Source organism: Cryptomeria japonica, chromosome 6, assembly GCF_030272615.1.
Source record: "Cryptomeria japonica chromosome 6, Sugi_1.0, whole genome shotgun sequence".
Taxonomy (NCBI): domain Eukaryota; kingdom Viridiplantae; phylum Streptophyta; class Pinopsida; order Cupressales; family Cupressaceae; genus Cryptomeria; species Cryptomeria japonica.
In genome coordinates, this window is record NC_081410.1 from 486447657 (window position 1) to 486519745 (window position 72089).

Consider the following 72089-nt stretch of genomic DNA (forward strand, 5'->3'; position numbering starts at 1 on the left):
ATTTTGATTCTTATTCCATATTGTTGAATGGTCTCACCTTCAACCATCTACATATCTTCAAACTTCCCTCTCAGGCTTTCTTCCTTAGCCCATTTTACATGTTCATCACCACCATAGATATTTTCAAGAGCATACCATACCTCTTTGGGATTTACCTTGTCCTGAACATCAATAAACTCAATGTCAGATAGACTACTAATAAGGGCTTCCATGACTTGCCCATTTTCTTGTATCTCTCTCTTTTGGTCATTGGTGAGAGTATCAGTAGGGGCAACATAGACATTCTCAACATAGCTCCAGTGTTGAGCACCCATGCTTCTGATGAATATCTTCATCCTATCTTTCCATATACCAAAATTTTCCCTGTTAAACTTTGGACCTTCCCTCTTCATCATTTGACTGGGATCTTTACCTCAAGTGGTTAAGCTTATAACACAAAGGACCAGGAGGACACTCTAATACAAATTGATAACTCAATGATGAGCAAATAGTACCAAACCGGTACTAAGAGGGGGGGTGACTCTGTACATACAAAACAATTTCTCTTAAACTGGTTTGACAGCAAACACTTCAGAAGACTAGCAGACAGTGGCACCGGTTTGAAATAGAGTGCAACCGGTAAAGCTAAGAATGCCTGAGACAAGAATTAACTAGTTACTCACTTAGCCTTTCACTCAACTTGAGACTACACTACCAGTTCACTCTTATGCATAAATAGGTAATCTATCATCAGATCATAATAGCAGCTAGTTCAACATGTTTTATTGATAGGCATAAAACATAGAACCATCATATGCTTGACAAACAATAGCAAAACATCACAAGATAAAAACATCACACATGACACACATATTTTTCACATGGAAACCCAACTAGGAAAAACCACAGTGGGGATGAATACCCATAAGCTATTTTTGAACTCTTTGGAAGTCCGCTCTATTAGGAGCCTTGTCTGGTTAAAGACAATACAATAGGTTCTGCTAGGAACCGATCCTGTTAGAGATCACCGGTTAAGGGATGGCTGCAATACCCGATTAAGGGTTAAACCTTGTTAAAGGTTACCTTGTTAGAGGATTTCAAGAACTCAATAGCTAAAGGACTTCAAACTCAGTAGCTTAGAGTTACCCTATTAAAGGATTTACAGCAAGCCGATTAAGGCTACCCTGTTAAGGGATTTTCCAACTATTGAGGTGGTTAGAGATCAATAGGTATTACTATGATCTGGTAACAACACTCAATGCCAATGCAGATCCACTTAAGCTCCTCTTCTCCTTCTGCACTTACACTCTGCAGGTATCACTTCTCTCCTTTTGGTCTGGCAAGAAACACGTATCCTTTCTCGTGGATACTCACACACAACTTTTGCCAACAACCCTAGAAAGAGTCACAACATCGACCTTATAGAAAAAAGTTAGGTCAGAAGCATAAACCCTAAACCCTAAACCTAATAGGTTAAGGAATTCAAATGGTTCAATCCTGACCATTGAGCATACTGCATTAATCTCCATCATTCATTTTCTGTCATTTTCATGGCGGCTGATAACCCATCACACGTTATCATTGTTTTACAGTCTTCTCACATTCCCGAGGTAGATAGGAAAGATCTTCTTCATGCACGATCCTTCATGTACATGAGGCTTACGTGGCAACACAATCTTGTTCATTGTTATCATGCTAACTCATTGCACAAAGTCATCAGTTGGGCCACACAGGCTTGAAGCATTTCAACCGGAAACCCTAAAGTTGAGACTATCAACCCATGTGTCGGTTCCCATAACCATATGCTGGTTCACCTTTGAACAACCCATGTGTCGGTTCCCATAACCATATGTCGGTTCACCTTTGAACAAGCACACGACTTCACTTTGGAACAAATGTTGGTTCACACCTCTACACCATATTGACATCAATTACAACATACAATGTCAATATGTCCTCATACCGGTTCACATAATGCCAATAGAAAAACACTTGATCTTTGTATTGAAATAAACATAAGATAATCAACCGATTACATATAGCACAATTTCTTTTCACCAGTTTGCCATTTCCAGAAAATAAACCCTGAGAGTATTGTATATAATTGCATCTGTGAATCTATCTCTCATTTCATCAAAAGATCCTCTATATATACAAATGAGGATTTAGTTTCAAAATGAAAGGGCATATCCCTTCATTCAGAATTACACTAACTAATATCTTAACTAAAAAATACCAACTAATTGACCCTAACACAACTACCAACATAACAAATGTATTACATAATACTTTAAAAGACAACAATTTGATCTTGATTGAAGTCTTCTTCCACATCTTTTGCCTATGACCTAGAAATGGATTCAATGTCTTCTGGTTCATTTTCTGACATTTCTTCTTCAGACTTCATCTCCATTAAATTTTCTTTACTATCCATTCCTCAAATTTTATATAATTTGATCTTGTGCTACGAGAATCCCAAACAGAAGTCCATGATTGAACAGGTTCCTCATCCCCTTGCCTATTTTTGACATTGATCCTTAATTCCTCGGGCCACATACTCCTAAAACATCCATAGAATAAGATTAAATGCATCAATAATGAGTAAAACTTAAAATTAGGGAAATTATTTTCCCTAAGGTTCAAAAAACCCTCATGCAATCTCTCCACCAAATATGACACATAATCAAATGGCCTGGGTTCATACATTTGAATTTCTGAAGCTAAAACTTGTTGGTTCCCAAAACCATAGATTGGAAATCAAAGAGGTTTGCCACTTCTCTTAATGACTTCTCAATCAGTCTTGGCCAATAAACGGGAATGTTCACTTGATCAAATTCTTGTGCGCTTAAGGCTTCGCTAAACCAAGGTGGGTGAACCTTTACTTTAGATCCAAATCTGATGATAAGAAGCTTTTCTATAGCGAATTTTAAGACTCAATGATCTCTCAATATGGCAAATGGCTCTTGAGAACAATCAGATTATAATTGTTACCTATTAAAAACTTTGAATTTCTTACTTGTAAATGGATGCCTTATATAAAAGGTTATTTTATGTTTAAATTATAAGTATGTTTTCTTAATTGATATTTCTCTTAAAAATACTTGATTAAATTATCTTAAAATCAATAGCAGACCAGTGAATTTACCCCTTACTGATTTCTTATCAATTCAATTGAAAAATTCTATGTATAACCTTGGAGACAGGCTTATTAAACTTGCTCTTTAAAACAAGACCATCACTTCAAAGGAATCTACATGAATTATAATTCAAATGTAATGTTACAGTTAGTCTTACTAAATTTAACTTTTCTCTGAAAGACCAATAAGACAGTGTAAAGTTTGACAAGCAATCCTTCAAACTGAAACCTAATTCAAATTATAATAACACGAGATAGCACATTCAAACAATCTAACTGAATAGATTTATCATGGGGAACTAATCAAACAATTGAAAAGATAGATACCATAAGAGATGCAGAACATGTGATCTTTAGATTGAAATAAGCACAAGATAATCAACTGGCTTCAGCACAGTGTAATGTCATTCGCAAGTTTTGGCATTTCCAGAAAACAAACTTCAAAAGGACTTGCATAAAATACGTCTTGAACAAAATGATCATGAATGTCTTCTCATCAAAAGGATCCCCTATAAATAGATGAGGATTCAGTTCCAAAATGAAAGGGCATACCCTTTCATTTGGAACTAAACTAACTAAGACTTAAACTCCTAACTAAAAACTAACTAACTAAAACTAACTTAACTACTAGACATATTACATAAAAGAATTGAAGATAATATTTTGAAATATTTGAAAATAATTTCAATCCCCAAGTATCTCGTCACATTTATGAATATGCTCCAAGTACTTTTCTGATTTGTAGATGTTTGCATCATGGATCAAGTCCTTGACAACGATCTCCCATGTGACGAATTGTTCCATCTGTGTAATTGTTTCCTTCAAATCAATTCTATTTGATCGAGTAGCATTAAGGGCAGCACTGAGTAGATTTTGGCATTCTGAAATCCACTTGTCTTTATCCTTGATTTCTCCCCTCTGATCAGTTAGCACTATGATACCATGTTGGATTATGTCTTTACATTCATCATATTTAGTTTGTAACTCTATATCAAATTAGCCATGTTTTGCAAGCTGCCTTTTGATCTTCTCGGTTTCTTTAGCATTTGTCCCTTCCAAAGTCTTGTCATGTAGTTTGGTTCCCAATATGTTCTTTATCCTATTATGTGATATATCATTGTCTATATTCTTTTGAAAAACAACCCATAACTCTTCCAAATATCCTTTCAAATTTTCAAATATTTTATTCAATAGAAAAGAGGTGGTATCAACTCTTACATTCCGCATTTGTTTAAGAATTCTCTAATTTTCTTGTTGCATCTCTTCACATTTCTTTTTCCATTTTAAATTATCAGGGGAAAGTATCATTGCCATAGATTGTCCACTTCTTCTTATGGTTTCCTCATACAATCCTTTTTATTGATTTCTTTCCCTTACTCTTCTAATTATTTATGCTCTGTTAAACTTTGAAATGTTGACTCCAATGCTTGCTTAAACAATGGGATCAATTTCCGCAACTTTCAAGTTCATCATACGGCCAAATGCTTTATCCACATCAATAATTTTAGGCCTTTTATTTGGAGGATACAATGCCCATAGTAGTAAGGCTTCCTCATCTTGGTCAAACTTGGATCCAATAAGCACATCATTTACTCCTTGAATGTCCAATTTGAAATCCTTGTTGTCAGAGTGTAATAGACTGTCAAAAATAAAAGATGCACTCAAATCCCATCCTGAAAACATAAATTACTCTATCTTTTGCAAGTAATTGCCTCCCTTTTTGGGAAGACATTGTAACCAACTCTACTTCTATATCCTCCTTTAACCTTTTCAACAACTCTGCCTCATTTTCAGATGTTATATGTGGGATAGATTCCCTCAACCTTTTTCCTTTGAAATTATAGAGAAAAGATTTAAATTATTTAGATTTCACAAATACATCATCTGCTACAAAAGCAAAATGTTCTTCTAACCTTGAATCTCCATGAATGCCCATCTTAGTCACAATTTTCTCATTTTCATTTGGTTCTTCTTCTTGTTCCTTTCCTCAATATCTAGAAACAACTTCATGGTCATCTGGCTCACTTTCTGACATCTCTTCTTCCTTCTCCATTTCCATCAACCTTTGTTTCTTTTCTTCCAGCTCTTTATTCAAATTATCAATTACCTCTTGTGCTTTTGCATCTTCCATATTTCTAAAGATGTCTTCTGCTTCCAAACTCAAGTGCAAATAACCTCCTAGATTTTGTCTTTTCTTACAAGAGTGGATGTACCCCTCTAGATCATAGTTTTTGTCTTGCAATATGTTCAAACAAATTATACTCCTCCATTAACTTTCTGTCAATTATTTCATATGCCTTTTTAGAAATAATAATGAAATCTCCAAAACTAAGAGTTCCAGGCGAAAAAGCCTACTTATGTTGATCTCCAAAGTGTTTAGCATTTGAGACACTTAATTATCTTACAATCTCCAAATATGCTATTCTATCAGGAACACATTTTGGTAACATGTATGGGCTTCCTTCAAATCCATCAATCCTAAAACAAGTAAAGTTCTGGTGCACGTACCAATCTCCCTAGTTATGATTCACAATTTACCTATAATCAAAATATTTAGGCCTTAAGAATACCTTAATCTCATTTGAAATTGATCCATCGCAAGGAACTTCATACATCCTATATAATGGTTTCACTATCCACTCTTGAAATTTTATGTAGTTTGATCTCACATAACAAGAGTCCCAAATAGAAGTCCATAATTGAACCAGTTGTTCCCCCCCTTCCCTATTTCTAGTATTAGGAACTAACTCCATAAAACAATACTAAATACATCAACAATGAATAAAACTTGAAATTAGGGCTTTTGTTATCCTTAAGGTTTAGGAAACCCTCATGTAATTTTGCTACCAAATAAGAAGCGTAACCAAATGGTATGGGCTCATACATTTGGATATGTGATGCTAATACTAACAACCTAGTACTCATTAGATCAGGAACTTCAACTCCTCCTAACTACCCACAAGACATATAAGTATATTGTAGGTAATGTCTGAATAACTCAATGTTGAATGGTGGCCCATCCTGTTTTGTCAGTATACCTGCCTCCTTCTTATGGATAGCTAACTTCCACCCAGTATATGTTGTATCCATTTTGGGGTATTCTTCTTCCAATTCTTTGAAAGACAAGGGTTTATCAGGGTTGGGATCTAGGTTAAATACTTAATTCAGTATACCAACAAAAAACCTAATAAAGGCATCTCCATTGGGGGCCTGAATATACCTCCCCACGGAATTATAATTTTTCACTAGGGTTTCTATCAATTTCAAACTTAAAAACACATTTGGGATAATCAACTTACCCAAATTGGTCTTCCATGGGTTTCACAGTGGCATTTCCTTGTCTCTTATCACATAGTGAAACAGGAACAATTTGTATCCTCTCACTTTGGTCCACACATCTCTGACATTTTTGTATTTATCTTCCAATTAGTCCCTCCCTGGAAAATGTTGTTTTGATCTTCTAGACTTAGGGCCTGGTGCTTGCATTTGTTGTATCATATCTTGGTTTATCTTTGAATCGAAGCTTCCTCTTCTTTCTTAGATATCTTAGCCCTAGATTCAAATATTTTTGTCGCTCTTTTCTTTCCTATGGAACTTGGAGCCTCCATTTTTGTAATCACAATTTTTTGCTCTAACTCTCAGGAATTCAATTCTCTATTCTATCAATTGTTTTTCTTTGTAAAAATTGTGTCAAGAAATCTTGATTATATGCCCAATATATCAACATACATCTTTGTAATGATGATCCTCTCATAAATCTACCTCGTGTGAACCATAAATCTACCTGATACAAGAATTTAATTAAAGCTCACTATTTCAGTTTTAAATTCTAATACAACAATGGCTCATAGGCATATGTCTCTCCGATGAAACTTCATCTTTGGCGCCATCAGCAAAATCCCTTTTCCTTTTAGAAACTTTATCTTTCTTATTGGGGTAACATAAGCCGATGACACTCCTTCTTTATCGGTATATGTAGACCCGATACTATCATCAGGCATTGAGGTAACTTCAAATGTGTTATAGAGACAAGCATAGTTTTCCTGATCACCTTTCCCTTCGGCATAACTTTTCCCACTACATCATGTTCCATCGACATAATCTTTCTCAATGATCTTCTAACTAATCACTTCATTGGGTATCGAGGAGACTCAAAATGACACATCCTGACTCCTTTGGCTATACCGATGATCTTTCTTCATTATAACCTTCACTGATGCACTTTTATCCTTGGCTGTGTTCATCGGGATAAGTCTTACAAATAGCCTCATCGGCTATCAGCAAGACAATATTTTTCCTTTGCCGTCAGTGTATGTTTTGTCGATGATCATAGTCAGTATATATTTCCCCGATCTGCCTGACTTCCTTGGCTCCTTAGCAATGATCGATACAATGATTGTGATGTCTTCATATTTTTCATGTTGTCTACTCCATAATTTTCATCATACATATCATGTAGGTTTTAGCTACCATAAGATAAATGAAATACATATGCAGGAACTTGAACCCCTTTGACAAGGATCCTGTGCAATGTCATGGAACGATAGGTATAAGTCAATACACCCTATATAAACCATTTCTTAATTGATTTCTTTCTCTTTAATAATAAGATAGGTTTTAGCAATAGTATTTTGTCAAAACTCTGATTTTTTTTCTCATCGAAACCACATGTTATAGCTCATTCCACCTTCTCGGCCCTCCTATACGCAACAAATGTAATACAGTTATCAACACTTGAGGCCCTAGTTGGGCTTATTCAAAATTTCATCTCAACATCAACTTTAGGACCGACTTCTTTATTTGATGGAGTGCAGGTACCACCAAATAGGTATTTGTTAGATCTGTCCTCCTCAAGTGAGGGAAATTCAAGAAGAGGAGACAAAAGTGAGACATGTAGTGCATCTAAAAGAGGGAGATCAACTAGAGGTCAAAAGATTAGGAGAAAATTCAATAAAAACATGCAATTTTTTCTTTCTTAAGGGGGATCATGTTCTTATGATGATGAGAGCATAGGAGACATCGAGGTGCCCTTGAGGTACAAACATCTATGAAAACAATGGGTACTTAAGGAACTTCCTCCAATAAACATGGATTTTTGTGTTAACTAGAGGATATATCGCATAGCACCATCATCATTACATGGTTTGGGCCTATTTTCCATGGATGACATAAAGGTTTCTTACACCAAAGTTTTTGAATTGATGGAGTATGTCGGACCTTGTTATGATTATTAAAATTGGATGCAAATTGTTTGATATAAAAAAATTATGCATAGGTATGCACTCTCAGCAAATTATATACAACGGAAAGATAATGATCAAAGTAAAAGAGTGGCTATGTACATTTTTAGAAGGCCAAAAGTAACAAAGAATATTGCAGGTTTTATAAATAGTACACGACCTGGGTCAACTAATAAGTAACCCAAATGCATATTTGAGGCGCGTGAGGGAAATTGTGTATTTGTATGTGTGATAAAATAAATAAGTGTAGGGGAAGAGCTACTAATCGATTACAATTTGAATCACATAGATACAAAGTTACTATCATGGGGGTGGTACATACTATATACCATTTAAACCAACCTTCAATTAATGACTCCAAAATACCATTTTATTATTAAGTTTTTTTGCTAAGTCTATTGGTTTCATTTGGCTAATGTTTTTTTTTGTATTTAATCTTTGTCACGGGGCGACCTTCATCCGACACATAGCATAGATAGAGATATGGCTCCTAGCCCTTCTACCTAGCAAGTAAACCTCATTGTAATTGTGCAAATTAGATAGAAGAAAAATGTTATATTATTATGTTCTTTTCTTAAGGGTTTTCGAGTAATTTTGATAATGTTACTAATATTCTTGTCACAGACAGATGTTTGGGGAAGGGCACCTACATTACCTGATGACAATATAGTGGCGGACTCACTATTATGTGATGATGACATCACATATTCCACAGACCCTGTCAAAATGATCAGAAAGATCCAAACAAAACTTAATAGAGAAATTATTGCTCTGGCATACCAAGTCCCTCAAATTGATGCAATAAAAGAGAGGTTACAACAATTGATGCAAAGAGTACAAAACTTGCAAGTAAGCAGTAATAAAATATTTATTTATAACATAAGTTCAAAAATGGTTTATATTTTATACTATTTTATGTCATGAACTAAAATATGTACGTGTTGTTTTTACAGGAAATATTGCACCCTCATCAAGCTAGTGGCCATGATCAGGGTACTCCAGGTAGTTTAGGTGATGACCATGTTCCATACATTAAAAATACTTTGATGCTTTAATATATCCTTTATGTGTTCGCAGGCTCCTTTTTGTTATCAAACATGTGACTTCCCTGCACATTTTATAATTATTGCAGAGCATCCACACTATACCTCATCAACTAGAGACAACCTTCCACTCAAAGTCATCTTACTCACACACCATTGGACTCTATTTTTTATGCCTCCATACATGGCACAATACATTCATGCATCCTTCAAGGTTTCACAACACTCAGGTTTCCAAGTCACAATTCATTGACTCAAACATGCCAATTAGGACAATCATTATCTGACTCCATACCCTCACTTTGAAACTCTCAATAAATCCCAATGGCATTCAAAATTACTCCTAGGGTTTAATCAGACCCCCACATACCGTAACATTACTTGGTTTGCACATTAGAGATAATATTCTCACTATTTTCATAAGTTGATAGTCTATGTAAAGTTTAAGACAACCACAAAGGAATTAGGCAATCACTTGTCATAAATATTCAATCTTGAATCAAGACACTAAACCCTCCTTCCAAACATACACCACACACTGAGGTTTCCATCTGCACTATATTCCAAGATTATTTTTCATTCAACCCTCACATGTCAAAAGTTTTTTATCAGTGTTTTCAAGTTTGTTGTCATGAGGCAATACAAGAGGACAATCATGCCACATCTTTGGTTCAAGGTCTTTTAAGGCTTCAAAACTCCTTTGAAATATCTGATATGACTCCCCATACACCTTATTAAACCCCCAAAAATATACCAACACTCATTCATATGTAATTTTGCACCAAACCCTCACAAATCTGCCTTTTCACTGTCCTTCTTGGACTGAGACACCCAAAACAGTCCCAAAAGTCTTCAAATCATGTGCCAAACTTGGAGTGAAAACCCCGCATACTTGATGAAATGAAATTACACAATATAATACAGATTTATGCCCATTTTTGGGCTTATTTGGCAAATAAAATAAAATATATTACATTTTGAGTGCTTGCTGCCAACCCTAGGCAGGGTTTGGACAGTTTTCACCAAAATGGCTATAAATTTTCAAAAATAGATCCAAAATTAATGAAACCAAAAGGAAATGAAAGTATATTAATTCCAATTCAATCTCCAAACATTTTCCAAAGAAAATCAATTCTTTTTATGGTGGAAAACATGTGGATAATAGATTGCAATATTCAAAAAATAGAGAAAGAGTGCAAGGAATTCAAAAGTTTTTATTATTCAAAGGCTCTGAAATTGATTGTTCTTCTTTAAAAAATTGGTCCTAGTTTCTCATTGTGCTCTTGGTTCTCCTACACCATAGTATTATTACTCATATATTTAATGTATTATTCTTTAGTGATGTCCATGTTCTTGTGGAAACATCACCACATCAAATCCCATCACCCCCACCTATATTTCCAACTGCAATGTCGGCAACACGCAACATGCAAACATCCAATAGTGCACATCATACTGACCCCATAGTTGTAGATCCCTCTTTTTCTCTTTCTTTTTTTATGTTTTTATTTCTCTTGAAGTGTTCTTTCTTGGGGGCATTTCATAGTGGATTCATTTTCTGCAGCAAGACATGTACATGAGGATGTAGATGCCACTAGTGGTGATACCATAGCAACATTTCCTGGATCTTCCCGTATTGCTAGTATGGGAATGTTGCCGGTCACATTTGTGGTGACCAAATATTTTCTTACCATAAAGATAGAGAAGGTTCCAAGTACTATAAAATTATTATGTTATATAGAGTAATTGTACTTTACTTATTGATCACTCATTTTGGACTAATCATCCCATGATTTGTTTGCAAGAAATGATATTTTTTATAAAAATATTAATGAAATTACATTGGAGATCTTTGGGCCCACCATACGTAAACTATGGAATGAGAAAGGAAAAAAGTTAAAAGATGAGCTCATAAACCATTTGGTTGAGTTGTTTGGAAATGACACATTTGAGAAAAGCAAGGTCCTTGACCAAGCTGGCAAACATCTAAAGTATGTGAGGGAATAGTATAGTACACATTTAGAGAAGAAAAAAAAGTACAAGTGTCCCCCCGTGATTCTAGAGAGGGAGTGGAAGGACCTGATTTTGGATGCAAAGGAGAGAGTTGAAAGGAAAAAAGGAGATACGCCACCAAGCAGAAGAAGGTATGTGATACTATTAAGAATGTAATTATGTACTAATTACTCTCTATTTTTATATCATCTAACATATTTCAAACTCTTCATAGACTTCTCAACACATCAAAGGCAACTAAGGCAAGACTAGAAAAGCACGACCGACACAAACTTGGCTCTAGTGGTTATCTGAAAGTTGCTGCACAAATTGTAAGTATCAATAAATGAAATATCACATCAAAATATTAAATTACAAACAATTATTTTAATCATTGAATAATACAAGCAAAATTCATGATATTAAGCAAAAAAAGTAGGGCTCTGAGTTCAATAGAGTGCCCATAGAAGATGACATGAAAATTGCCTTCTGGGAAGGCTATAGAGCCGTGGTTGGATGTCTAAAAGGATTGAGTGGGAAAACAAAAGAACCTAGTGCATCCGTCAATCATGTAAATAAGATAAATGAAAATGATTTAAAATTGAATACTTGAGCAATAATCTATTCGATGTTAATTTCTGACATAATGTGACTATATTTGTTTTAAATAATCAAGCAATCATAACAATGCACATGACATTGGAATGCAGCCTGCACAAGGTGGAACACAACCTGCACATAATGAAGGTCATGGTGTGCATCCTAGTACTGGAGGTATTCATGTATTAAACAATTTTTTTTATGTAATGATTATTACAATTAAACATCTTTAATTGAAATTAGTGTAGTAATTAATGTAACCTTTTTTGTTTTTATTTTAGAGAATGTAGACCATGGTGAGAAAGTTTAGCATGATCCGGGTAGACAACATCAGGAACATGATGGGGCCTCACTAGGTAAAGAGAACCACTTTTATTATTTTAAACAAATTTAATTGCAATTGGTGTATTGATTAATGTAACATTTCATGTTTCAACTCCAGAGGATTTAGAGGGTGTTTAGGATGTTGAGGATAAGGCTAGACAAAATGATTAGGAAGATGATGTGGCCCCATTAGGTAAATAGGACCATTGTTATTCCTTTAAACAAATTTAATTGTAATTGGTGTATTGATTAATGCAACCTTTCATGTTTCAACTCCAAAGGATTTAGAGGGTGTTTAGGATGTTGAGGATGAGGCTAGACAATATGATCGCGAAGATGCTGTGGCCCCATCAGCTAAAGAGAACCCCTATATTTTTCTTTTAATTAATGAGATACTTGTAACAATAATAATAAAACTCATGAATTTAACCCATTTCTTTGTTATTGCAGCGGACCCCCCTTTGCATACGCATCCTCATCATGAGTACAATACTAGGCATACACTAACTAGATCATGAGCAGAGTGTAGAAGAACTGAAGAGGGGGCAAATGATGAAGACAATGATCATCCACTTAGTATTTACCTCCAAGCTTCAAAAAGAAATAAAAATAAAATGATTGTAATCTTATTATATGTTAACAACTAGATTTTATGTGTTAATGAATTTAATTATGTGTTAATGAATGTTAGTGAATTATATGTGTTAATAAATATTGATGAATGATATGTGTTAATGAATGTTGATGAATGTTATGTGCTAATGAATGATATGTGTTAATGAATGTTGATGAATGTTATGTGTTAATAAATGTTAATGACTGTTATATGTTAATGAATGTTACGTGATAATGAATGAATGTTATTTTTCATTAATGGATGAAAGAATGTTAGATGTTAACATGGAATTTAGAGTGATATTAGGGGGGGGGAGGGGCCAAATGAGTTTCCACCTTCACGTGGTTGGCCCTGTCAAGTAGAGAATATTAAACTATTCTTGAAACAAAGAGAAGCTCAATAAGGTACCACACTTTTCAATATTTCATTATGCTCCACTATTAATCTTATTGATACTAATCATCTTGTATTCAGGTTACATATTCATTATTGCAGGTTGTGAACAAGCTTCTATGAGACAATTCCCCATTACAAGTGAATGCATGCCTCATTGGTTTTGTGAATTTATTTTGTTCTAGAATAGACACACTTTCTCTGTTCATTCCTTAACATTTGTTCATTTTGTTTTAGATTAGATACACTGCCTCATTTTGTTCATTCATTGTTCATTTTGAGTTTATTTTGGGTCGAATTTGAAGAAAGAGCATGCATAAAAGGAGGTGGAACTGTCAGAAACTAAGTGTTAAACTAAGTTACTGATTCTTCACTAAAACCCCTAGATCCTGATTCTGATTCTTCTTGGGTCCTTGTCTGAGCCTGATTCCCCTTGGATTCCTCCAAGGTCCTTCTTAGGTGGTTGGGTCTTCACACAATTATCAACTGATTTTTAACTTTAACCCATAGGCTTACCAACTTACCCTTCAACACTAAGCACTCTCAAGGGACCAAAACATGACTTCAACCTATTGGCATTATGTGAATTGGTATGAGGACATAATGACATTGTATGTTGTCATTGATGTCAATATGCTGAAGAGGTGAGAACCGACATATGTGAGAATTGGTATAACACTATGAACCAAAATTTGTGCCAAAGTGAAGTGGTGTGTTTGTTCAAGGTGAACTGGCATATGGTTATGGGAACCGACACATGGAAGCATTGTATGACTACCAGTTGGCAGTCTCAACTTTAGGGATTCTGGTTGAAGTGCTTCAAGCCTGTGTGGCTCAACCGTTGACTTTGTGTGATGAGTTAGTATTGTAACGAAGAACAAATCATGTTGCCATGTCAGCCTTGTGTGTGTGAAGGATCTTGCATAAAGGAGATTGTTCCTATCTACCTCGGGAATGTGTGAAGTCTGTAAATGGTTATAACGTGTGATGGGATATCTGCTGCCATGAAATCGGTGGAAAATGAATGATGGAGAATGTCTTGAGATTGGATCAAGACTGTTGCATTTAATGTAGTATGCTCAACAGTTAGGATTGAACCATTTGAATTCCTTAACCTAACAGGTTTAGGGTTTAGGGTTTATGCTACCGACCTATCTGTTTTCCTATAAGGTCGATGTTGTGATTCTTTCTAGGGTTGTTGGCAAAAGTTGTGTGTGTGTATCCAAGAGAAGAGATATGTGATTCTTGCCAGACCAGAGGAGAGAAGTGATACCTACAGAGTGTAAGTGCAGAAGGTGAAGAGGAGCTTAAGCGGATATGCATTGGCATTGAGTGCTATTACCAGATCATTATAATACCTGTTTATCTCTAACCACCTCAACAGTTGAGAAATCCCTTAATAGGGTAGCTTTAACCAACTTGCTATAAATCCTTTAACAGAGTGACTCAAAACCATTGAGTTCTTGAAATCCTCTAACAAGGTAACCTTTAATAGAGTTTAACCCTTAACCGGGTATTCTAGCCATCCCTTAATCGGGTGATCCCTAACAGGATCGGTTCCTAACAGAACCTATTGTATCAGTCTTTAACTAGACAAGGCTCCTAACAGAGCGGACTTCTAAATAGTTCAAAAACAAGCTTGTGGGTATTCATCCCCACTATGGTTTTTCCCAGTTGGGTTTCCACATGAAAAATATGTGTGTCATGTGTGATGTCTTCTTCATGTGATGCTTTGTTGTTTTCTATCAAGTGGTGAATCATGTTGATCTAGTTGCTCATATGTATATATTTGATGGTAGATTACCTATTCATGCATAAGGGTGAAATAGAAATGAAGTGTTAGATTGTATGAGAAGATAAGTATCAACCGGTTTATGCTTGTCTCAATTATTCTAGGTTTTGCCGGTTGTACTCTTTTTAAGGACCGGTGTTATTGTTTGTCTGCCAATGCACAATGTTTGCTGACAAACCAGTTTAAGAGTGTGTTTTTGTCTGTACTGATTCACCCCCCCCCTCTCAGTACTGGTTTGGTACTATTCAATCGTCATTGAGTTATCAATTGGTATCAGAGTGTCCTCTAGGTCCTTTGTGTTATAAGCTTAACCGCTTGAGGTAAAGATCCCAGTCTAATAATGAAGAGGGAATGTCCCTAGTTTAACAGAGAAAATTTTAGTATATGAAAAGATAGAATGAAGATATACATCAGAAGCATGGGTCCTCAACATTGGAGCTATGTTGAGAATGCCTATGTTTCCCCTACCGGTACTCTCACCGATTACCAAAAGAGAGAGATGTAGGAGAATGGGCAAGTCATGGAAGCCCTAATCAGTAGTTTATCTGACATTGAGTTTATTGATGTCCGAGATAAGGTAAATCCCAAAGAAGTATGGGATACTCTTGAAAATATCTATGGCGGTGATGAGCATGTAAAACAAGCTAAAGAAGAAAGCCTTAGAGGGAAGTTTGAAGATATGCAAATGGTTGAAGGTGAGACCATTCAACAGTATGGAATAAGATTCAAAACCATTGTTGGTGATATCAAGAGTGTAGGTGGTAAAATGGAAGATTCCACTATGGTAAGAAAAGTTCTGAGATCCCTATTGTCGGTCTATGCAATAAGGGTTGCTTCTATTTAGGAGCTAAGATCAATAGACAAGACTAAGGTATCCCTAGACTCCATCAATGCAAAGTTGACAGCCTATGAGCTAAATAGTTTTGATGGTAGTGTTCAAAAGACTGAATCAACTTTTAAAGCTTCTGTTGTACCATCCAGAAAAGGAAAAGAAGCTAGCACTAGTGGTGAATGAAGACAGGGTAGAGAAATGGATGATGAGGAGATTCTGATGGCATTTGAAGCTCTCCTTGCTAGGAAACTTCCTAAAGGAACTGGCAAATATAGAGGTAAGCTTCCTTTGAAATGCTTTTTGTGTAACTAGATAGGACATATTGCTGTAAACTGTCCTAATGGCGACAACAAGGACAAATTGGAAAGGTTCAATAAATTCAAAGGAGGAAATCGGAGAAACTATTTTGTGGCAATTGATGAAGGTGTCACGGATGAGGAATCAGAGGAAAAAGAAAATGAAGATATTGTGTTTGTTGTTGTCAAGGAAGATGTGTCAGACAAGAAGGCTCTTGTCTACTGATTTGATAATTCCAATGAGTGGATCATTGACAGTGGTTGTTCTCACCATATGACTAGTGACCAGAGCAAGTTTCTGTCCTTGGGAGAGTATGATGGTGGTGTGGTTCACTTTGGCAATGATGCACCATGCATGGTCAAAGGTAGAGGGTCCATCTCTCTGAATGGAAATAGTAGTGCGGACAATGTGTATTGGGTTGATGGTCTCAGACACAATCTTCTAAGTGCTGCCCAGCTGAATGACAATGGCCTCACTTTGGAATTCAAGAATGGAGTGTGCAGAATCAAATGAAAGAATGGTGAATTGGTGGCCACCGACATGCAAACCAAAGGTAACCTATTTCAGCTGAATGTAAATATAAGTACATGTCTTATGGCTAAATTTGATGATAGCTGGATATGGCATAGGAGACTCTGCCATGTAAACTTTGATAACTTTGTGAAGGCTAGTAAGATCAAGGCAGTTAGAGGATTGCCGGTGCTAAGCAAACTAGATAATACCTTGTGCAGAGAGTGTCAATTGGGGAAAATGTCTTCCTCAACCTTTAAAGGTAAATCTTTCACTACTGACAATTTGCTTGATCTTGTGCATAGTGATTTGTGTGGTCCTATGCAAACTAGGAGTGTGTAGGGTGATAGGTACTTCATTATTCTCACTGATGACTGCTCAAGAATGATGTGGGTCACATTCTTGAAAGATAAGTCTGAAACTTTTGTAAAGTTCAAAGCTTTCAGAGCATTAGCGGAAAAGGAAAGCGGTAAAAGGATCAAGTGCCTGAGAACTGATCAAGGAGGGGAATTCACTTCTAGTGAATTCAACAAGTACTGTGAAGAACATGTCATCAAGAGACAACTATCTGGCCCCCGGACTCCATAGCAAAATGGCCTAGCAGAGAGGAATAATCAAACTATGGTTGAAGCAGCTAGAACCATGTTGATTCAAGGAATGGTAGCTCAAACCTTTTGGAAAGAAGTGGTGAGCACTGCAGTCTACACAATGAATCGGGTACTCATCAAGAAAGGTAAGGATAAAACTCCTTATGAGTATTGGACTGGTAAAACACCTATGGTTAGCTACTTTAGAGTGTTTGGTAGCAAATGTTACATCAAGAGAAGTGAACACCAGAGCAAATTTCATGCTAAATGTGATGAGGGAATATTCCCAGGGTATTCTACCAAGAGAAAAGCTCTCAAGTGCTTCAACAATAGGACTCAAAGAATCATAGAAAGCGTCAATGTAAGAGTTGATGAAAACTCTAAGAAAATGGAGGAAACCAGCAGTGAGGAAGCGATAAATGAACCAGTTGTAACCTTCTAGGAACTGGTTGTCAGGCAACCAAGTACCAGTAACAGTGTTCCTACACCGGTAGATGTAGATGTTGATACTGATGGAGATGAGGATGAAGAAGAAAAGCAAGAGGAATCTATCAAGACCATTCCTCGGTATGTCAAGTTGAATCATGATCCTAAGCAGATCATAAGAGATAAGGATGTAGGAATCCTTACAAGAATAAAGGTCAGAGAAAACTCATGTATGATATTTGAATTTGAGCCTAAAACATTCAAAGAGGCACATAAAGATGAAGACTAGATCAAGGCAATGGCAGAGGAACTTGACCAGATAGAGAAAAATGGTACATGGTCTTTGGTACCCAGACCAGAGCATAAAAATGTCATTGGTACTAAATGGGTTTTCAGAAATAAGCTAAATGAGGATGGCACAGTGATTAGGAACAAAGCCAGATTGGTGTACAAAGGATATGCCCAAGAAGAAGGAGAAGACTATGGAGAAACCTTTGCTCCTATAGCCAGATTGGAATGAGTTCGTATGCTTCTTGCATATGTAGCTTTTAAAGGATTCAAAGTATATCAAATGGATGTAAAATCTGCATTCCTAAATGGTGTACTTGAAGAGGAGGTGTATATAGAGCAACCAGATGGGTTTTCCCTATTTGAAGATAGTGACATGGTATGTAGGCTACATAAAGCCTTATATGGTCTAAAGCAGGCTCCTAGAGCTTGGTATGAACGTCTGCATTCCCATCTTGTGAAGATTGGATTTGAGAGAACAAGTGAAGATAGCAATATCTACTTGAAGTCTGAAGGAGATCAGATCCTGATCTGTGAGGTATCTGTTGATGACATTATCTTTGGAGGAGATGACAAGATGAGTCATGAGTTTGTAGATGAGGTGAAGAAAGAGTTTGAGATGTCACTCATAAGGGAGATTAAGTTCTTCATTGGACTGCAGATCCAACAAATGAAAGATGGAATCTTTATCACTCAGTCCAAGTATGTCAAAGAGGTGTTGAAGACCTTTGGCATGGAAGATAGCAAACCAGTTGGTACATCGATGGTGACCAATTGTAAACTATCCAAAGAGGATGACTCAGCATTGGTTGATGAGAAGGAATACCGAGCAATGATTGGTAAGTTGCATTATGTAGTGCATAGCAGACCAGATATTGCACATGTAGTTGGCATTACTACAAGGTTCCAAAAAATCCCAAGAGAGTCCCACTTGGTTGCAGTCAAGCGGATTCTTAGGTATCTGAAGGGAACTGTTGACTATGGATTGTTGTATCCATATAGCAAGGACTTCAACTTGAAAGTATACATAGATGTTGATTGGGCAGGTAATGTAGATGATCGGAAAAGCACAATCGGTGGTGCATTCTTTCTCATTGGTAGACTGGTCTCATGGATGAGTAAGAAGAGTTGTATCTCTCAATCTACAATGGAAGCAAAGTATGTTGCAGCTTTCATGAACTGCACTCAGACAATTTGGATGAAGCATGTGTTAAATGGCTTCAAAGTTCCTGTATCTGAACTGGTGAGTATATTTTGTGACAATACTAGTGCAATTAATATCTCCAAGAATCCGGTTTTACATTCTAGAACCAAGCACTTTGAGCTTAAGTATCATTCCTTAAGAGAAAAGGTTCAGAACAAAGACATTGCACTGGAACATGTTTCCAGTAAGGAGCAACTAGCAGACATAATCACCAAGCCTCTCCCAAAGGCTACATTTATGTATTTAAGAGGTGAACTAGGGGTGTTGCCTCTTCAGGAGGTAAACTAAAGGCATATGCTCCACATCAGTCAGGTATTGCATAGTAAAATTTATTTTAGATTGATGTGTTGAAGGATGCTACTCCTCAGGGGGAGCAGCATAATGGAACAAGGAAGTTTGTGCCTCCACTTTGGCATTGTTGTCAAAGGGGGAGAAGATGCGAAGCAGAGAAGATATCTACAAAAATTGGGGAAGAAGATGTGAAGTGGAGAGATATCTTTGTATATTTCTATCAATGCCAAAGGGGGAGATTGTTGGCATTATGTGAACTAGTATGAGGACATAATGACATTGTATGTTGTCATTGATGTCAATATGCTGAAGAGGTGAGAACTGACATATGTGAGAACTGGTATAACACTGTGAACCGACATTTGTGCCAAAGTGAAGTGGTGTGTTTTTTCAAGGTGAGCCGACATATGGTTATGGGAACCAGCAAATGGAAGCGTTGTATGACTACCGGTTGGTAGTCTCAACTTCAAGGTTTTCGATTGAAGTGCTTCAAACCTATGTGGCTCAATTGGTGACTTTGTGTGATGAGTTAGCATTGTAATGAAGAACAGATCATGTTGCCATGTTAGCCTTGTGCGCGTGAAGGATCTTGCTTGAAGGAGATTATTCCTATCTACCTCAGGAATGTGCAAAGTCTATAAATGGTGATAACGTGTGATGGGTTATCAACCACCATGAAATCGGTGGAAAATGAACGATGGAGAATGTCTTGAGATTGGATCAAGACTATTGCATTTAATGTAGTATGCTCAACAGTTAGGATTGAACCGTTTGAATCCCTTAACCTAACAGGTTTAGGGTTTAGGGTTTATGCTACTGACCTATCTGTTTTCTTATAAGGTCAATGTTGTGATTCTTTCTAGGGTTGTTGGAAAAATTTGTGTGTGTGTATCCAAGAGAAGAGATACGTGATTCTTGCCAGACCAGAGGAGAGAAGTGATACCTACAGAATGTAAGTACAGAAGGTGAAGAGGAGCTTAAGCGAATCTGCATTGGCATTGAGTGTTGTTACCAGATCATTGTAATACATGTTGATCTCTAACCACCTCAACAGTTGAGAAATCCCTTAACAGGGTAGCTTTAACTGGCTTGCTATAAATCCTTTAACAGGGTGACTCAAAACCATTGAGTTCTTGAAATCCTCTAACAAGGTAACCTTTAACAGGGTTTAACCCTTAACCAGTTATTCTAGCCATCCCTTAACTGGCTGATCCCTAACAAGATCAGTTCCTAACAAAACCTATTGTATCAGTCTTTAACCGGACAAGGCTACTAACAGAGAGGACTTCTAAAGAGTTCAAAAACAAGCTTGTGGGTATTCATGCGCACCGTGGTTTTTCCCAATTGGGTTTCCACGTGAAAAATATGTGTGTCATGTGTGATGTCTTCTTCATGTGATGCTTTGTTGTTTTCTGTCAAGTGGTGAATCATGTTGATCTAGTTGCTCATATGTATATCTTTGATGGTAGATTACATGTTAATGCATAAGGGTGAATTGGAAATGAAGTGTTAGATTGTATGAGAAGATAAGTGTCAACTAGTTTATGCTTATCTCAGTTATTCTGGGTTTTGCCAGTTGTACTCTATTTAAGGACCGGTGTTACTGTTTGTCTGTCAATGCATAGTGTTTGCTGACAAACTAGTTTAAGAGTGTGTTTTTGTCTGTACTGATTCACCCCCCTCTCAGTACCAGTTTGGTACTATTTGTTCATCATTGAGTTATCACAACCTTCCCAACTTGGTTTTCCATTTCCTAGGGTCTTCTCATACCCCAAACAACATGATTGAATAGAATTAAAACTCCCCAATTACTAGTTTATACCCAAACCCCAAACTAGGTACCAACTAGGCTTGTTTTCCCAATTAGGTCTCGAAACCCTTTTTTTTGGACTTAACGTCTGAAATTACCAAAACACTTGGAAAAAAATCATATAGTCATATACCCTTTTCAGATTTACACAACATATTAAAAATACTCATTACTCCTTTGGACCAACTGTACGAAATGATGACTTTTACCCTAAAACTAGGTCTAATTAGGCCACTTTTACAAAGAAAGTACCCACAAAAATTACAACCAAGACTCCAAACCCAAAAAAATTTCTTGAGTTACCTTCCAAAAGAAAGGATTTTCATTCCCATTCAAAGAGCCATGATCATTTGTTACCCCAAAACACAATCCCTCCTTTCTAGGAACAAAAACTAGGGCCTTCTCAAAATGAACCCCACAAACACTTCCAAACCAAAAGAAAGGTTAGCTCACCTTTCCTTAAAATTATCTTAGCATAATACATCAGAAAAAAATACCCTCATTAAGGAAAATATTTAGATCAAATACATGGTACCATGCACCCCCTACTCACACAACACACAACTTGCTCATTTGGTGATCGCCATTCAAACAATCATGCTTCTCCTGCACACATATGGTTAGTATCTATTATTTTATAACATATTGGACCCATTCCACAAGTCACGGTAGAAAAAAAAGGTGGAATGGGTCATTCATCCATAATAAACCCCAAAATCCAATAAAAACTATCAAATAGCAACCTTCCGGACAATCAACATTTTGGTGCACAAAATGACTTATTAAACCTTCAAAATGAATTTAAATTATTATCAGAACATCCACCAAACACTTTCCAATGGGTGCAAATCAATATGAAGAAATAAAACCACAATATGCTTCAAATTTCACTCATGAAATGCAAGGAAGACATTGATTTTTTATTGTAGTAGTTTGTTTTCACATAGATCAACCTTAAAATCAACATCAACAACCTCTCCACATGTGAGAATGAGGTTTCTAAACACTATTATGATTCCTTATGATAAGTCTTCTCATGCATTCTTGTAGCTATTTCATCTTTATCTTCTTGATAATGAAGTACCTACTACGCTTAATCCTTTGTAAGCTCACTACTATTAATGTTGTTGATATTAATCCTTTGTAATCAGAAAAAGTTAACCCAATGGTAACACCGACAAGTAGAAGCATGTGATCAAGATAGCATACACCATTTAAGTCCATCAATAGAACACACACTAGCAGCAATGGAGAAATATTGTCTTGTCAATAGCTGATGAGGCTATCAGTATGACTTATCCTGATGGACACTGGCAAAAAGTAAAATGAATTGGCAAAGGTTATGGAAATAAGGGGTCATTGGTGTAGACAAAAGCAGTCATGATTTTTTTTTTTTAAAGTTGGGGAAGGTTGAAATTCTGACGAACACCACAAGACAACTGATGATGTTGTCATACCTGTGATGACAAAAATGCCACAAGATGCAGCCTCATCTATCATCGTAATCATCTAAATTCTAACATCTCCTTGAAGATGGTCCATCAGCAAAACACACACTAGCGGCAATGGAGAAATCATGTCTTGCCAATAGCCAATGAGGCTATTGGTAAGACTTATCCCGATGGAAACTGGCAAAAGTAAAATGCATCAGCAAAGGTTATGACATTAAAGGCTCATCGACAAAGGTTACAGCGATAAAGGATGCAACGAGGTCAGAATTTTGACATCTCCTCATCAAACAAACATGTCACCGATAGCCAATGAGGCTATCGGTAAGACTTATCCCGATGGAGACTACCAAAGTAGAATTCATCGGCAAAGGTTACAACAATAAATAAAGGGTCATCAGCAAAGGTTAGGACGATAAAGGATGCAACGAGGTCGGAATTTCGATGTCTCCTTGTCAAAAAAACATGTTGTGGGTGCATAGAAATTTCCAATGTGGTTTCTTTTGAATTTTGATGTGAATCCCATCATCAGAATCACCGATGAAAAAATAGCGATGAACAAATATGTCAGAGTTCTCACATTTAGTTGTCTAAGTTCCAATGAACGGTCGTTAGAAAACTACTCCAAATGTACTAGTGTGTATGTGTATGTGTATGTGTATGTGTATGTGTATGTGTGTGTGTGTATGCATATGTGTATGTGTATGTGTATGTGTATGTGTATGTGTATGTGTATGTGTATGTGTATGTGTATGTGTATGTGTATGTGTATGTGTATGTGTATGTGTATGTGTATGTGTATTTATGTATATGTGTATGTGTGTGTATGTGTGTGTCCGTGTGTATGTGTATGTGTATGTGTATGTGTATGTGTATGTGTATGTGTACATATGTATGTGTATGTGTACATATGTATGTGTATGTGTATGTGTATGTACATGTATTTAATTTTAATGTTTCTTTAAAGTAATTTGTATCAAATGTTTCAATTACTTTGAATTGTGCTTTAAATTACAATTGTATATCATTTTGAAATATGTTTGAATTAGTTTAAAATAGTTTTTAGAATTAGTTTGAATTGTTTAAAATAGTTTTGAATAATTATTTTTAAGATTCTTTGCTTTTATACTTATGTACATATAGATATTTTCCACATGGCCGATCAGGCATCAAATGGTAGTGTTCATCATGAGGGCGTTGACTAGACATCTAGACAATTTGGTCAAATGCCTTCTAGTGATAGTGATGTCAGGGCTCAACTTTTTGCCGAAACCACTTAGGCCCTATAGCGTGATCTAGACCATCTTGCATCCACATTAGATTCTTCCACTGCTCGACCTAATAAGGAAAGGGCAGAGACTATTAGGGATGATTTGCTACATATGATTGACACTATTTAGACATATAACCCTTATGATGATATGTCTGTCAATTCTTTATATATCTCCCTTTCTCGCAATGTCACTGGTATAGTGAAATGGGAAACTATGAACAGGGATGTATCTTCAACACAGGTCCATACTATGTTCCCAAATTATCAGGGTTTGAGAGCATGTAAGATTAGAGGATATTTAGTTATTAGATGCACTAATCTAGTTGTGGTACCATTCACATATCCTAGATGGTTGGTAGCTAATCATATGTGGCCACAGAAGGATGAGTTGTCACTTTATCTCTGCAAACAATTATTTGCAGAGTTTCATATGGGGGCTTAGACATTGATTATACATCTATACTAGAAAATGATGGACAGGGGAGAGGGAGGCTCAGTGATAAATTTAGATGACCTAATGCAACAACACTTGTTAATAAACAAGCAGTAGTTGGTCCAAACCTTTTGGTTATACCAAAATTTTTGTAGTTATCATAGGTAGTAGATGTAGCAGTTGATGATGGCAGGTGACATATCTACTCTAACATTGCATAGATTGCCATTCGAGTTGACCAGATGACATCTGATTGTGTTAGGAGATATTTTTTATGATTGTAGGGTACTATTTTGTAGGCTATAGATGCAACATCTAGTAGTGGCATTGATCCTTATGCCCATGTAGACATTCCATCTCCACTTGACACTAAATGATTGACAAAGATGGATCCATTATAGCATATGAGTGCATTGTTGTCTATTGATTTATTGGATTCGTATACACTTCTTTCTTCAATTCTTGGGATCCCACTCGAGGATGTATCAACATGGGTGAGACAACATTTACATGGAGGTAGAGCATCTCAGGCTGATATGGGGAGATAGGAGAGAATTTTGGTGCATCCTATAGCCCCTTCACCACATACATTAGTTGATCCCACACCTCCTCCTCAGCCTACAATAGGCGATCCGACACTTGAGCCACCACATCCTACACCGTTGCCGCCTAATACTTTTACACCTCCTGCTAAAGCTCATGGTCACTATACTTGTCTTCTTATTGACGGTTTAGAGGATGTGTTGTTGGATATAGATGTAGACCACCTGTCTTTCCATTCATCTAAGCTTAGCAAGATCAGGAAAGCCTTCGAGTCTCATGAGGTACACATTGTTTTTTTGTAAGGTCATATTATTTATTTGATTGTAAATAGTGGATTTCAACTTCAAAATTGTTAACATAATTTGAATTTTGAATTATATACAATGTCCTATTACATTGGAGACAATAGGAGATTTATAGCCTCCTTCTATACATGGTCATAGTCAGGTACACATTGTTTTTTTTTTTTTTTTTTTTTCTGTAAGGCAATATTATTTAATTAATTTTAAATAGTGGATTTCAACTTCAAAATTGTTAGTTAACACAATTTTAATTTTTAATTATATATGATCTAGGTTCATGGACCACGTTTGAGCTCTTCATCTTGGATAACTATGGCGCATACACACTCTAGTTGTGCAGATGATGGATCAGACTAGGTAAAATTTGCATGTACTTATGTTGAAGTAAAATTTGCATACTTATAGTTAGATGATATTTGTATGTGCTTTTATATACATGTTCTTACATGTAATTTCTTGTGTAGGGACAACATTCAAGACATGGATCAGTGGAGGTTCGACCGACTTAGTTTATACATTATCATTGTTTGATGAGATTATATGTACACTGCATACACACTTTTTTTTACATATATGTATCTGACACTTGTTTGATGAGGTTATATACATATCAGACACTTGTACATGTTTGATGATATTATATACATATCAGACACACGTGTTTGATGAGATTACTTATTTCTTTATTACACGTGTCTATGTTATATTTTTATAATTAGTTCAAGTTACATAGAATTGATCATGTTATTTTAGATGATAAATCTTGATATTTAGTCAATTGAATTGTTGATTTAATAAATTGAATTATTAAATCAATTAGTTAGTTGAATTGTTGATTTAATTATTAAATTAATCAAATCATTTCAAATCAATAATCAAATCAAATCAATTCAAACTAATTAAATGAATTAGTTAGTTGAATTGTTAATTGTTGATTTGACTTAGCTGGTTGAATTGTTGATTTAATTATTAAATCAATCAAATCAATTCAAATCAAAAAGTGATTCAAATTATTTACTAAAATTATGGACGATTTTTTGAAGAATATTGTTCGCCTGTGAAGTTCTTCATGGGGAGAGGATACCCTTGATGATCCCCTTCCTCCTTCGGATCCCTATAGATGACAGGGTGATCACGTTCCTAAATGGGTTTTCTGGGGAGGGAAGTGGGTAGATGTGCTAGCTCTGGAGTAGTATGAGTGGCATTGCAGAGATAATGGTTGGCCAAAATCGGATTATTTTAAGGGTTTTTTCCGACCACAGAATAGGAGTGCTGGTATGTAGAAACCCAGAGGTATCAAGGGTTTATATTTGAGAAATAAAATGAATAGGGTTGGTTTAGGGAATGGGTGATCTGGAAATAACCCTAAAAAGAATGAGGATTCAGGCAATTCGACCATTGGAAAAACTTCGGGGAATCTGCGGGCAACAATGGCAGATGATTTGAATCTTGATAAGAGAAAGTCCTTGGGTAAGGAAAAATCTATGGATAAGGTATGGTTGCATATTCCCTATATCTCTATGGTTGATGCTTCGTTAGACAAGAAGGCTAGGGATTTGCATTCTTTGGCTGTATTCATTTAGGTTTGGGGAGATAATATTTTGCTTTCAAAACTGCATCATAAGATTCATGAGTTATGGTATGGTACACTTTATTTTCAAGTTCTCTCTTCGAGTTCTTTCATTGTTATTGTTGACTCTAAGGATGCTAAAATGAAGGTCCTAGAAAAGCCATTTTTTTTATTTGGCCATAATTTGGGTTTTGTGGAATACTGGAAACCAATTTTTTGACTTCTCAAGATATTGTTAAAACTATTCCTACTTGGTTTTCACTTCCTAATCTCCTGTATGATTTTTTTGATCCCGACATTTTACAAAGAATAGGCAATTCTTTTGGGAATTTTATGTAGTCACATTCTTTAATTGAGGATGGGATTTTTAGGGTAAAGATCTATGTTTTACTCAATTCATCTTCTGTCGTTCCTTGCAATTGTAATCTGAAGTCTATTGATGGGATTTGGAGGTAGAGTATTGTTTGTGATTCTGAATGGTTTTCAAAGTCTTCTGTGGTTATGGATTCTCCACTATTTGTAACCCTATAAGGTTTATCATTTGGTAATAATGAGGTTCAGCCTTCCAAACCTGCTGATAAGGGTAGGATAAATCTTGAATCTTTTGTCTGCCATGAAAAAAAATTGCACTTTGATTCCCATCTTGTTTTCCCTACTATGTTGAAGAATACTGAAGGGGTTTTTGTTAAGGAGAAATTTGTTCTTGATGGCGATGTTTTGCAAGAAGTCAATAACCTGGTTGGATCATGTTCTCATCTAGGGCTTCCTAATGAGGGGGTAGATATTATGAGTGCTTCTAAATTTGTGTTGCCTAACCAAGTGCTTGTAGATGGATTGCCTCAGGGGGGGTTTGATCTTATGGCTCAGGGGATTGAATCGAGCCTTATTGTTCCAGATGAGAGCTTAATTTCTTAAGTCCAGAAGCTTGTATTTGATAATAATATCAATCTAAATCAAGATGTTACTAAAAAAGTGGTTAACTCAATTGATTAGGATCTTGTCAATTTAAATACTTCCTTGTTTATCCCTCCAATCCATAATCCTTTTGAGATCCTCTCTTTGGAGAAAGTTATGGGTTGTGATGGTGTTTTGTGTGAGGATAATAAGGTAGGGTTTGATCCTATAATTAATAAACCTTTAGTTCAAACTCCTTTATCTCGTTGTTCTCTAATACTATCTCCTACTAAGCGGGGTAGGAAGCTAAAGGTGTTATACACTCAATTGGAAGTAGATGCTAGAATCCAGTCGACTTTGTTGAGTCCAGGTTCTAGTTCTGGGAAGAGGAAAAAGAAATTCGGTCCTCCTTTTACTAGGTCTATTGCTACCAAAAAAAATCTTCAGGAAACTTTTGTGGTGGGTAAGGATGGTCAGGATAGTGCTCTTAAGAAGAGAGGAGATAATGCCTCCCTTCGAGGACAATGAAGGTCATTTCTTGGAATGTTAGGAGATTAAATTCCCCTAACAAGAGACACTTTATTAACTCCCAATTGGACTTAATGAAGTGTGATGTTCTTATGATGCAAGAAAAAAAATTGATTGTTCAATAAATTTGGTCCTCCTTTTACTAGGTCTGTTGCTACCAAAAGAAATCTTTAGACAACTTTTGTGGTGGGTAAGGATGGTCAGGATAGTGCTCTTAAGAATAGGGGAGATAATGCATCCCCTTGAGGACAATGAAGGTCATTTCCTAGAATGTTAGGAGATTAAATGCCCCTAACAAGAGACACTTCATTAGGTCCCAATTGGACTTAATGAAGTGTGATGTTCTTATGATGCAAGAAACAAAAATGAGTGTTCAAGGTGCTGATTTTCTGTTTTCTAAATGGAATGCTTGGAAATTCTATGTTTCCCCTTCTGCGAGGGCTTTGGAGGAATTAGATTTCCTCTGAAATGATGTTACTATTGATTTATCTGAGGTTGCATCTACTCCTTATTGGATGTTGGCTTTGGTGAAAAGTAGGGTTTCTAATGTTAAATTTTGGTTGTTCAACATTTATGGTCCAATGAGTATTTTGGGGAAAAGTGATCTTTGGGATTATTTAACCTTATTCTCCTCCCCTCTTCGGGGATAGTTTGTGGTCTTTGGAGGGGATTTTAGTGATATTGCTAGTGAGGAAGACAAAATTGGGGGTATTTTACCTAATAACATATTTTAGTTGATTTTAATTATTTTATTAAAAAAAAACTATTTATTGGATTGTAAAACTTTAAATGGTCCTTTTACTTGGACGAACATGAGGAAGGATTTTTCACATATTGCGGAAAGGCTTTATTGTTTCCTGATATCTAAAAATTGGATATCTTCAGATGTGGATGTTGTTGCAATGGTTTTGCCTAATTCAGGTTTTGATAATTTTCCAATTATGTTATCTATTTTAGATGATAGAGCTCCTAGGAAAACCTCATTTAATTTTGAACCTATGTGGTTTAGGGACCCCTCTTTTATGATGCTTTTGGAATCTTGGTGTTCTTCGACTCCTTTTGTTTTTGGAACTAGAATGTTTCGGTTTGTCAAAAAAATCTATTTTATTAAGGAGAAGATCAAGTCCAGGAATGTCTCACATTTCAAAAATATTTTTGTTGAGAAGTCTAGAATCCAAAATGAGCTTCAATCCTTAAATAGTGTGGTTATGAGAATTGGTATGGATTCTGCTGCTTTTGCTAAACATAAACTATTGAATACCCAGCTTGAGGAAGTTCTTTCTTAGGAAGAAATCTATTGGCAGAAGAAGTCCAGAGACTTGTGGCTTGTGGAGGGGGATAGGAACACAAAAAAAATGCATTCCTCCACCAAAATGAAGAGACACAGGAGTAGGATCTCTTGTATTCAGGATTCTTTTGTGGTCTTCTTATCCTAGGAAAAGGATATCTCCATTGAAGCCATCAGGTTCTTTAAATCCTTGTTGACGACATAATCTTCTTTTTTTTATGATAGTTTTACCTCAGCCATCCCTCACCTTATTTCTGAGGAGGATAATAAAATACTTATGGCCCCTTTTTCTAGTCAAGAGGTGAAAGAAGTTGTTTTTTCTATGGCCCCTAAGAAGGCTCCAGGTCCTGATGGGTTCACTGCTCTGTTCTTCCAAAAATGTTGGTCTTTTCTTGGGGATGATATTCTTCTTGTCTTGGAGGAAGCCAAGAGAAATAGATCTATTTTAAAGGAAAGGAATACTACTCTTATTGCCATCATCCCTAAGACAGAGAATCCTAAGCCTTTTGTTTATTTTCGCCCAATTGATTTATGTAACACATTGTATAAAATAATTACTAAGGCAATCTCTATGAGGCTTGCTAGGCTCATCCCTAAGATTATTTCTGGTGAAAAGGGTGGATTTGTTCCTGGTAGGGAAACTGTAGAAGGGGCCATTATGGAATGCCAGGTTCTACAATCTATCTTCAACCTATCTATTCTTGCAATGATTGTCAAATTAGATATGATGAAAGCTTATGATAGGGTTAGTTGGCAAGCTTTATCTTCTATTCTTAGAAAATTTGGTTTCGGGGTCAAGTGGGTGAGATGGATTAATGAATGCATTTCTACCACCAGATTTTTTGTTATATTAAATGTTTCCCCTTGTGGTTTTTTGCCTCATCTAGAGGGCTTAGGCAAGGTGATCCTTTGTCTCCTTTTTTGTTTATCATTTTAGTTGAAGCCTTAAGTAGATCTATCTTGGTTGCTAGGTAGGCTGGTCATTGGAAAGGTATTAGTATTCCAAATATGGCGGATAGGCACTCACATTGTCTTTTTGCTGATGATACTTTATTGTTTGGGCGAGCTACTATGGCTAAGGCAAAAGTTATTAGTAAGATTACCTTAGATTATTCAGCCTTTTTTGGCCAAAAGGTGAATAGTGGTAAATCTAAGATCTTTTTTCTTAATGTTTCTCCCTTGGTACAATCGAGGTTGGTTAAGTTTTGGGGATTTAATGTTGGTCACTTCTCTTGTAAGTACTTAGGGATTCCGTTTTTTACTGGTTCTTAAAAGCATAACTTTTGGGAAAGAATCTCCTTTTCCATATCAACAAGGATTCTCTCTTGGATCCATAAGCGGCTTACTCTTCCTGGTAAGATAGTGCTTATCAATTATGTTTTGAATGCGGTTCCTATTTATCTGATGGCTATCTTATTAAAGGCTCCTAATCAAGTAGTTGTTAATTTGTAGTCAATTTTAAGGTCCTTCTTATGGAATGATAATGTTAGTGGTTAGGGCTAGAATACCATTGCTGGCTTGGGATAGGGTTTGTTCTCTAAAGAACCAGGGAGGAGCTAGTATTAGAGACTTAGGTAAGCAAAATTTGGCTTTAGGGGCTAAATTAGTGTGGAAGTTATATAAAGAACCTTCTTCCAAGTGGGCTTAAATTCTATTTGCAAAATATTTAGGGAATAGATCTAGGGAGACTATTTTCACAGCTTCCTTGCTTCCCACAGGATCAACAATATGGAATTTAATGTCTGATTGTAGGTCTTTTATCCTCCCTGGTTTATCTTGGCTTGTGCATAATGGTAGGAAAGCCAAATTTTGGGAGGAAGTATGGAATGGTTTTTCTGCTTTGACTAGTATTAGAGATTGGTCAACCCTAATGTCTCAGTTAAAGTCTTCATGGGGATTTTTTATGGCAGATTACTTTTATTTAGATTTGTCTGGTCTTGTGCCAGTTGCTAGATGGAATCAATTGATTCATTCCCTATTGGGAAAGAGATTAAGTCCACTTATGTTGAGGAGTTAAATAAGTGGCAAATTGTTTTTTTAGAAAGTGATGATGAGTTAATTTGGATCCATTTTAAGTCCGGGGGCTATATGGCTAAAGACGAGTATAAGTTTTTATCTGCTAGCTATAGGGGGGAATTGTGGCCCTCTAGACTTTTTTGGCATATTTCCTATCTTCCAAAGGCAAGTGCTTTCACTTGGTTGGCTGTCCAGGATAGAGTTCTCACTGGTATGAGATTAGATAGACTTGGGATCACTGTTGTGTTTCCTTGTGTTTTGTGTGGCTGTTCTTTGGAATTTGTTGATCACCTTTTTATTCATTGTCCCTTTGCTTCAGAGTGTTGGTACTGGCTTTTTGGAAAATTGAATTGGTTTGCAAAATTATGTGGGGATTTATAGTCTCATTTTAGGAGTTGGCCGTCTTTGTGCTCATCCTCTTCTTATGCTTGTTTGTGGGACATTGTCACTTCTATTCTGATCTGGAATATTTGGCTGGAGAGGAATAATAGATTTTTTAGGAAAAAGGTTTCCTCACTGTAGGATGTGCTTTACTGTAAAGAGAAATCCATTTCAAAATATGCATTGGCCTTTATTTACAATTTTTTGGATTCTTGATGTTCATTTTACTCTTGGGATAGGTGGAATACAAGGCATTGGTCGGTCTTGCATTTACTCCCTCCTCAGGTTGGTATTTCTAGGAATATGGCTTCTAAAATCAACAAAAAGGAGGTGCCTTGGTTGCCACCTCCTATATCCAAGTATAAGCTAAATTTTGATGGTGCCTCACATGGCAACCTGGGTAAGTGTTCCATTAGGGTGGTGGTTACTAATGATGATTCCAAAATTATTAGGGCAAGGTGTCAGTGTATCGCGGATGGAACTAATAATGCTGCAGAATTTCAAGCACTTTTTATTGGTCTAGATTTGTTAGTTTCATTGAATTTTAAAGATGTTGTGATTGAAGGAGATTCTATGGTGGTATTTTATGGTGTAGCCAATCGAGTTTGTAATTTCTAGCATTTACAACATTGGTTGGATAAAATTTTGTTACAACTTAAGTTTTTTAATTCATATTCTTTTTCTCATTGTTATAGGGAAGAAAATTTTATTGTAGATTATTTGGCTAATAAGGAATTAGATGAGAATATGTTAGGATTAATGATAGTCCCAAAGATACTAAGAGGGGGGGGAATCGGTATCTAACCGGTTAACATAATTTCTGACCTTATTAAGTATTTTGCATTCCAAAACAGTGTACCGGTAAACAATAATTAATGCAATAAATAAGAACAGGAAAGACAACATAGAAAGCATGCCATAAAACAAGATGTTTAATGAGGAAACCCAGTGTGGGAAAAACCTCGGTGGGATTTGTGACCCACAATATTCACTCACTGGCCAATGAATGGATATTACTTACAATAAGGTGTCTGCAGATGAAGAAAGGACAAATGCCTAGAGCTCACTGCTCAAATACAAAAGGCAAGTCTCACTGACTTACAAAATGGATTATGAGAATCCAATATAATGTACTACTACAAAAGCATCTGCTATGCCAAGTTTAGTATCAGTTTAATCTCATACAATAACCATAAACCCTTCTACAAAATTTGTCTTAATATTCACTCTATATATCTGTCATATCTATCCTTTATCATGTATATCACCAAATATGATCTACAAGATCTCATACTTATATATGAGTCTTATTACAATATGCCATGTCAGCTTACAAAAAGATATTACAATTAAATACAAAATACAATAATCAAAATCTTGTCGGCTAGGGTGCCAGTAAAAATTATTGTCGTTGTCGGTGAACTATCTATCGGTGTCGGTGCCTACCAGTACCATAAGATTACAAGGTTGTCATCAATGACAACACCTTCAATCACTTCTAACTACCATTAGAGTGTGCAATGCCAACAATCTCCCCCTTTGGCATTGATGGCAACACTCATGAGAAAAAACCAAAAATCTGTCCCAAAAATGAAGTTCAAAAATCTTACCAAAACTGTGTGCTCCCCTTGAGCAGATGATCTCTTTTGCAAGTCATTTTTCTCAGTTCTACTACTCCCCCTTTGACATCAATGACAGAGGTTGTCAAAAATCTATCAAATGAGTGCAGTTTTCAGCTAGAACCTTGTAACCGGTTGGTTACAATTTGGAATAAGTCTGCTAACACCAAGTTCAAACTCTGAGTAAACCTGTTGCTATCCTTCAATGCTACTTTTGTTCTCCAAATAGTACTAGTGAGATGATGCATTTTCTCTTCCGGTGCCTTCTGTCCTAGAATAAGTTCCTCAGAGATCTCTTTCCATAGAGAGATGGGGTTATTCAATTTTGGACTGAGTCTACATTTAAGCTCTTTTTCTTTGCCCTTTATTCTTTCCTTTTCCTTCTCTAACTTCTCAAGTTTCTCTTCAAATCCAATAATTTCTTGTTCAATAACTGATATTGGTTCAGATGAACCAATTATATTGTCATCTTTTGTTATTAATTTCCTTTTGCAATTTGTTGATTTCCTTATCGATATCCATTGTCAAAAGATTAGTCTTACAGGTGTCTCTATATAGTTCCTTAACCTCCATAATTGTTTTGTTTAGTGCCAATAAGAGGGTATCGATATGTTTTGTGCACTTCTTTATTGTTTCTCCAAAGAATTTCTCTTTTTCCTTGTCCATTTTCTCCTTAAATGTCTCTTCATTTATTTGGTCCACAATCAGTATATTGTCAGTTATGTATTTAGGCAATGTGTCTAACTGACTCAAAGAATCCTTATTATCTACATTACACTTGGGTACAATCAATTTAAGAATGGGTATTGTGTCATCTATAGCCTTAAAAGCCAATGCATTACAATCAGTAATTTTCTTAATAGAATCTAAGAGTACTTTAGTCACATTTGTTGGTTTGAATTATGTCATAGAAGTGTTGGATGACTGTCCAATTACCTTAACAATTTTAGTGTTGTCGGTAGGAGCAATTACTTTTATTGCCTCAACCTTTGGAGGTTCAGTTTGTGTCTGCATTTATATTAGCAAAGGTTTAGGCTTCTCAGTAGATGTCAGTAGCACTGTCTTTGTGCATACTTGTTTCTCAACCTGTTTCTCTGCTTGTTTCTCTGCCTATTTCACAGTGTTATTAGCCAGTTTTTCTGATGGTTTTTCAGTGGTATCTACTACTGGTTTCTCTGTCAGTACCTTTGCATTGTCCACTATCGGTATCTCAATTGGTTTCTTTGTATTCTCAGCAGCCGATAACTCTATCTTTGTTTGTTTTTCAGGGCTTGCATTGATACTATTGTCAGTAACCATTTCACTAACTCCAATCTCAATGTGTTCTCCCTATGATCCAATCTCAACATTATCAACTGGTTTCTCAGTAGCAACATTATTTTTCTTTTCCTCGGTGCTTTCTTTGTCAACTTAAATATTTACCTCCTTAGTATCTATGTTCATAGTATACAAGATTTCAGACTCAGGGTTTGTATCCTCATGTGGTGTTTCCACATTCTCAGTAGTCGGTGTATTGTCAGTTAGTACCGATGGAGTAACTAAAGGTGGTGGTAGATTATCTGTCACTTTTATATTAGGTAGTCCACCTACCTTGCCTTTTCACTTGTCTTGATCCTTTTGGTATACCTTGAATGTTTTAGGTCTGTTCAGTTCTTCTCTTTTTCTCTTTCTCAACAAAGAAACTATCCCATTTGTCAATTGTCTATTCTAAGATTTCATTAACCCTGCCGACCATTAGACTTACATGTCGATGTTCACTTGAAAAGACTGTTCTATTTGCTTCACTAATCAACTCATCAATTTCTTCAACTAATTTTATTGGATGTACAGCTAGCAGTTTCTCAATCTTTATTTTCTTGTCAAGTTCCATAATAGCTAACCTCTTAGCATCTAACAGCCTATATAAATCACTAGGCAAATCATCTACAACCTCTATTAAAAATTTCTTATATATATCAAGGTGTAAGATGATGCTATTTTCAACACTTTTCCTTCTCCTCATTGGTAAATGTATCATATAATCTACTAACATTAGATGAGTTTCCATCATCTGTTATCTCATTTAGTAGGTTGTCAAGTGGAGGAATGACCTATTTTTCCTTTCTCTTTCTAGGTGTTAGCTTCTTAGCTGGTGGCCTCACTGCTTGTTTCTTCTGCCTTGTTGTCCTATTTTTCTTGGGAGGAGGAGAAGGTGTCAGTGAGGGTTTTCTCTTCCTATCAACTCTTTTGAATTTTGTAGGGATTTCACTTTCTGAAGATGTACCAACCAGTGAGAGATGAGCCTTTGATTGTAGTCCTTCTAAGTCACTTTCCTTGATACCAGTGATGTTCATTATGTTTTCCTTTATTTCTTTGACCTACTTGGTTGCACTTCTTATATATTTTTGTCTTCTCTTCCTTTGTTTAAGTGTCTGCACATCACTCTCTATAGTCTCAACATTACCAAAAAAGCTTTCTTATGGTTCTCTAGGGGCTTCAAGTAGGGCTTTGGCATATGTTTCAATTATGTTCACATTAGCCTCATATCCCATTTCTGTTACCCAATTAGTTCTAGGAAGAACTGTCTCCATCCAGACCTCATCTTTCTTAATTACAAAATAAATCTTTTTGATACTTGTCTATAATGCTTTGTGGTAACCTTTCTCTTGTTTTCATTTTTGCTTTAAGGGCTTGGAAATACTCAGTGACATTGTTGTCCTTGTTTGTCCCCATACCGGTGAATATATCTAATAGTTATTTTCCTACTGGTATGTCATAACCAAAGTCTTTCTTTCTTATACCGAGAACCTCTTTTGTAAGATACAACATTAAGCATACAAGAAGATTACCAAAACGGAAAGTACCTTTCTTATCTCCTTTTATTTTCTTCAAATTGTTAATCAACTCATCTTTCAACCATTCAAATATATCTATCTTAGCATCACTATTAGCCATATCATATGTACTTTTAATACATAGACTTGAAACTGAGTTCAGTCAGTTAGCATGTGTGGTTTTGTATCCTAATATCATGCTAATGAATCTAACATTCTCATCCTTTACATCATTAACTCTGAGGGATATGTTGTCATAGGTTGCACTATTAAAGTCATCACTGTGTTATTTGAAACTTTCTTAGTTTTATCTGGCCTGCTATCGGTGGATGGTAAGCCAGTCACTACCCTAACTACTTCTCTAGTGATTTTATGAATAGAGTCTAGCCAAAAGAATTCACCATGAACTCTACTAAGGACAATCCTTACAACTTCCTTAGGAAATTCTTGGATGTCAAGGATTTCCACAAAACCTAGGGTCTCAATAACCTTATGTTCAGGTTTCACAATTCTATTTTCATCACAGATAACATTTTTGTACATTTTCATGATTTCCTTAGAACCTAATTCCTCAAAGTGGCAATGTATGTAAATTCTAGGGTCTTCTGCATATGCAACTCCTTTAGGGATTTTTGAAAAAGCACCTAGGGTATCATCCTATTTCGCTAGCTCGGGGATAATCTTGAAAATGGACCTAGGGCATTTAATTACTTCTATAATAGTAGGATTTGTAATGAATTCTAGAGCAGAGGAGGAAGCCATTGATAAATACCTTAATTTGCCTGATAAGTTTGGATTCTTGAAAGAACTTGCTTCACTTCTTGCTTTGGATGCCTTCGCTTGGGTTTTTCATGCTCTTAGGAAAGTTTGAATGCTGAGTGAGTGAAAAAAAAGGAAAAACACTGATTTATAATGTCATTTCTTCCAACAACCACAATAAATGTCTGTCGATTAAGTGAAACTTAACACATCTGCTAGTAAATAAGAAGTTCATCTTCTTACCATCAACCAAGGGTAAACTTGCATGATTTTCAACTTGTTGCCATACCCCCCAAAAGGTTTCTTTTCAGTTGGATGAAGAATCTCCTACCCATGGAGTAATACTCTATTCTACCAGTGAAGGAATAATCTCATCAACATTTTGATCTCTCTTTCTAATCCACTATCTTGAAAATTCTTGCTTTACCTCATCTACCTTCTCTTTGCCTTTCAAACTAGGTTCTTTATTATTTTCTGATGAAGTCTTGCCAGTACAAAAATTTCAATATGTCCAATCTTGTTACAAGAATGACAAGTCACATTATTTTTCTGAATAGCCTTTCCATATCCTATGTCGGTTTGTGTTTTGCATTGATTAGATAAGTGTCCAAATCTTCCACAAATAGAACATCTTACATCCATTCTACAATTTTCTGAATTATGACCAATCTTGTTGCATTTGGAACATTGACTGGTGGGTGCATTAATGTTTTGATTGTTTCTAGATCTACACTGATTTGCTTGATGACCATAGTTGTTAAATTTAAAGCATTTCCCATTAAATTTGTAGGCATTAGGTTGTCTTACCGGTTTGATGTGATCATGATTGTTTGCAGTACTGGAGCTTTCACCAACTTCAAATCCAAGTCCATTAGTGTCTCTATTTGGTTTCTGACTTTTCAGCATACCATCAAGTTCTTCTAAACTTTTCTTGAATTTCTCTTTATGTTGATTTGCAGTAGCCAGCTCATTTTCCAAAAATTCCTTCTATCTCATAAGTTCAGTTTTATCATGTTCCATGTGAATCAAATCTGTCTTTAACATATCATTTTCATGACCAAGTTTTAGATTTTCATTTCTAGTATCATTGAGTCTTTTAGTCAAGTCATCTTCATTCTTCTTTCTATCTTCAATGTCTTTACAAAATCTCATAGTCATATCTTGCATTTCATTTCCCAAGGTCATGCTTTCTTGCCTCATTTTACTTACAAGCTCATTAAGAGTTTCCTTTTCATCATCATCATTCTGTATCTTCTCATGAAGTTCTCTTCTTTTTCTTCTAGAAATAGTAAGATTATCCTGAAGTCGTTGAATGAATTCCTGTGCAGTTCTTAGATCATCTTCAAGTTTGATATTCTTCAACTTTTTTGCATCAAAGTCTGCAAGATTTGTTTCCAATTGCTTTCTCAAGTTTTCCATCAGTACTGGTCTTAGAATATTCCTCAATTTATTAGGCTTTTGAAAATAGAGGACTAGACTCTGATACCAATTATTAGGATTAATGATAGTCCCAAAGATAGTGAGAGGGGGAGGGAATTAGTATCTAATTGGTTAATATATTTTCTGACCTTATTAAGTATTTTGCATTCCAAAACAATGTACCGATAAACAAGAATTAATGTAGTAAATAAGAATAGTAAAGACAACATAGAAAGCACACCATAACACAAGATGTTTAACAAGGAAACCTGGTGTGGGAAAAACCTCGGTGGGATTTGTGAACCACAATATACACTCACTAGCTAATGAATGGATATTACTTAGAATAAGGTGTTTGCACATGCAGAAAGGCCAACTGCCTAGAGCTCACTACTCAAATACAAAAGGGAAGTCTCACTGACTTACAAAATGGATTATGAGAATCCAATATAATGTACTACTACAAAAGCATCTACTATGCCAGATTCAGTACCTGTTTAAGCTCATACAATAACCATAAACCCTTCTACAAAATCTGCCTTAATATTCGCTCTATATGTCCATCATATCTATTCTTTATCATGTATATCACCAAAAATGATCTACAAGATCTCATACTTATATATGAGTCTTATTACAACATGCCATGTCGACTTACAAAAAGATATTACAATTAAATACAAAATACAATAATCAAAATCCGGTTGGTTAGGGTGTCGGTAAACATTATTGTCGCTACTCGTGAATTATTTTTTGGTGTAGAGTCTGTCAGTGTTGGTTCCTATCGATGCCATAAGATTGCAAGGTTGCCATCAATAACAACACCTTCAATCACCTTTAACTACCATTAGAGTGTGCAATGCCAATAGAATATTCAAATGTTGGAGGATATCGATGTTTGTTATCTGCCTCCTTTGCCTGTGAGATTTAGCACTTTCTTGGAGATTTTATTTGATTGTTTTTGGGTCACCATCTTAAGCTCTACCTCGACCTCACACTTTACTTGGAATCATTAATATTTATGCATTTTTAGTGGGATGGAGTACGAGTCCTTTTTTTTGGCTCTCTACTTGATGTCATTAGATTGAATCCTTGTTCATGATTGCAAGGAATGTGTCTGTCGATTCCTTACTTCTGAGATGATGTGTTGATTGGTGAGGTATTGGGTGAGGTGTATGATCTTCTCATGATATTTTATGATATCTCTAGTACTACTTTTTTCTTGGCATGATCTTTATATTTTAAGGCTTTGTTAATAATTTCTTCTATGTGGTGTGGCAGCTTGAGAGCCTTTGCTGGTATGGGGAATGTATTATGGCTTGTGTGGCTTTAAGGTTTCGCACCAATTTTTTTGATGAGATGGATTGTCAATCTTGTGTGATTTTATGACTTCTAGTGGTATGAGGTTATCTAATAATGGTGTTTCTTTTTTCTTTTATATATGCTCGTCGGTTCTATGCATTTTGTATTGCTTGTTTCTTATGGTTTTCTAGGTTTTCTTGATGGATGTTTATATTGCCAATTGCAGAATTTCATTGCCTATTAAGAATTGTTACTTTCAAGATACTCATGCCTTCAATGATGAGAAGCTTGGTAGGTTGTTTAAGTTACATTCTTCAGAGTTTTCTTTTGTTATTCGTAAGGTGGTGGGCCGGAGGTGGCTGGTGGAAAATGCTAATGTTTTCCTTGCTGAAGTGGCTTCTTAGTTTGTTATTGTTTGTATGGATATGCTCATCGATGCTTATTTGGTTTGGGCATTATTGGATGCATACTTACATCCCTCTTTTTATTCTACTTTTGATTTGGATAGTGCTTTGTCTTCTTATCATTTTGAACTTGGTCATTTTCCTTATGGTGACTTTTTATCTTAGCATCAATTATTATCTAGTGGTTGGCATTGTGAATTACTTTCAGTATTGAGAGGTGGTTTGGTTTTTGATAACTATGATGATACGATGTTTTCTCTTGTAGCCTTCTTGGATCATGTATTGTCAGTTACCTTGGCTGCTGCTGTAAATGTTTTTTCAGGTTTACACTTTCTTCTTGACTCTATGAATGCAACTATGTCTCTTCCAATCATGGTGGAACCTTTGCAGGTGATTGCTCTAGATGATCAAGTTTTGATTGATTCTCAATATGAGGTGATTTTACCTCCTCCAGATGTGGGTCCAAGCAATTGGTTTCTTCATCTTGATGATTTCTTGATTTACCTTCTTTTATTTTTTTTTTGCAGGTGAATTTTGTAATTGGCACCCAAGTTTTGGCTGGGTTGGGTTCTCATATTGTAATTGGATTTGTCTTATATGCTTTTTGGGATGGGTTGGGATGGGTTGGAGGTTTCAAATCTCCTTTTTGGATGTAATTGTATATGCTATATCCACCCAATGGTGGTTTTTTATGAGCAAGACCAAAGGTTTTCTTTGTCTGGTTCTTTCCTACTAGTGCTCTTTGAACTAGGTTTGTAAAACTTTATAATTAATAGAATTAGTGGTTCTCCACTTTTATTGAAAAAAAAAGTGATTCCAATCAATTAATCAAATCAAATCAATTCAATTCAATGAATTAATCAGATTAATTCAAATCAATTAATGAAACCAATGCAAACCAATTCAATGAATTATTAAATCAATTAGTTAGTTGAATTGTTGATTTAATTATTAAATTAATCAAATCAATTAATTAAATGAATTTATTGAATTAATCAAATTAATTCAAATCAATTAATCAAATCAATTCAAACTAATTTAATGAATTAATCAAACTAATTCAAATCAATCCAATCCAATTCAATGAATTAGTCAAACTAATTCAAATCAATTAATCAAATCAACTCAAACCAATTCAATTAATTAGTCGAACTAATTCAAATAAATTAATCAAATCAATTCAATAAATTAATCAAATTAATTCAAGTCAATTAATAAAATCAATTCAATAAATTAATCAAATTAATTCAAGTCAATTAATCAAATCAATTCAAACCAATTCCATGAATTAGTCAAACTAATTCAAATCAATTAATCAAATGAATTCACCGAATTAATCAAATTAATTCAAATCAATTAATCAAATGAATTTAAAATTAGTTAAATTAATTCAAATTAATTCAAACCAATTCAATGAATTAATAAAACTAATTCAAATCAATTAATCAAATCAATTCAAACTAATTCAAATCAATTAATCAAATCAATTCAAACCAATTCAATGAATTAGTCAAACTAATTAAAATCAATTAATCAAATCAATTCAATGAATTAATTAAATTAATTCAAATCAATTCAAACCAATTCAATGAATTAGTCAAACTAGTTCAAATCGATTAATCAAATCAATTCAAACCAATTCGATGAATTAATCAAACTAATTCAAATCAATTAATCAATCCTATAAATTAATACATTGAATTAATCACTCCAATCAATTAATCAATCCAATGAATTAATCAATTAATTAAGTGATTCAAATCAATCCAATGAATTAATTAAATCAATTCAATTAAGTGATTCAAATACATCCAATGATTTAATCAAATTAAATCAAATTAATTAATCGAATCAATTCAATTCAATTAATTAATTCAATTCAACTAAGTGATTCAAATCATTATAAGATAACATGCAACAAATTAACTCATATTGTACAAATTTGATTCCAAAGCAGCTGCAACAAATAAACTCAAATGTACACATGTACATATGTATACATTGTAATTTAAAATAATTCAACTGTATATGTATATGTGTACATATGCTGCAAAAAATAACTCAAATGTACATTTGTGTACATGTGTATAAATGTATAGCGATCTAAATAAAAGATTGAATGTACATACATACATATGTATGACGATCCAAAAAAATAGTACATACACATATATACATGTATTTATACATATATATGCACATATAGACATGTATCATGGTCAAAAAAATACATGAGTTCACTTGTTCTAATAAAATAAGTGACCTTATGGTACATCAAATCTAGATCCTCTCTATCTTTTACTATCTCTAATATCCTTTCATGATCTTCGATAGGCAACCTCCACTTTTGGGGCCCATGACCTCTTTTTTGTAAAGTTTCAAATTGTAATCTTGTTGCTATAACTAAATGACTATAATGCAAAACTTTTTGGCTAGGCATGTATTCAGTAAATGTAACACCATTGCTATCTATCTTTTTTTATTGATAATAATTACCTCCAATAATGACTGATCCAGTGAGATATTGTTGCCCATCAACATCTTCCACTGATTCTAACAATTTACATTTTGGTTTTGTGCATCATAGTAGGTAATAGTCAATGCCTTCTACATTGTCAGGATCTGCAAGCACAACAAAAATATCACCTGTACACAACAAATTACAAATAATTAAATTATAAAGTGTATGGTAGAATGTAAAAATAATTAAAATTTAAACAAAGTACATGAAAATGCGTAAGGATATTTAAATAAAATGCAAGTGTACTTGGCACAACTAAACTGGAAACACGTTCATAATCAACTGAATATATAGGATCATGAATATCTACAATGTCACTTTCTTCAAAAAGAGGCATTGCGACAAATTATTTCATCTCCCATTGTGAAACAAATCCATCTCTAATGTTCTGACATTATTGAATATTTGCATTGTTTTCAATGCAATCAACACAAAAACATGATTTTTCTCTAACCTGGATCACAAGAGGTTTGCTATGTCCTGTAGTCATCACTTGATGCAAACTTCTAATGCCATTAATTGGTTGGCAATTATAAGGATTGGATCGATCAATGTCTTTAACTTTCCAAAAATAGTGTTTGTTGTATGTCATGTCACATGCCCCAAAATGATTTTTGCACCATTCTACTATATCACTTGAGTTTCGTATGTTGTTACCTCCAAGTTCATATTGGTGAAGTGCATGCTTCACATAGGCTCCTGCTCCATCATGCTCTCCTTTTCCATGTCCACTCTGAAAAGAGTTCCACAAAAACTTTAGACCACGTTTAGCATGTTGTTGTGACAACCAATTGAACGCTTTTGCAGATTTAAATTGTCATGTGAAGTTACAATCAAATATATTATATTAGTTTACAAAACTTAATTATACTATATACTTAAAAGACTACAAGAAAATTAATCAATGTTTTTGCTTACCAGCACATCCATTAGACCAAATCCAATGTTGTGAAGCATTTATTTGATGATGTATGATATTTTCAAAAAAAATCTCAAAACAACATGCTACATAACCCTGTCCATTCAGTGATAACTTTAAGAAACCCCCTGTCAAAAAAATATTTAAAATCTTGGTGAATATCTAATTTAAAAAAAAATTATTATTATTTTAATTGGCAAATCTTTCCTTTTTTTAAAGAAAAATATTAATTTTATTGGCAAATTTTTTTATATAAATATTTTTGGTAGAAAATATTGGCGAATCTTGAAAAATAATAAGAGTATGCATTAATTTCTATTGTATATCCTTCCATTTAAAAAAATAGTTTTTAATAGAAAAGTAGAAAGACATGAAGGTTGAAATCATTAATGAGTTTAAAGGATAGAATCTACTTTATTTAGTTTCTACTATTGACTTAAAATAATCTAATAGCCCTCTTTGTATTTTGTGAGATAAAATGTACGAACAATTTGTAATACTCATGGGGCCAAAAATTGCTTTTAGGCGATTTATTTTCATTGAGGCCATTACAACTTGTAGCTACAATTTACCTCATAGAATACAATAAAGGTCATTAGGTTATATTTTAAATCAATGGTGGCAACTAAAGATTGTTAATATAACCCTAAAGTAACTAATAATTATGATATATTTTTGTGAATTAATTTAGATTTCTACAATAAATTATAAAATTTTGGTGAATATGATCCAATCATGTATCAAATATTGTGGCGAATCTTTCAGTTAAAAAAACTAAAAAATTAAATTCTCTAGCGATTTAAATAACACTAAAATAAAAATTTCTAAAAATGTGGCAATTTGAGTCACCTCAAAAGCTGAATTTATTTGCCAAATATTGATTCCCAAATTTCAAAAAATAGCTAATTGGCGAATATTAGCCACTAAAATTTTCAAATCAATTATTATTGATATAAAAATGAACTTCTTTAATGATAATGCATTCATAACAGTCATGACAAGTATTATCACTGATATAAAAATGAACTTCTTTAATGATAATGCGTTCATCTTCACCAGATTCTACACCGTCCACATGAAACTATACATGTCTATACAAAACTTGTACAAAAATGGCAACCTGCTCAGAATGATAGTATTGACTTTGAATCTATGTGTGAGGACTGAACGTATAGTTCTTAGAGAATTCTACTATTGAAAGAATACAAGCTGGAGGAAAACAATTTTTTGAGATACGAAACCTTTTTTCTTGCCATCTTACACCATGGCAATGTAGGATATGTGAATATATCATATTGTGAAATCTATACATAAACTCTTTGTAATGCAATTAACTCTCTTTTAACATAATTTTTTTTGAGTCAGCTCCTGATTTTGTCATATTCAAATCTCTTCCATAGAACTTGCACTAAAAGATCAATGTTCTCAATTTGTACAAATTTCTTCAAATCTCCACAGCTAGCACATGTAATTTTTATACATTGTACATTGTACTCATTTGAACCTTCTAATCTATCACATAAAATAGACTTCACAAACTATAACACACTTGTAGGGATGACTACATCTGGATTAGTTTATGTCATTGGCTTTTTATATGACTAGAGGTGCAGCTGAAATTCAAAATGATTTCGACAACAAGTTTCATATACCTTATTGATACACACAAAAAAGTTTGTAATCCCTCAAACATGCTTTGACATATCTTGACATCTAGAAATTCTTGTTTGAATGCTTCAAACAGTTTGCTCTGTGTTGTGTCTATAAATTGTTTTGGATGTGCATGTGTTTGTACATGTGTGTATGAAGATGATACAAACATATGTAATCATACACACATGCATGCATACACACAGAAACACATACATGTACACATATACATATATAGAAACACGTATACATCATTTTTTTGTATCCATTTAGATCAAACATGGAAAACAAGAAGACACAATGATCGTTACAACTAGTGATACTATAAAGATTAACGTGACCAATGTGTATGTTCATAGACTAAATTCAGCCCAATTTCCACGAGTCTAAACATAATTGAAAATACATCAAACACTTTCTTATCCTAAGGTCAATGTTCTCATGGCAGTAACTTCAGCCCACAACCTAGAATCTCCGTCAGCTCAAGTGTAGGGACACCTTGAGGGGTGTATTCAATAGTTTTACCTTTTTTGTGAGCGAACAACTAGGGGCCTCTAGAGCTGGAAGGATAACCCTATCACCCACTCCCCAGAAAGCTACAAGTAGCTTATTCTAAGCTGGGGATTTTTGTCTCATCCCATGGGAGCCTTATGGTGAGTGTCTTGGGGGGAAAACCATCTATCCCCTTGCACTAAAGCTATCATGATGTTCAGACAAAAAAGGGTGGGCCACCACTCTAAAGTGTTTAGTGGGGGAACTTCTGTAGAACTTGGTGTCTACCCATGTGGTGGCATCTCATTCAAGAACCCACTCCTCGTTCTCCACACAAGTGCATACACATAGTGCAAATACTAGGGATTATTGTCAATGTAGATACACGTCACCAAGGCATCATGTCTTTCGCCTAACATATTAATTTATATAGTGTGTAGCACCTGCCAACAAACCCCAGGAAACTTACCCTAATAACCTAGAAATGGAGTTAATTTTTTTTGTTACTAATTAATTTTCACTTATACATACACTAGGTAATGTGATTAAGAATTAGTTCACTTAATTTTGATTTTAGTGTTGGGTCTTAAACATTGATTGTCTAATTATGTTCTTGACATAAGTGGGATATGTTCACATAGCCACACTTATCCCCCTAGGGCATATTGACATCACTACTTAAATTTCATATTAACTTTATGAATCTTAATCCATGCATTAGATTTACAATCATCATGACAATGAGCGTATGCACTTAGTGATCTAGCTATCATAATGTCTCCATACAAGGATATGCTACATAGGCTACCCTCTAATCTCTAATGCATTCTACTATCCATTATGCTTAGTGATTATAAAACTCAATATGAAATAACCTCCTCTATACACTCGCTCCATTAAGGAACCCAAGCCATACAATCCTACAAGTATACATTCCTTAGCTTACCTACTGCATTGATAGTTTGTACCCTTCCTAGTGCATGACGAATAAATGACAAGATTCTATCATGTGTATATTACTCATGATTACACATCCTATGCCTACATGATTATAATGCATCCAAATAGATGATCTATCACATAAGGCAATGCATAATCACTAACCTATCATTCTATAGATGCATGCTATAAAATGCGTATGCCTTCAATATACATATAATCAGTTACACACACACACACACACGCACGCACACACACACACATATATATGTATATATACATATATATACATATATATATACATATATATACATATATATATATATATACATATATATGTATATATACATATATATATATATACATATATATATATATATCTATATGTATATATATGTACATATATATATATATATATATATTTATATATATTTATAAATTAAAATAAATAATTAAAAACATAGACATTTATATAATGATTATATCAGAATATTTATATAGACATTAATATATATGTATATGTTTACACATATAAATTGGAATATATTCACAGGATTGTTCATACATATAAATTTACAATATAGATTTATAAATACACAAATATATTAAGATATTTATGATTACATATAAGTTATCATTAATAAACACTCTACCCAAAGAATTATATATTTTACCTTCCGGAGCAGATGATTAATTATTAAACTCTCTGGACAAGGACATTCATATCTACAAACATATAACTATAAAATAATCAAACCCCTAATTAAAAGCGCCCGATCATCATTACAAATATGATCTCCATGAAATCTTGGCCATTATGGCTGGTCAATGCTTCGTTGAAAGGAGTACTTGTTGGCTATCCAAATCGATAATTCGTTAGATCATTCGCCAAAATTAAATTTAGCAACTCAAAATGATTTTCCCATAGGTGGCTCATCATTTAAAGATATGGCATTTATACTAACCCAATTAGAATCGTCCAAGGTGGATACATGGTACGCATGTATTTAGAAAGGATGTGAAAGCTTAGACTTTAACATAATTACCCTACATGGCCATTAAACCATGCCTTTTTGTTTCATAAGCTCTTTAACCCAGCTTATCAAGACCTTCTGGACTGATGCAGAACCTGTGATGGATACCTCAATCAAACTAAGTAGTTCAAAGAGGCAGATGGCCTTTGACAGAGTCATTACTAGGGATCATCTCAAGTGCATCATCTGCCTTCCTCATACCTTAGTTATAGATGTTGTAGAGACTATCCTCAGTCTGGACTATCTTACAAATTCAGACCGAACCAGAGCCAATTCGGATGTGGCCTCCATGTTTCTAGTTGTGACGACTACTTCCACCAAGAGAAGGGATGACATAGGAGCTCTCTGCAAGGAGGTCTTCAGTGCCTTAATCTTATGTGATTTGGAGAGGGTTCTAGTCAACATTGACAATGACTAGAAAATCCCAAGACCCAGAGACTATGATGTTCTCATTCGAAACAACAGGTTGGTTCCTAGATTTCCCATTATCACTATGGATGTTGCGGCATTCACCAAGGAAAGGAGCAATGCAATTAACATGAATGTCAACTTTCTGCTGCACTTATTTCATGTGAGAAACCCACCAAGGCCTACCTGGTTTGAGGAATTCCTCAAGGAAGAGGGCTTTGTCTTAGATGACGAGGATGCTATGACCCTGTCTTCTAGTTTGGATTGATGGGGCGCAGGATCTTGGTGAGATAATATGACAATTTTGATTGGTCCTTATCTCCGTACATTTGGCTTATACTGGATATTTAGCTTATTACTATTTCTAGAAAAATAATGTTAATTTTGGATCAACCATAGACTCCAGAGGAGATAATAATCTTGCTAAACCCTAAAAAGATAGACATAACCGACTCAAATGATATTAAAACAGTATGCTCTAACTGTTAATTTCAAGGCCTACTTAGATAAACATCATAAGAATAGTATGAAACTGTTGTTTTTAGTTACTATGGAATGTTTTGTTTAAGCCCACAGATGGGGAAATATGACCAATATATTTGCACTCTATTTGGACATTCATTAATATGAATATATACTCTATACATGTTTATAAGCATCTGGCTACACTCTAACAATGGTATTTATTCACATTGGTGGATATCTTATTAGGATGAGAAATATTGGCTTCAATTTTTTCATATGTTTGGCTTATTTGAACTAAGAAAACCAATTGTAGCGCTCAGGCTCCCTGTTATATACTCATTTGATATTTGCTGATGAATTTTCTAAAAATGAAAGGCCATCTGACAGATCTCAAACGGTGGGTTATATGTGGCATACATGCAAATATTTTGGAAAGGATATAGGTTAAATTATGCCTTAAAAACTCATATTCCCTATTACCCTCTCTGAAAATAATCTTTAGGGATGAAAGGGTATGCTGACCTTAGGCATGATAGAATCTCATTTACCCACACTTGTTATTGTAGCCTGGATATCATCCACCATTAAGGGATAGCATCCAAGTGTATTAACAAGAGGTGGTAAACAGGCGATTTATAACCATGGATGATCAAATTCCGATAAGGGGAGGAACATTATCTACAAGCTTGGCTTACGAATGATATATCTACTTTATAAACTAGAAAAATGAGGCTAAGTACATTGAAATAGCTTAGAGGGAGTTTTAACCATGCTATTGGTAATGTTTTGTTTACATTCCTCTATATAAGTTTTGTAATGATAGGTCTTATAGGATATTTGGCTGAAGATATTTCCTAGCTTGATAGATAAAATTTCATTTGAATGTTACTAACAATTTTCGCAAGTTATTGAAATACTAACCATGCAGGGGAAGTAGGGCTATCTATTGACAATAAGAGGATTTATAAGCAATCAAAGCTCAAAATCAAAGCCAAAGATCAAGGTGTCTAGTGATAATTCAAAATTGTAATCAAGGGCTTGTATGGGAGAGAAAACTTCCTCCCACCTGCTCACCCTAGCCTGGGGTGTTGTTGTATTATTTAGAATCTGTGACTATTGTATATAGATGTAAATATTATCTCGACTACGGTCCCGGGCAAGGCCGGAGATTTTATTGCCTCCACTCTTTCCTACCGGTGCCCGCACGAGTGGAGTAATGTAAAATTTCAAAAATAATTAATAAAATTCTTGGCTTCGGTCTCTTACCGATCAAAAAAATAAATAAAAAATAAATGCTTATGCCTTATCATGCTAAGGAAGAGCTCCTACTACCATCATCATAATATTTCTATGATGCTAACTAATGTCTTTATTGTGTATGTCATGTTTTCTACCTCTATCATTAATGTCTTGATAAGGTCTTATTTAATAGTCATTACACAAGTTTCGGAGTTTCATAGACAAGATCTAATCATCTAATTATATTGCACCCACATATACATAAAAATATCTCATTCACATATAAAGGTTCATTTCCAACATTAAAGCTCAACATTATGAACGTAACCAAAAGCCTCTTTTCTATATTACAATATAAATATGTACATATGTCCATTACATAACATATTAATACCACATAAATTGTATACATTGCTGATCCAAGGATATTCTAATCATGAGCATTTAAGATACAACTTACTAAGTTTAAGCTGCAACACGAGTATGGTTTTATTCATCACAAGTGTCTATGTTCTTTACATATGTTTACAATGCTTTCCAATGAATAGAATAACCATACATAAATAAATGTTACATATGAACCCTTATATAACAACATCATATGAAAAATTCCATTGGTTGCCTATGTCCAATGTGTAATCATGGATACACTACATTCTACTATTGCATAGCCCGTATGATCATAAGATTGCTCAATCTTTCAAATGGTTCTTACACTATTACATAACAAGTACATCTCATTAACCATAAAGGTTAATACATAAATCTTCTCCATAGAATTTGTATACACCTAAAAATGGTCTGAAGATAATTAATTAAATAAGCAATTCTTTAATTAATCCCCCTTCCCAATTTAATCGAATTCATCAATAATTTGATTAAATTCCTCCTTTTCTTCTACTTATTAATAAATCTAAGGATTTATTTAATAGGTTCATTTCATAATCCCCTTTAATTAATTATTTCAAATTAATTAATTCCCCCCATCAAATTCATTTCTTCTAAATCTCATTTCAGAAAATATTTCATAACGAAGGAACGATTTTTTGATATCTACAAATGAGCGACAGGAGGCAGCTTAGTGCTTGGGCAGATGTGGTGTGGGAGGATCTGCGACATGTGCCTCAATGGGTATTTTCTAAAGGGAGATGGGAAGATAGGGGTCCATAGGCAGGCAGTCATCGCAAGATTTTTTGTTCAGTTTTGAGATACATTTAGGGGTTTTTTAAGAGATATCCGCGATCGCGTCGTCTCAAGGGAAGCTTTAATCTGTGAGCTCGGGATGGAAATGGTCTAGGAAAGAATAATATTTGGAAACAGAAGGGTATTTCTGGTGGTGATAAGCGGTTGTTTGCTCAAGTGGTGGCCGCGGGAACCATGGACACTTCTAGGGCATTTGTGTCTTTCAAACCAGTGGATGCTTTTGATATCACTGGTAAGGATGCAGTAAATATGGGTAATAAAGTCCACTCTACTTCAGATCTGGTAAAAGGTAAAAAGGCTGATGAAGCCCCGAAAAAAGAGGTATAGTTCCCGCTTCCATGTTTTGATTATAGAGGTTCTTTTGTGGCAGAAAGGGCTTCAAGCTTACACTCTGTTTCACTCTTGGGGGAATTTTGGGGTCCTCAAACCAATTTGTCTAGGTTGCATTCTAAATTGAGAAAATGTTGGTCTGCATTAGTTTATTTTTAGTTATTATCAGTGAATTCTTGTGTATTTGTCTTTGACTCCCCTCATGTTAGGGATGGTGTTCTTGCAAATTTGTTTCATTGGTTTGGCAATAATTTGATTATGGTCTCTACTTGGAAGCCTTTTTTTGTCCCAGAATGGGTCAAGCCTAAAAATATCCCAGTTTCATTTGGATTGCCTAAACTTCCCTTCGAATTCATGGACCCAGAAGTTTTGAAATCGATAGGAGATAATTTTGGGAAGTTTTTGACATCTAAATTTGACTTTGTGGAAGGGAAGGTTCTAGTAAAAATTTGTGTGTTGGTTTCCCCTACTTTTGTGTGCCTGATTTCATGTAATATCAAGTCAAATGAGGGTATTTGGAAATAATCTATTGATAAGTTGGATAATGACCTTACTCATAAATTATTTGTTGTGGATGCCCCTTTGTCCTTGGATTTTCTTAATAATAATTTCAAATCTGTTACATACAATAAGGATGGCTTTGATGTTCCTATGAACCCTGTTCCTACTAAAGCCCCTTCTATCCATGTATCTCTTAATTCTGAGCCAAAGGAGGGTATCCAAGGGAACAATTTTTTTCAATCTCTTCATAATGCCTCCTTTGACAAGGTGGAGAGTGGTTTGAACAATTTAAATCTGGCTAGATTGGAAGGGTTTATTAATTCTAAGCCTATTTGTCAGGATCAGGGTGGCAATTTTGTTGGTCAGATAACTCCTCCCTCCCCCCAAGGTCCCAACCATTATAATTCTGCTCAGGAGGGTGGGCTCGATGGTAATATAGGTGATAAGGTCTCTAGTTCTTTAGAAGAGCTGGGTGTTCAGATGAATATTCCAGAACATATTAGGGGTGCAGGGGATAATGCCCCTATTAAGTCTACTCCCTTAAGTCATGGTGATGCTTTCCTAATACAAAAAGTAAAAGAATTAGCATATTCTAAGCTTAATCTTGGGTTTGGCAAGCCTTAGGAGTCTCTAGATATTTCTCCAGATGAAAATACGGTTCAGCAAGTTGATCATTTGCTCAATTCTAACAAGGTTCAGTTAGAGGAGTAGGTTTCAGATAGGATTGTGTGTTCTATTGAGAATGACTTGAATCTAATTCATAAGAGTTTGCCTCTTTCCCCTTCCTTTAATCCTTTTGAGGTTCTTAATAATAATGTTACTCAGGATGTTTCAAATTGAGTGGAACCCTAGGGATTGGTGTCTTCTCCTTAGTTGCCTTCAGTTAAAATGCCATTCTCTCCTATAGGCCCTCCTATTGACCAAGTTGAGATGAAATTCCCTATCCCTATTGTGTCTCTGGGAAGGGGTAGACCTCAAAAAAACTGTAAAATGCAATTGGAAATTGATGCAGACATACAAAAAATATTGTATGCTTCTCCCGGGGGTAAGAAGGTCTCAACCTTGTCTTTGGACAAGGGTAAAAACATTGGGCATTGCTCAAGCTCCATCAAAAAGAAAAAGAAGTGATTAATTAGTCCTCCAGTCACTAGAACTGTGGCGGTTAAGAGGAGCTTACATAAAATCTTTGGGGAGAATTTTTCTTCCCCTAAGGATGAAAAGAGGGGAGTGTCGACCTCCCCTCAAGGGCAATGAGGATTATTTCATGGAATGTTATGGGCTTAAATGCCCCTAACAAGAGATGCTTGATCAAGTCTTAATTTGACTTAGTTAAGTGAGATATTAGTATGCTTTAAGAGACTAAGCTCTCTTTGGAGAATTTTGAGTTTGTTTTCTTCCTCGTGGAAGAAGTGGAAATTCCTATCATTCTCGGCTTTTGGGGCATTGAGAGGTTTGGCCTTGTTATGGAATGATTTTGTGGTTGATGTAGAATTGGTTGCTTCTGCTCCAAATTAGATGATATCATTAGTGTCTTACAAAAATTCTATGTTTAAAGTGTGGTTGTTTAATATTTATGCCCCCTCGGGTGTCTTGGCTAAATATAGCCTTTGGCGAGAACTCATAAGGGTTTCATCCCCCCTTAGGGATCAATCTTTTATTATTTTTGGGGGAGACTTTAATGCAATTCTAGATTTGGATGAAAAGATGTGGGGTATTTGTCCTAATAAGAAATCTATGGATGATTTTAATGCATTCATTTCTTATATGTCTCTTTTTTATTGTAAGCCAAATAATGGTTTTTTCACATGGACAAACATGAGGAAGAATTTCTCTCAAATTACGGAGAGATTGGATAGATTTGTATTTTCCTCCAATTGGTTTGATTCAGATATTGAGTTTTTTCTTCTATCCTTCCTTTCACAAGGTCAAATCACTTTCATGTTTCCCTCTCTATTTTAAAAGATAGATCTTCTCATAAATTGCCTTTTAAGTTTGAACCCATGTGGTTTAGGGATCCTTCTTTCCTAACCCTCCTGTGAAAATGGTGGGGTGAGGCTCCATTCGTTAGAGGGTCTAGGATGTTTCAAATTGTTAAGAAGATCAGATTTTTAAAGAAAAATATTAGGGAGTAGAATTCTCTGCATTTTAAGAATATCTTTGAAGAGAAGCAAAGGATCTTGGATATGATTGATGTATTGAATAGGCATGTGATTCTACATGGTATGGGCTCTAGGGTGTTTGATGAAATTAAGTCTCTTAGGAGTGAGTTAGAAGAAATTTTGGCAAGAGAGGAGGTATATTGGAGACAAAAATCTAGGGAGCTATGGTTAGCTGATGGGGATAAAAATACAAAAAAATTCCATTCTACCACTAAACTGAAAAGGGCTAGGAATGGGATTACTTGTATTAAGGACTATCATGGGAATATTCTTTCCGAGTCAGAGGACATTTCTAGTGAAGAAGTAAAGTTTTTTAAGAATCTACTTTCATCTGAGAGTAATGATGTCTCTAACAATATCTCATCTCACATTCCCTCCCTAGTTTCTCCTGATGACAATAGAATGTTAATGTATCTTTTTTCATTGGAAGAGGTTAGGGGGGCTATTTTTGCTATGAATCCGGACAAGGCACCTAGGCCTGATGGATTCACTCCTTTATTCTTTCAGAAATGTTGGGATTTTGTGGGACTGGATGTTCTTTTGGCTCTTGAGGAAGCTAGACGTAATAGATCAATCCTTAAGGAAATGAATACTACCTTGAAATTCATTATACCTAAGAAGGAGGACCCTAAAACTTTTGCAGATTTTCATCCTATAGCTTTATGTAATACCCTCTACAAGATCTTCGCAAAAGTGATTTCTATGAGATTGGCTAAACTTTTATTGAAAATTATTTCCCTAGACCAAGGAGGTTTTGTTCCAAAAAGGGAAACAATGGAGGGGGCAATAGTTGCTCATGAGGTTCTTCATTTGATATCAGTTTAGAAATGTCCTGCCATGATTCTGAAGCTAGATATGATGAAGGCCTATGACAGGGTCGAATGGAATGTGTTAAAAGTTGTTTTATCAAGGATGGGTTCTCGTTGGCTTGGATAAAATGGATCATGTCATGCATCTCCTCGGCTAGATTTTTGGTTCTTGTTAGTGGGTCTCCTTGTGGGTTCTTCCATTCTTATAGGGGTTTGAGGCAAGGGGATCCCTTTTCCCCTTTCTTGTTTATATTACTAGCTAAAACTTTGAGTTGGGCAATTAGAGTAGTTTGTTTGAATGGTCTATGGAGGGGGATCAAAATTCAAAATTTTGATCACAGGATTTCCCATTGCCTTTTTGTCGATGACACCCTTTTCTTTGGCAGTGCATCTTTGAAGGAGGCTATAATTATTGATCAAGTGATTAAGAATTATGTTTCATTTTCTGGACATAAGGTCAATAAGGACAAGTCTAAGATATTCTTCTTAAACACTCACTCCTTGATTCAAGGTAGGCTTCAGAAGTTTTGGGGTTTCCAGCTTGGGGATTTTCCTTGCAGCTACCTTGGGATCCCCTTTTTTGTTAAAAAGGACAAGGTGGGCTTTTGGGATAAAGTAATTATAAGGGTTTCAAAGAAAATCTTGTCCTAGAACCATAAATGGCTTACCATGGTAGGGAATATTTTTCTGATTAAGTTTGTGTTGAATGCGGTGCCAATTTACTTAATGTTAATTCTCAAAGCTCCAAAGTCTATTCTTGTCAGTTTAAAGGATACTCTAAGATCCTTTCTTTGGAACAATATTAAGGATGGGAAAGGTAGGATCCCCTTGCTAGCATGGGATAAGGTCTATCTTCCTAAAGAACTTGGGGGGTCAGGAATTAGAAGTTTGGAGAATTTGAATCTGGCCCTAGGGGCTAAGATAGTTTAGAAATTGTATGATAGGCCAGATTCCCTTTGGGCTAAGATCATGTTTGCCAAGCATTTTAATAATGGGGTAAGAGAATATGTTTTTTGTGCCTTGAGTTTTCCCCAGGGGTCGGCTATTTGGAATTTTTTGGTGAAATGTAGAAGTGTCTTGTTGCCCCATCTTTCTTGGGTTGTGCATAATGGTAATAAAAATAGATTTTGGGATGATGCTTGGAATGGTTATTGTCCGTTGGATTCCATTAGGGATTTGACCACATTAAAATCAATCCTTTCGATCAGATGGGGGATTTTTTTGTTTGATTATTTTGATATTGTACAAAAAGGTCATGTGAAGATGGCTAAATAGAATTCAATTGACTGTCTGAATGTTGATCTCAGTTTGAAAGTATAATTTTGTAATATCCTCAAAGATAGAGTTATCATCTTGTATGAGAGGAAAGATGAGCTTATTTGGACTAAGAGTGCATCGGGCAAATACGTTGTGAAAGATGGATATAACTCCCTTATGCCAGCTAAGGACTTTTCTTCCTGGCCCTTTAAATTGTTCTGGCATTTGGCTTGCCTTCTGAAGGTAGGTGCATTTGTTTGGCTTGTTGTACAAGATAGGGTTCTTATAGGGATGAGATTGGATAGGATGGGATTGACTACTATTTTCCCTTGTGTCTTGTGTAATAAGAATTTGGAATCATCCTCTCACCTATTTCTTCATTGTGATTTTTCCTTTGGATGTTGGCAATGGCTGTTTGAGAAACTAGGTTTGTCCTTTGTTATTGGCTATGACCTTCTCTCCCACTTTAGAGCCTAGCCTATCTTGTTTTCCTCATCCTTTTATGCTTGTCTCTAGCTCATCTCTCCTTCGATTATCATTTGGAACATATGGTTAGAAAGAAATAATAGGATTTTTAGAAAGTTATCAGCTTTGCTCTCTGACATTTTAGTCAAGATAGAGGCTTCTATCTCAGAGGTGGCTTTGTCATACATTCATAAGAATTTGGAGAATTTGACATCCTTCCCTCATTGGGATGGTAGGATTACAAGGACCTCAAAATCTCTCTCTGCTATCCCTTCTCATGGGTTTGTTGCAAAAGGTCTTGTTACTATTAATAAGAGGCTTGCTGCTAGATGGGATCCTCCTCCTCTGGGCCATTTCAAGCTTCATTTTGATGGAGCCTCTAAGGGTAACCTGGGGTTGGCTGGGGCTGGTATGGCTATTTTACCACAATGCAGTCTTAATAGCTACTCACTGTCATGCCCTTGGTTCCCAGTCAAACAATTTTGCTGAATGTCAAGCTTTGTCCATTGGGATTGATTTGGCTATCTCTTTAGTGATTAAAAACCTATAAATTTAGGGGGATTCGATGGTCATTATTCAGAATGTTTTGAGCAGTAAGAGAAATTGTTGGCATTTTAAGTACATATTAGATCATATTCTGGAGAAGTTGTCATTCTTTGATACATTCTCATTATCTCACTATTTTAGAGAACTGAATAGGCTTGCAGATATTTTGGCCAACATGGCAATTGACACCAGTGCTCATCTTAAGTGTGTAGAGGGAAGTGATATTCCCCAAGACATTCTTCTCAGGTATTTGATCTAATCTTAAGGGTTTAAGGTAATTGTTTTGGGTTTTCTATTTCCATTATCTCTTGAGGTATTCATATTATCCTTTACTCTAATCAGATTTTATTTGTACCACATGTGTATATAGGAGGATGATAGGCTCTATTATGTTTCTATTCACATATGGTGTATTCTTACAATTCTGCATCTAGGCTAGATGATGATGTGTATATCTCATGAGGTGTGGTTAGCAAGTAAATTGTAGTTTGCAAATCATTCTAAAGATCAATTAAATTTTGTTGAGGTACGGGTTCTTGGGTATTTTGTCTAACCTATGGGTTTAAGGTAAGTCATTTTGATATATCTGTTTCTATTATCTCTTGATGTATTCATGTTATCCTTTACTCTGATTAGATTTTATTTGCACCACATGTGTAGATATGAGGATGATAGGATATATTATGTTTTTGTTTACATATGGTGTGTTCTTAAAATTTTCTTTTGGGCTAGATGATGGTATATCCCATGAGGTATGGTTAGTAGGTAAATTGCAGCTTTGGCTGAATATGCATTTCATTCTAAAGACTCATTTAAATATTGTTAAGGTAAGGGATATCCTCAAGGCTATGTGGAAGGTAATGGGATGCCTTGTATAGGCCCTCTATCTGATGTAGAAGTCTCATTTCTACTTTAAGTATCAGTCATTGATAAAGTCATTTATAGGGTGAGGATGTGGCTATTCATGATATTTTCATAGGGTGGTGGCATGTGTGTTTTTGAGCATTTTTTGTTTTCAGTCCTTCATAGGTTGTGGCTTTCTTGTAACTTTTTAATGGGCAGTATGTTCCTAGGCTTTTATTATTTGTTAAAGTATTTGTACTGCATCGCTGGCCGCCTTGGGTGAGATTTCGGCCTTGGCAGAATTGGTTCTATGTGATAATCATTGTTTGAGGGTGGCGTCCTCTCCTTCTAGATATTCATTTATGGTTAAGGGGTGTTAATGCATGTGAAATATTTAAATCAAGAAAGATTGCAATGGATATTTTGTATTGTCATTATGTGAAGTTAAGGGCAATTTTCTCATTTATACTATCTCATTTATATTATCTTTTTAAGTAGCATTTTACATTTATGTTTCTATGGTTTTTGGATCTTTTTCTCCTGCAAATGTTGTCTTCTTTGTCCATTGGGACATATAGAGTGTTTTTAGAAGCTCGAATAGTAGAAGAAGAGAATGAGGACAATTTTGTCAAGCTTGGTAAGGTCTTTAATTTTTTTTCTCCTGTAGTGGAGTTTGAATTTCATAGGCTTATGGGGTTTCGATGGCTAGAAGTTTTCCCTCATATTTCTTATGTTGAGCTTCTGTCTCACTTTGTTACAATTTTCTATGATGTTTTACTTGATAATGATTTGGTCCGCCTCTTGGTTTCCACATTCATTTTTCTGACAATATGTAATTGGGCCTTGGTTTCTTCTGCATTGGCTGATTATCATTTTGATATGGGGTCTTTTTATTATGGTGGTTTTCTTTCTCGTCATGAGCCCATGGTTAATGGTTGGTCTAGTCAATTATTGCATGAATTAAGAATGGGATTGATATGTGATTCCATGGAAGACACTCGGGCCTCCATGGACTTTCTGTTGTATTTGGCTTCTGATCAGTATGTGGATAAAGCTTGGGTCATCTTTGAGGCATTGCATTCATTGATCACTCTAGGCTTTTTGTTCTCTGCTCCTACTTGTTTGGCTTTTCCTTTAAGGGTTATTCCTCCTCCAGTCTCAGCTCATGAACCTCTGGAGGAGAGCACTAGCTCATGGTTTTTGGATATCTGACTATTTTTTGGAGTTGGTGGAATGGTTTTTGTTGATGCAGATTTAGAGGTTCTTTGGATACTATTATTTTCAAGTGTTTAACTATGGTTTTGGTAAGAACTTATACATCACTAGTATCTCCTTGGTGGTCCTTCATGGCATTTTTGTTCAGCCCTTCATTTGGCAGCAGTCTGGTTTTTGGTAATTGTCTTATGGGACCCTTGTATAAATATTAGAGGTAGGGGGTTGGGTGATCTGAGTGGACAACAACAAATGATGTAAGGGTAGTGCCTAATTTTTATTTTTATTTTTTTCAAGGCTACAACCAGAGGTTTTCTTGTGGGTTCTTTCCTACCGATATTCCTTTTTTTGAACCCGATGTAAACTTTTTTTTTGAATAATATATAAGTTTAGTGGATTTTCCACTTTTACAAAAAAAATAAAAAATTAAAACAAATCAAATTCATGAGCTGTTGAAATTAATTAGACTTTTCCTATTATTTGAATTTTTAAATTCAAATTCTCCTAACTTTTAACCACCTAACCTAACCATTTCTAAACCTAGCTCATTTCATCTAACCCCGGGTTTAATTAACCATCCTAGCTTGCACATCCTAACCACCATGTTCCCTTTCCTTGAACACTTTGCCCTCTCATGAGAAAATTTTTGTGACACTTGTCACTAAGTGTTCCCTTTCATCCAACCTCTTCTAGAAGATTCTTGACACTTGTCACCATGGAGATGACATTGTCCCCTTTCATCCAACACCTTCTCCTACCAACCTCCAAATGTTCCCTTTAATCCAACCTCTTTGCCAACCTCCTCCAATTTAACCATTGATATCTTCAGACTTAATCTTGACCACTGATTCCTGTCACCTCACCCTTGCCCTTGGAAATCCTATAAATAGACCCCATTTTGGAGAAATAATCATCCCATCTCATTTGCATTCAAGCATTGTTACTATAGTCATATAGATCTTAGTAATATCATTTTAGCATTGTTATCATGTTCAATTTTAGCATAAATCTAGCTTATTTTCTATTATAATCATAGAATCATGTAGCTTAATCTCATCATTTCTAGCTCAAATGTATCATTTATCATTTAAATCCTCTATTGAGGTGTAGTCAAGTCACTAAAATTTGCATGACCAGATCTGAGAGCAAAATTCATACTCATATTTACTAGGAGGCGATAGATATCTTAGTTATGGTTTTATCTTTCTTTTCTTTAAATTCATGAACCATGCTTGTAATGATCTATTGAGTGTTGTGTTGCAGGAATAGGTATACACTTCACAGGTATTGTATGTTGGTATTTTGGTATGGTTTTGTCATTGATGTCAACAGCTACTAAACCTTATCAACTCTAGCACTTTGGAGAATCAACAATATTCCTCGGCAAGCAAATGAATTATGCATAGCCACCGGTATCTGGTACACCAGTAGGATATAATGATCACCGACACTTTGAAGGGCATGGAAAACACTTGGTTATGTTGAAGACATCGTATGGACACCTTGTCTTGGAGATTTGTTTATTGGTATATTCATATTTGCATATTTGTTGTTACTAGCAAATAGGTCTAGGCTATACACCGACAGGATTATCTTTTCCAGATCAGCATGACACACTATGGAGATGATTTATTATTGTTGTAAATGCATTAAGCTGACATGTTGAATCAGTTATTGCATTAGGCATTAATTTATTTGTAAATTGATTTTATTGTAATATCTCTTAGAGCCAACCTACTAAAATTGGTCCTAGGTTATGATACAAATGTAAGATCTTATTTGTAAGATCACTGGTGGAATGCGAAGAAGAATTGTGTAAAGGTATATGCAAGATTAAGCAGAGCTATACACGCAGACATCATTTGAAGGTGAAGCAAGGTTTTTGTGAAAGCATATCAGAACTACACCAGTAATGAATCTAGCATATGAAGATGCTATTTTGAGCAGCACATCCTTATTGGATTTCACCATCCAATTGTGGTCAGTGTGACTCATATTTTGTGTTTAAGTAGTGAGCTCTAGGTACTTGGCCTTTCTGCATGTGCAGACCCCATTTGTATACACTTACTATCTGTAGTAGTATCATCTGATTGTGGGTAAGGTTTCCCACCATGGTTTTTCCTCTTATAGGGTTTCCACATACAAATATTGGTGTTATGTGTTGTGGATGACTTTCTCTTTTTGTGTCATGCATTAATCTTTACCGATATTGCAATTATCTGATAAAACTGTTCACCGGTATAAAAGACTGGTTCATCGGTATTAAGCAGTAAGTTGGTTAAGTTGTTTTGTTTTGAATTTATTTAACAACTGATTCAACCCTGCCCCCCCCACTCGCAGTTGTCTCTAGGACCTAACATTTGGTATCAGAGCCTATTCCTCTTTTGCAGAAGTTTAACAGCTTGAGGAGATCCAATGTCTACTAACTATTTCAGGAAGGACAATCCTAAACTTGATGGAACCAACTATGGCATATGGAAGATTAGAATGGAGACACATTTAAATTGCATTGGAAAGGACATCTAGGATGTTACAAAGAATGGCTATACTACCCCTACTCAAAGCCAGCCTAATCCACCTAACTTGACTAAAGATGAAGAAAATGACTGCAAAGCAAGAGAAGCACTTTTGAGCGCATTAACAGATCAACAAATCATGGGATTATCAGAGAGATCAATTGCTAAAGCTATTTGGGATCATCTGGAAACACTGAATGAAGGAGATTTAACAGTCAAAATTGCAAAGCTTGAAAGATTCAGGGTCAGGTATGAAAATCAAAAAATGGAAGAAGATGAAAGGATTTATGCTTTTATGAAAAGAGTAAATGAAATTATTTTGGGTATTAAATGTTGTGGAGGAACCTTAAGTGAAGATGAAATTGTTTCAAAAGTTTTAAGAGGATTGCCACTGGCATACAAAATGAAGGTCACTGCTATAAATGAGTTAAGAACAATGCCTAATACATCAGTAACTAGAGATACATTGATTGGAAAACTTCCAGCCTTTGAAATTAAGGAATTTGGTCCTGTTGCTACTATAAAGACATATTTAGCCTTTAAAGCATCAACATCATCTGCATCATTTGACAAATCTGATTGGAAAGCCTTTTATGCAAGAGAACTTGAAGAAAGCAAGAAAGAAAATGAAGAACTTGAAGAACTTGAAGCACTATTTGCAAGAAAAATGCCTAAAGGTCCAATTAGAAGTAAGTATGAAGGTAAAGCACCCTTTAAATATTTTAACTATAATAAGATTGGTCACATGGCTTCAAGATGCCCTAATAGACATGCTAGACTAAGAGAAGAAGCTAGAAGGATATAAAAACCTAACCCTGAATATCAAAGATGCAGATTTAAGAGGAATAAAGACAAATCTTGTTATCTTGCTGATGAAGGAGTGACTGATGATTCTGATGAGGATCCGGTAGACAATGGATGGATTTTTTTTGCTATAACAGAAGATCAACTGGTACCTATAGTCCAACTAGTAGAGCAGGCCTTGGCAACTAAAATTGAAGTAAAGGATGAATGGATCATTGAATCAGGATGCTCACATCATATGACAGCAGATAAAGGTAAATTCTTGAACTTTCGAGAATATAATGGAGGTCTAGTGAGATTTGGAGATGATAAAGCTTGTCTGATGAAAGGTAAAGGTACAATATCTCTTGATGGTAAGAATAACACTGACAATATTTACTATGTTGAAGGTTTAAAGCATAATCTTTTGAGTGTTGGTCAATTAGTTAAGAAAGGATTTCAGTTACAATTAAAAATTGGAAAATGCAAAATCATGAATAGAACTAGTTTAGAAATTGCAACCGGTAATCAAACTAGGGGAAATATATTTCATTTCAATAACAGTGAAAAGACATGCTTGATTGCACATATTGATGAAAGTTGGCTATGGCATAAGAGACTCTGTCATGTAAACTTTGATTGCATGGTGAAAATCAATACTACTAAGGCAGTTAAAAATTTACCTAAAATTGTCAAACCTCACAATATAGTATGTAAGGAATGTCAATTTGGAAAACAAGTTAGAACTACCTTTAAAAGTATTCTAGAAAATCCAATAATGCTCTTGACTTAATTCATACTAACTTATGTGGTCCAACTAGAACCAAAAGCTTGCAAGGTGATAGATATTTCATACTAATCATTGATGACTATTCTAGAATGTGTTGGGTTACTTTTCTAAGAGAAAAATCAGAAGGACTTGGGAAGTTCAAACTGTTCAAAGCAATGGTAGAAAATGAAACCGGTAAGAAAATCAAATGTCTAAGATCAAATCAAGGAGGAGAATTTACATCTAAGGAATTTAATGCATTCTGTGAAGTAAATGGAATTAGAAGACAACTATCAGCACCTCAGACACCACAACAAAATGGAGTTGTTGAAAGGAAAAACAAAACCATCTTGGATGCAGCTAGAAGTATGTTATCAGAAGTAAATCTACCACATGTATATTGGAGAGAAGAAGTAAGTACAGTGGTCTATACATTCAACAAAGTTCACATCAAAGGTGAAATCGGTAAGACCCCTCATGAACTATGGTTTGGTATTACTCCTACTATTAAATATTTCAGAATATTTGGAAGTAAATGCTATATTAGAAGAGATGAGTATATTGGGAAATTTGATCCTAGAAGTGATGAAGGAATATTTCTTAGTTATTCATCTAAAAGTAAAGCATATAGATGTTTTAAGAAAAATATTGCAGAAAATTGTTGAGAGTGCAAATGTGAAGATTGATGAACAATTCAGAGGAACTTCAAGGTATATAGATTCTGAACCAGCAACAAAAATTCTAACAAATGAACCTACACTGAACCCACCGATACAGAATAAAGCTCCAGTTACACTAGTATCATCTGAAAATTCCACTATGACTCAGGAACAACAGCGAACAAAGACACCCCGGTATGTAAGACTGGATCATTTTGAAGATCAGATAATTGGAAACAAGTATAAAGCAGTTATGACAAGAGGAAGATTGGCAAATGAAGAGGTATGTCTTATTTCTCAAATTGAACCATCATTAGTTAATGAGGCATGTGAAGATAAATATTGGATTAAAGCTATGGAAGAAGAATTAGAACAAATTGAGAAGAATAACACTTGGACATTAGTTCCCCAACCTAAAGATAAAAATGTAATTGGAACCAAATGTGTATTCAGAAACAAACTTAATGAAGATGGTAAGGTTATAAGAAATAAAGAAAGACTAGTGCGTAAGGGATATTCTCAGAAAGAAGGAATTGATTACAATGAGACCTTTGCACCGGTAGCCAGAATTGAGGCAGTCAAATTATTTTTGGCTTTTGTAGCCCACAAGAACTACAAAGTATATCAAATGGATATTAAATGTGCATTTCTAAATGGAGATCTTGAAGAAGAAGTTTACATTGAACAACGTGATGGATTTTCTTTGACAGATAACAAAGATATGGTTTGTAGGTTAAGGAAAACTTTGTATGGATTGAAACAAGCTCCAATAGCTTGGTATGCAAGATTGGATAAGTATCTTTTGAAGATTGGTTTTTCTAAAGGTAATGCTATTATAAAGTGACTAATGATGACATCTTGGTTATAGAAGTTTTTGTTGATGATATAATCTTTGGAGGAGAAGATAGACTATGTAAAGAATTTTCTAATGAAATGCAGCAAGAATTTGAAATGTCTATGATTGGAGAAATAAAATTATTTTTAGGATTGCAGATTACACAGACTAACAAAGGTATATTCTTGAGTCAATCCAAGTACTTAAAGGAGTTACTAAAGAAATTTGGGATGGAGAACTCTAAACCGATAAGAACACCTATGACTAATAATGACAAACTATCACTAAGGGATGAATCTACACCTATTAATTCAACTAGGTACAAACCTATGATAGGAGGTTTACTCTATTTGACACAAACCAGACCTGATATCATGAATGCAGTATGTATTGTTTCAAGATTTCAGAGTAATCCTAGAGAAAATCATGAATCAGCAATAAAAAGGATTTTTTGGTACTTACAAGGCACAACAAATCTTGGATCATAGTATCCTAGATATGAAAAATTTGAGTTATGTGCATACACAGATGCAAATTGGGCAAGAGATGTGGATGATAGAAAAAGCACCACCGGAGGAGTATTTTTTCTTGGAAACAAACTAGTTTCCTAGTTGAGTAAGAAACAAAGTTGTACATCCTTATCAACAACAGAATCAGAATATGTTGCAGTGGCAACTAATTGCACATAAGTACTATGGCTTAAACAAATGTTGAAAGATAGAAAGGTAAAATGCAAGGAACTTATTACTATCTATTGTGACAACACTACAACAATTGATATATCTAAGAATCTAGTACTACATTCTAAAACCAAACATGTTTCTATCAAACTAAATTTTCTAAGGGAGAATGTTTCTATCAGCCCTTCATTTGGTGGCAGTCTAGTATTTTGTAATTGTCCTATGGGACCTTTGTATAAATATTAGAGGTAGGGGGTTGGGTGATCTAACTAGACAACAACAAATGATGTAAGCATAGTGCCATTTTTTTATTTTTTTTTGAAGGCTACAAACAGAGGTTTTCTTGTGGGTTCTTTCCTATCAGTATGCCTTTTTTTGAATAATATATAAGTTTAGTGGATTTTCCACTTTTACAAAAAAAATAAAAATAAAAACAAATCAAATTCATGAGTTGTTGAAATTAATTAGCCTTTTCCTATTATTTGAATTTTTAAATTCAAATTCTCCTAACTTTTAACCACCTAACCTAACCATTTCTAAACCTATCTCATTTCATCTAACCTCGGGTTTAATTAACCATCCTAGCTTGCACATCCTAACCACCATGTCCCATTTCCTTGAACACTTTGCCCTCTCATGAGCAAAGCTTTGTGACACTTGTCACTAAGTGTTCTCTTTCATCCAACCTCTTCTAGAAACTTCTTGACACTTATCACCCTGGAGATGACATTGTCCCCTTTCATCCAACCCCTTCTCCTACCAACCTCCAAATGTTCCCTTTAATCCAACCTCCTCTAATTTAACCATTGATATCTTTAGAATTAATCTTGACCGTCGATTCCTGTCACCTCACCCTTGGCCTTGGAAATCCTATAAATAGACCCCATTTTGGAGCAATAATCATCCCATCTCATTTGCATTCAAGCATTGTTACTATAGTCATATAACTCTTAACAATATCATTTTAGCATTGTTATCATGTTCAATTTTAGCTTAAATCTACCTTATTTTCTATCATAATCATGGAATCATGTAGCTTAATCTCATCATTTCTAGCTTAAATGCATCATTTATCATTTAAATCCTCCATTTAAGTGTAGTCAAGTCACTAAATTTGCATGACTAGATCTGAGAGCAAAATTCATACTCGCATTTACTAAGAGGCGATAGATATCTTAGTTATGGTTTTATCTTTCTTTGCTTTAAATTCATTAACCATGCTTGTAATGATCTATTGAGTGTTGTATTGTAGGAATAGGTATACACTTTATAGGTATTGTATGTTGGTATGGTTTTGTCATTGATGTCAACACCTACTAAACCTTATCAACTCTAGCACTTTGGAGAATCAACAATATTCACTGGCAAGCAAATGACTTATGCACAGTCACTGGTATCTGATACACCGGCAGGATATAATGATCGCCAACACTTGGAAGGGAATGGAAAGCACTTGGTTATGTCGAAGACATCGTATGGATACCTTGTCTTGGAGATTTGTTTATTGGTATATTCCTATTTGTATATTTGTTGTTATCAGCAAATAGGTCCAGGTTATACACTGGCAGGATTATCTTTTCCAAATCAGCATGGCATGCTATGGAGATGATTTATTATTGTTGTAAATGCATTAAGCTGACATGTTGAATCAGTTATTGCATCGGGCATTAATTTATTTGTAAATTGATTTTATTGTAATATCTCTTAGAGCTGACCTACTAAAATTGGTCCTAGGTTATGATATAAATATAAGATCTTATTTGTAAGATCAGTGGTGGAATGCGAAGAAGAATTGTGTAAAGGTATATGTGAGATTAAGCAGAGCTATACACATAGACATATTTTGAAGGTGAAGCAAGATTTTTGTGGAAGTATATCAGAACTACACTAGTAGTGGATCCAGCATATGAAGATGCTATTTTGAGCAGTACATCCTTATTGGATTTAACCATCCAGTTATAGTCAGTGTGACTCCTATTTTGTGTTTGAGCAGTGAGCTCTAGGCACTTGGCCTTTCTACATGTGTAGACCCCATTTGTATACAATTACTATTTGTAGTAGTATCATCTGATTGTGGGTAAGGTTTCCCACCATGGTTTCTCCCCTTACAGGGTTTCCACATACAAATATTGGTGTTATGTGTTGTGGATTACTTTGTCTTTTTGTTTCATGCATTAATCTTTACCGATATTGCAATTATCTGATAAAACTGCCCACCGGTATTAAGCAGTAAGTTGGTTAAGTTGTTTTGTTTTGAATTTATTTGACAACTGATTCACTACCCCCCTGCCCTCCCAGTTGTCTCCGGGACCTAACATTGTAGTGAGTATCTTCTAACATTTCCTCTCTGCATATCTTGAATTTGTGTTTGCATTATTTGTAGTTGTTGTGTGATATTTGTGATAGGATTATCAACATGATTTGTTCTCGCATAACCATGATTTTGTATTCTAGGAGGATCTTGATCTCTTCTTGTATCATCTCTAGTCCTTCTTATATCCTCATTAGACTGAATGTTATTCAGAATTTATACTTCATCTCTTTTGGGTATGTAAGTTTCTTCATTGGTTCTGGTGTTATTGGGAATTGATGTGTCATTCATTTTGAGACCGAAAATATCCTCGTATTGTTCATTATTAGGGGGAGGGTCACTTTTCTTTTGTGTCAATTTGTTCACATCAAAATCTTGGGGGAGTGTAGCACAATATTTGGCTAACATTAGGAAATATTTTTCTTTTTCTCCCTCCAATAATTTCTGCATAATTGTCGAATTGAGGATCTTTCTTGATGTCTCTGATATTTTGTTTTGTTATTTCTCCTTCAACTTGTATTTCCTCTTCATGTTCCATGGTTATATGTTCTTCAGTTGTTTCCAATGTTTTGATTTCCATCTCTGCAATCCTTCGTCTCTGAGCTCTTGTTAGAATGGGCATACACGTGTGTTATTTTGCTAGGATTTAATTGTCCAAAAGTTTGTTTTGATAAGTGATCAATTGTCAAGGTAAATGTGATAGCATGATATGACACGAAAAGATGGTTTAAGTATTTAAATTTTTGCAAGTTTTTTGATTTTCAGTTTTGGAGTGCAATGGTGGTGATTTGATAAGAACCAAGTCCAGTAGGAACGATATATCCTACGATGTGGGACAAGATTATCCTAACCAAACATTTTAGTTTCGTGATAGAGGATGATAGATCCTGATGAGAAACTATGTTTGAGTGATCAGGTTATCAAATAGGGTGATAATGCACTTTGAGATGTTTAGATTTTGAACTTGTTGAGGGTGAGCACTTGAAAATATTGAGGTCTTTATCTTCTAGATTTTGATTTTGACGGATGATAACTTGACCAAGCAAACCAAGAAGACAATTTAAGAACAGAATAACAAATAACAGGTATTTATGATTACTGCAAATTGATCAAGCAAAATGATAGACCTGAAAAAGTCATGCAAAGTAATAGCTCTAGACTGATAAAAATAGAGACTCGTACGACAATAGTTCATGAATCATACGACAAAAGATACAAGACCAAATGACAAATCAGAAATTTCCTTTGAAAGAGTAGAGACTCGTATGACAAAACTTTATGAGCCATATGATAAAACAGATTCCTCGTACAACAAATTACCTGACTCGTATGACAGAGAATAGGACAATGAAAAATATGTTTGTTTTGTCGAATTTAAATTAGTGAATTTTTGTGTTTTGCTTATGTTTTCCAGTTTTAGATGTCTAATTTTTTAATTTAGGGATGAATATACAAAAAACACATGATGTGGTAAGTGACTCCAAGCATGCTAAACCCTAAGGAAATTGGCTGAGAATGAAAACCTTTGCTTGCTGACCTAGGTACACACCCAATAGCTAATCAGAATATGGCCGATGAGAATCACACAATGGATTCTCAATGCCGTATTATCCGAATCCAAACGCTAATGGGGGCACGATATGGAAAGTTTCTTGGGAGAGTTACTATCTCTCTTGCACAAAGATTATCACCCTTTCGGAGGTGAATCAAGTAGCTTCTAATTTTAACCGGAACTAGTAAGGGATATGTTGATGTGTTGGGGTATAATACTCAATTAAGAGGTCTCCCAACCTTGAAAACCAAGGTTCTATATACCCAAAGCTACGGAGGAGAGCTATTCCCGAGCACTGTCGTTGACTTGATTTTTATCAAATCACATTTATTTTATAGTGGGTTGGATTACTTAGTGTTAGCCATTCCCACTTAGGTTGTTCCCCTCACACCGGTCGTAATGGCTTTAAGAGTTATTAACTCCTTGGGAGGGCAGGCCTACTAAAGAAATGCACTAATGAAAGTAAAAGATGAGTCTAGCTTTCTGATCACCTAAGAAAGGTGAGAGCATAGTTGCCTATCATCACAATCATATAAGACATGATGGTTCATTCCTTTAGCAAAATCCAAGTGTGCCTGAAAAACTTTAAGGAATACACAAAGTTTTGTTGAATTCTTTTAGGCAACTTGCAAAATAGATACATTAGTAGTCATTGATGTGTTTTGAATTTGGTCTTTGACAAGCATATTTTCGTCAATCGTCCTACAGAAAAGATTTAAGCTGCCAAAATTTCACAAACAAATCAAGGTTAGCAATAGTAAAGCTTGGATTAAAAACAAAAAACCCTAAAATGTAGTTTATTTAGTTTATTTTAAAATCACAAAGACAGAGAGTCGTACGACATGATTTATGAGCTGAAACGACACAGATTTAGATCTCATACGACAAGGTAAATGAGCTTGTACGATACATAATTCACCTGATATGAGTCAGGATTAGGTTTCATCCCAGCCTAAAAGGAAGTTCATACGAGTTGGAAAATCAACTCGTACGACATTCTGAATCTGACCCGGCAGAGATGAAGTCTTGTTGAAGTTTGAGAGGCCAAAAATGATGATTCCAGCCCCACGGTGGGCACCAAAATGTCATGTATCTCTGGAGTGTGTACCTATTATACCTATAGCTGCAACACAAAACACTCAATAAATCATTACAAGCAATGGTTAGAAAATTAATCAATGAAAGATAAAACCATAGCTAATCGATCTATTGCCTCCTAGTAAATGCAAGTATGAATTTTTCTCTTAGATCTAGTTATGCAAATTCCAATGACTTGAATACACTTAAATGGAGGATTTAAATGATGAAGATGCATGATCTAGCAATGATAGGATGATTAAGCTGCATGATTTCATGATTATTCTAAAAAATAATCTAGAATGAAGATGCAATTAAGCTAAAATTGAACATGATAACATTGCTAAAATGATAAACTAGAAGCTATATGCCTATAGTAACAATGCTTGAATGCAAAATGAGATGGGATCAAATTAGGGACCCTTTGTGCTCTAAAATTAGGTCTATTTATAGGATTTCCAAGGCTAGGGGTGAGGTGGAAGGAATCAATAGTCAATATTAAGTCTAAAGATATCAATGGTGAAATTGGAGGAGGTTGGCAAAGAGGTTGGATTAAAGGGAACATTTGTCATCTCTATGGTGACAAGTGTCAAGAGGATTCTAGAAGAGATTGGATGAAAGGGAACACTTAGTGACAAATGTCACAAAGCTTGGCTCATGAGAGTGTAAAGTGTTCAAGGAAAGGGGACATGTGGGTAGGTGGAATGGGTTAGGTTTAAGAATGGTTAGGTTAGGTGGTTAGAAGTTAGGAGAATTTGAATTTAAAAAATCAAATAATAGGAAAAAGATAATTAATTTCAACAACTCGTGAATTTAATTTGTTTTAATTAATTAAAGGATTTTAGAAGAAGTGAATTTGATGATGAATTTGATGGGGGGAATTAATTAATTTGAATTAATTAATCAAAGGGGAATATTGAAATGAACTTATTAAATAAATCCTTAGATTTATTAATAAGTAGAGGAAAGGGAGAATTTAATTAAATTGCTTAGTGAATTCAATAAATTGGGAAGGAGGATTAATTAAATAATTGTTTATTCAATTAATTATCTTCAGACCATTTTTAGGTGTATACAGAATCCATATCCATCACGAAGAAAGATCCAAGTCCACGCATGAAGAAGCACATTGACAAGAAGGGAAAAACCCTAATGGAAAAAATCTCCAACCACTCGACCAATGTGGAACCTACAAGGAACCACCCCCAAGCTAGGAGATGTCACTAGGTCCCAATGCACACACTACACCTAGGTTGATGCTTAAGACCAAAGGGACTAAAACCAAGAAATACATCCTTACACACGAACCATACACCAATGCAATAATAACCAAAGAAACCCCCAGAGGATGACACATCATCAAGACATAAATGCAAATGCAAAATCATAAGGGAGACACATGTACAAGGGAGTGTCATCATATGTCGTACCAAAAACAAGGCTCTAGCCTAAGGGCATTTAGAGCCATCTCAACCTTTGAGAGACCAACGGAGATTGGCTTACCATCTCCACAGTCTTCTCATGATCATCCTAAAACATCCTCCCTAGGACTGAGTCATGAGG